Below are 70,623 nucleotides of genomic sequence, written 5' to 3'. Positions count from 1 at the left end.
TGCTGAGGGAGGGGACTAGGCCCTGAGTCCGGAGCTGCTGCAGACGCCTGTGGCCAGCAGAGGGCGCGCGGCCCAAAGCTTTGGTCATCGGGGCCGCAGCTCTTGCACTGACAGGGCAGGGCCGCCAGGGGTCGCTGGGTGGCTCCTCTGTCCCTGAGTTCCTGGTGTCCCTGGGTTGTAGGTTTTGGGGTGTGCCCAGACCTTTTCAGCCGGGTGGGTGATCCTGCCCATTTGACAGAAGGGAAACTGAGGCTTGGGAAAGGGGGTTGCCTAGGGTAAGGTTGCTAGGCTTATGGTCACTGTGGCATGCCAGGGCTGGGGTGCTGGTGGGGTGACATGGCATTTGCAGGGACTGAGGCTGCAGAATGCCCAGGCTGTATCCTAGAGACACCGAGAAGTATCCTGGGAGGATCCGGGCCTGGAGAGCGAGCAGACGACTCAGGATAGGGATACAGATCGTCCAGGCTATGTAGAGCAATGGTCAGAGTCATTTTGGACACGAAGATGTTTGAGTCTAAGCCACAGGACCAGACTTTTCTGGCCAGAAAGGCCCAACTCAGACCAGCAGCCCTGGAATCTGTGAGGGTGCCAGAGCTGGAGTAATCTGGGTGGGAATCTCCTTTCACCCACTTTTCTTTCTCCCTGCTGTTTCCTCCCCATGACTGGGCACCCTGAGGCCACCCTGACCAGACACCCAGACCAGCATCAGACTTGCTGCTTCTGCCTGGATTCCCCTCCCAGTCCATCCCAACTCCTCCTGCTATTGGGTCCAAGATGGAGCTCGGGTCTTCCTCCAGGAATCCTCTGCACAGAGTCTGGACCCCCCAGTGAGTGTCCCCCCTTCCCCTGGCCATCTCTTTCCATTTTCTGGAGTCAGACAGCACTGAAGGGCCAAGTGGACAGGCGGGTCCCTCTCAACAGCCACCCCCAACCCTAACTGGTATCAGAAAACATCAAAGGTGCTGGCAGATTCGCCCAACTTTTGGGGGGCCCTTTTCTGGAAACTTCAGAAGTCCATGACATGACTGAGTGTTTCCTCCTGGAGCCTGAACCACTCCCTGCTCCCATGGCTATATTATGAGGCACTGGCAGGAGCCAATATTCACGACATGTGTGTGACTGGGAATGGGGACACATCAAGGCCACCCAGTGTGGCTTTGGTTACTGGGAAAGTGACAAGTTCCTTCCACTGGGTGGCCGAGAGAATGATGTCGGGCCCAGAGGCCACCCGTTTCGAACAGAAAAAAGTAGCCCAGAAGGGAGGAGAGGGAGGCGGAGTCTAGTGACAATTGACAATGGCAGAGCTCCTGGATCCAGCCATTTCTGAAAGAAGTTCAAACCTGTGCTTGCCTAGAAGAGAGGCCCCTCCGCCCCCTGTTCTGTGAGATGACTCCCAGAATTCTGTCCTTTGTAACCACATGAGTTTGGTGAGAGTTTTAGGGAGAATAAGAAGGTACCGAAGAAGGCAGGGAAGGGTTTTGATGAAGCCCGAGAGGAATAAGAATCAGGGAGGCACAGGTTAAATGGAAAGTTCTGGATGCTTCCATCAGTGAAGATGGACAAACCAAGTGGCTAAGGAAAGTGGGGCATTTACTTGGGGGAAACCCGGGTGTGTCTGGAGGTGCCATCCATGGTGGATGTGTCTCAAGGAAAACCTACTTCAGAGATGGCTCGATCGGAAGCTCAACCACTGTCTTAAAGGGTGATGCCATAAAGAAAGGGTCGCCAGAACATGCATGCGGTAGCTATATGCTAAGACCTGGTTCTACTCTGCTCAGCACTTCTATTTCTTCCTCTTTCCCTCCACCCTTCTGGCCCTGCCCTGCTTCTGAGGGTATTTCTGCACCCCAGCCTCAGGGATCCCTTGCTTCCCTTATAGCACCCCCACCTCAGGGTAAAATCTTGGTGCCATGCCTCTCTGCTCAGAAGCCCACAGAGGTCCCCTGACCCATGCCAGTCAGTGACTTTTTCCTAATAGGGGAGGCTAGAGGAGGGAGATTCCAAAATGTTCTGAGGCCAGGGTGGGCCGTGAGAAATTCTGGTTCAGGAGGGTACCAGGGAGGGGAGATCCGGCCCCACAGCTGCTCTTGGTGACCTGCAGCCTGCTACCCCAGCCCCGTGCCCACCCACTGACCAAGCGGCAGGTAGCAAGTAGAGTCAAAGAGCATATTTTTGTTTAATTTTTTTATTTCTCATTTGTTTGGGGACCACACCCAGCAGTGCTCAGGTGGTCCCAAGACCTAAACCAGGGGCAGGTGCACAGAAGCAAATGCCTTGATTTTGGTCCCATCTCTCTGGGCCCTCAAGGGCACTTCTGGCACAGAGAAGGCACAGAGCTGGGTGAACTCAGCCTTTCAGAGCCCTGAGCCGTGGGGTGTTTGCTCTGATGCCTATGAATCCTGAGTGTGCATCTGTCTGTCCATCAGAGATTCAATTTCCATGACATTGGGGTTCTGGCTTTATACATCACTACCCTCTGGGTGGGCGATAGGCTCAGAGCTGTCCTGGTGATGAGAGGGCACGTTTGCCGGCTGCATGGCTGGAGACTCAAACTCTACAGGAGACACAGTGATGAGGGAGCATCTCAATACCCCAGATCTTGGGGGGTTCTGGCCACCGTCCTCCCAGTCCAGCTCCTCCATGGGTTCCTCCCAGACTCCTAAAAAGGCTCCTGATGTGGAAATCCAAAGGGCTCCATGTGCATACTGATCCTTCTAGAACCTTCTAGAACCTTCTCTGGGCTCTTTTCCATACGTCAGGCCTCACCGTGAATGTTCTCATGACCTTGGATCACATGCCAGCTCCCTGGGAAGTGCTTGGGGGCCTGGGCTGCTGGCATGAAAGGTTCTGAAGTCTCCAGAACATCTGGCTGTAGGCATGGCCATCACTACAGCCATATAGCTAGCTGTACTATCACTCCGGCCCTGACTATGTGCTTTGACAGTTCGGCTCCTTGGGGCTGGAGAGATAGCATGAGGTAAGGTGTTTGCCTTGCATGCAGAAGGACGGTGGTTCAAATCCCAGCATCCCACATGGTCCCCTGAGCCTGCTAAGAGTGATTTCTGAGCATAGAGCCAAGAGGAACTCCTGAACGCTGCTGGGTTCAACCCAAAAGCCAAAACAAAAGACAAAAACCAAAAAAGAAAAGAAAAAAGGAAAGTTCAGCTCCAGCCATTGGAAGGCAGTTTTCTCCAAATAGATGTTCAATGTGGGGGGACTCAGCTTTAGGGGAACCAGAGGGACCCAGCAGCTCTGTGTGTACATCGACCTCTGAAACAACCAGACAGAGAAGAAGGAAAGACACAAGCAGGTCCAGAACTTCCTTGTCTCACTGTTGGGGAAACTGAGGCCCTCCACAGGCTCCCCCGGGGTCACTAGAATGGTTTCACCTCTGGGACTCATGTCCCAGGCCGGCTAGTTGGTGGCCTCACCCCCTCACCACAGAGACAGATCCGGCTGAGCATGTCCTTCCCCAAACAGGTGCTCTGGGAAAATGCTGTTTCTGGGGTGTTAAAAAGTAGAATCACAAGGGGCCGGAGAGATAGCACGGAGGTAAGGGGTTTGCCTTGCATGCAGAAGGATGGTGGTTCGAATCCCGGCATCCCATATGGTCCCCTGAACCTGCCAGGAGTGATTTCTGAGCATAGAGCCAGGAGTGACCCCTGAGCACTGCCGGGTGTGACCCAAAAAACAAATAAACAAACAAACAAACAAAAAAGAAAAGTAGAAACAAAGAGCATGTGTCAGCAGCAACCAAATTCTGCAATGAGCCCTTGTGACATTCTGTGGAGAGAGACCAGGATGATGGAATGAAGGGAATCAGGACAGATTGAATCAAGGTATGCCTTCTCAGGAGGACACTGCAGACCAAAACATCGCCCCTTCTCCTGACTGCTGCTTGCACCCTTCCCTGCAGGTCTGTTCCGAGATCCTGGGCTTGGGGGGAACTCACCGTTCTCCACAGAAACCTGCTCCTCGATATGATTGTTGTTTCCGATGCAGATGTTTCTTGAATTCTGAATATAAATATGGTTTGGGGATTTCAATTCACCCTGAACAATAATAGCCAGTTGACTTGGATTTTTCTGGATCACATTTAGATGGAGCTGCCTTCTTTCTCCAGAATCTTCTGCAAAACAACATTCCACTTCACCCTTCTCTTAGTGTCGGTAACCCCAAATGCCTGCCAGCAGCACCCCCCCCCCCCAATTATCTCTCCGTGGCCCCAGGTGCCTGTCCTGGGGGATCTCAGGCGACTTTGACAAATGACTCCCCACCTGAGGAATACCGCTTATGTGAGCTTTGCCCTCGGGAGGTTTGGGGGCCTCACCACTCCCCCTGCCCTCTGTCCCCCCATCTACGAGGCTCCCCAGCCCTGACCACTGAGCTCCAGGGCCCCTCCCAGGAGGCATCTTGCCTGCTAGGTTTCTGCAGGTACCAGTTTCCTGGTGGTGATTTGCTAGGACTACGGGGTTTCTGGGGAGATTGAGGGGTGACTACCTGGCTGGTTCAGCCTCCACATGCCGGAGTTGGGGTCCTTGACCAGGCGCTGCCTGGCCAATAGCCTGTGGAGCATGGGGTTGACGTCCTTAGCCGTCCTCATTCCCAGGGCCTGGGCGATTGTCAGGGCCCTCAGGGGTCCCCTGGCCATCAAAACCTTGCATACGTTTTCCTCTGGAAGGCAGGAGGACAAAGGTCACAGGGGATACCCCCAGTAGCCTCACGTATAACATTATGTGCTGTATTGGTCAGAACCAGCTGCCCAGCCTCTGAAAAGGGACTGGGGGTGATCTCTGGGGTTATTCTGAGGGTCAAAGTGTGGGGGCAACTTCTCTGTCCCAGCAGCTTCAGCTGTGAAGTTGGGGGTTGTGGCTTGAACCCTTAGGAGTACCTTCCTGACAATCAGATGTCCAGGGGATCGGGGGAGAGCTGGGCCTACTTACCGACCTCAGAGATGGCTCCAGGAAGTACGTTCTCATCTCCGTGCTGGGGGCTGGGGTGCTCAGGAATGGACCCCAAGTCTGGAGAAAGAAGGGGGTAGTAGGCAGAGGCTCCTGGCTAAGGGCATGTCCAGCTTGGGCTGTACCACCTTTGACTGACAGCGGAGGGTCTTCCCTCCTTGAGAATGGGGGTGCAGACCAGCACACTGCGGGTGATGGTGGTGGCTCTATCTGCTCACAGCCGTGGTCATAGCTGCCTTCACTATCACTGGGCTGCTGTACCCAGAATTGCCCACCTGGCCCCTGGCAATGCCCCTGCTCCCTTTGGGGCTCCCCTTGGGGCTCCCCAGGTCACAAAGCTGAGGAGAATGGGCTCAGAACTGCCCCCTCCCTTTGCCCCCACAACTTTTTACCCAGGCTGAGTACGGCCTGCTCCGTGGAACCCCCTGATTCCGCGTCTGCCAGTCTCCAGGTGGCCTGACCCTCCAGGATGACTTTTCGCTCTGCCTTCATTTGGTACAAGGCCCGATTAATCTCCTTCTTCGGCACCTGACAGAGCTTGGTCAGCTGTGTCGCCTTCAGCGGAACCCCGGATTCCTTCAGCGCCTGCAGGAGCTTCTCCTCCAATCCTGGACGGGGAGGCAGAAACCAGATTGGGGATGGAGGGAGGAACCAGCACCCAATGTGACCGCTGACCCCATCCCACACCCCCAGCATTGCTAGTCCCTATCTGAGCCACCTCCAGGGCTTGGGGTCCCCTTCTCTGCCCTTCTTCTGGATCAGCTCCTAGCTGGAGTGCAGTCTAGGGTCCTCTGAGACATGTCCAGTCACTTATTAGGAGGTAGGGAGGAGCTGGGGGGTACTGAGAGGATATAGCCCCCCAAATCTGGGCACACCTAGATGACCCAGGCTGAGTTGGCCTCATGACCCATGCCTCAGTTTCCCCACTGGCACTGATGGGCCCTGGACAGAAATCCTGGGTGCTGGGATAAGAATCTCGTATGTAATGACCCTGCCCCCACTGACTGAGACCCCCTCAAACTGTGGCCCCAGAGTCAGACAGCACAGAGGGAGTGACAGTGCCCCTGCCAGGACCCTCTTACTAGGCACCCCTGCCCTGTACACACCCCTCTGCCAGGACCCACCCACTGGTTCCCTTGCTCTGGTCAGCTGGGTGATGCCCAGCCCTGCCCCCCAACCCTCACTAACCCCATCCTTTCCTGTCCTTCTTTCTGCCAGGAACTGTGACACTTCCCCATGATCTGGCTTGGCTGACCCCCCCTCAACCCTCCTCCCATCCCTTGTTTCTCCAGTACCTGCTTTTGGGTTCCCCTCACTCTGGTCCAGCTGGACGCAGGCAGGCTCAGGGGTGGGGACGTGGGTCCCTGGAGGTACAGGGAAGAGTGGGCTCAGGCAAGGGTACCTCTCAACCAGGAGGAAAAATGGGGTCTCAGGTGCCCATGCCAAACAGGCAGGAGGGAAGAGGGGACCCACACCCCCGAACCTGGAGCAGGCCCTGAAGACTGGGGCTGTCCTGCTGAGCTGACCCTCACCTCCTCCCTCACTTCTGCCCCTGAGAGGTGCTTTCCAGGCCTGACACCCCCACCCCGCCTTCCCTGGGGCCTCCCAGCTCAACCTGGAAATGGGGGCCTCAGAGCCTCTGCTGCTGCCCCCACCCCCACCCCCATGTCAAAAGCGAAAACCTTCCCTGGGACTCAGTGGCATCTCTGGATAAACGAGAGCTGGCCCACTCCAGACCCACAAACGAACAGAACATAGGGTGGGACTCAGTGTCTCTGGTCCCCAATACCTTCCTGTTGCTGGGGGGATGCTGGTGACTGGGCCATGGGGTGGCGGCACGGCCAGGCTGGGCCAGACTGAGCAGGGCCAAACTGGCTGGTTCTGAGATCCAGGCTGAACCTGTCAGCCGGAAACTCTCAGCCGGAAACTCGACAGCTGGGCTGCGAGTAGAGACGTCTGGGAGAAACGAAACTTTTGTGTGTGTGTGTGTGTGTGTGTGTGTGTGTGTGTGTGTGTGTGTGTGTGTGTGTGTGTGTGGCTTTCAAAGAAACAAAATTGAAAGTAAAAGTTTGAGCTGGAAAGGTATGTGGGAGAAACGAAACGTGTGTGTGTGTGTGTGTGTGTGTGTGTGTGTGTGTGTGTGTGTGTGTGTGTGGCTTTCAAAGAAACAAAATTGAAAGCAAAAATTTGAGCTGGAGGGGTGAGGTCACCGTCCTGGGCAGTGAGGGGTTGTCAGAGTCAGCCGGGGCTTCGTTGAGTGCAGAACCCCCAGGGGTGTTGGACTGGGGGGGTCCCTGAGGTCACTGTTGTCTCTCAGGGTGCATCTCTGCCCTGTCCCACCCAGGTTTCCACAACTATCATGACTCTGAGACCAGAAGCCAGAGCCTGAGCTGGGAGCCTCAATTTCCCTCTCCCCAAAGCGGGAATGTGGGCAGAGGGGGTGTGTACCCTGTATTCATGTATTGGCATCCAGGAGGTGCCTGTGACTAAGGGGGCCTGGCTACCTCTCCCTGGTCCACGGGGTTGATTCTTCGGAGACACCACTTCAGAGATGGGGAGGGCCAGCACAAAGAGGGGTGCCCTCCCCCACTGCATGATCAGTGGTCATGAATCACTCTGGCTCCGTTCGTCCTTCCTCATAAAAAGCTCTAGTTAAAGCAAATCCTTGCTATCAAACTGTAACTCCTGCGGCACCCCTACACCCCGCTGTTCATGTTCTTTTTCTCCCCGGCATCTTGCTCCCCTCTTGTTATCCTTCTACCTGGTTTCCCCGAAAATAAGACAGTGTCTTATCTTGCTTTTTGCTCCCAAAGATGTGCTAGGTCTTATTTTCAGGGGATGTCTTATTTTTCCATGAAGAAGAACACAGCACACGTTTATTGTTAAATGAAAATAAAGGAAATTTATTACCTGAATACGGTACGGTAGTATGGCAGTTGTCAACACAAACCAGACAAACTGTGAATCCTACAGACGCCAGGTGGGGCAGCCTAGCAACCAGTTTATGGCAAATTAATTTTCATTTTGAGACAAAGCCTAGGAGGCCTTATTGGGGGGGTGCCTTATATTTCACCCAGAAGAAAATCTGTAAATAGGTCTTATTTTTGGAGGATGTTTTATTTTTGGGGAAACACGACATGTCCTGTCACCCATCACCTATCCCAGTTCTTCTGGTCCTCTTGTGGGAAGGTCTTTGAGCAACTGCCTGGGACCTATTCTTTCCTGGTCATCAGCTGGGGAGGGGGGTTCCTTGGTCCTGAATGCATAGGGGGACAGAAGTTTACTTTTGCTGGCCTGTGATAGAGCCATCACAATTGGGGACCATTTATATTCTTGCATTAAATTCATCTAAGGATCCTGGGAGGAAGGGAATGATATGAAAAGAGTCATAAGGAGACTTGTGGCTGAGGGGTAAGGAACAGGGAAATTGAAGCTCAGACAGGATCTCATTGTCAGAACCAGTTCTGGGCTGTGACTTGCTGCTGTTGGTTGGGGGGACACATCCAGCCCTGCACTGTCAGATGATGCTGAGCCCCCCCCCCCCCACTGGCTTATGGAGAACCCTGGTCAGTCCCATTGTCCTGACACACATCATAGGCTGCTGGGTTAGTCGCTATGCACTGGGCCTCACATCTCCAAAAGCTAACAGATGGAAACAAAGCATGTGTGGGAGGGGTGGGATTTTTGAGAGGTCTGTGTCCTTGGGGATCCCAGAGTAATAGGGAAACCAGCTCCTCTAAATGCACAGCAAACCAACACCATGCTCCCTTTCCAGAGCTTATTTCAAGGTGGCAACTCCAAATACCATCAACTGGGACGGAGGCTTAACCAACAGATCTGGGGGGTCACACATGTTCAGTCCGTCTCAGCACCTACCAGGGGTCACCTGATGTTCAGCACAAAAATACACACAAATGAGGCCAGAGAGATAGCATGGAGGTGGGGCATTTGCCTTGCATGCAGAAGGATGGTGGTTCGAATCCTGTCATCCCATAGGGGTCACCCGAGCCTGCCGGGGGTGATTTCTGAGCATAGAGCCGAAAGTAGCTCCTGAGCACTTCCGGGTGTGATCCCAAAACAAACAAATAAACAAAACCAAAAAGAAAAAACCCACACAAACACATACATGTCTACCTGCGCAGTCACACAAAAAATAGACACGCAGGTACACACCCAAACAATACGTGCATACACATGTGTGTGAATATGCATAGCACACACATGTAATCACACACAGTCGCATTTCACATGACCATGCATAAAATATGTCCATATGCATACAGAATCCCCGAGGTACACCCCTGCGCAGTGAAAACTCTTCATGGAAATGCTTCTGTTGGCCAAAACCCTCAAGTTGACAGTGGGTGTAAGTGGCTTATCTGGGAGGGTGAGGGCTTGGGGCAGCCTGACAAGTGACCCCACTGGGCAGGCAGGCAGAGGGCTGAGCCCTGTATGGGTTCCCATCGAGGGGCTCTCCCCCACTTTCCTGTCACTCTGCTTCGAGGCCCATCAGGACACGCTGTACTGGGCTGGCATCTGGACCAGTGATGGAAGGAGGATGCCTGGGGGTGGGGGGTCCATATTCCAGGAACACAGGCCCTGATGGGAAGGAAGGAGCTCAGACCCCGGACCCTGAGGCAGCTCCTGGCCCTGGAGGGGTGCCCTTGGGTCTCTTCTCTTTCCTCCTGCATAGACTGGCAGGGACAAACCCCCAGGATGCCAAATCATTTCAGACTCGCTCGGGCGACTTAGATGCTTTTCAAGACCAATGCCTTTCTTCTGAGCTCAAGAAAAGCCTCTTCATAAGCTGGCTGTCATATTTTCAGCCCTCTGCTTTGGGGGTTATAGCCACCGTTAGGCGGGGACTAAAAAGGAGGAGAAAGGCAGGGCCAAGGGGTGGCAGGCTCATAGGCGCTCACTCGCAAACACGCGCACCTCTGTTTTGAAAACATGGTTCCCATTTGAGACCGGAGTTTGTTTCCAATTGCTCATCTGTGAAGCGCTTATAATATTTTGGCTTTATTTTTAGGCAAAGCTCCCTTGCTTCGGGACAACTGTACCGAGTGTTAGGGAAATGCCACACAGCTTTGGCAGCCGCCGCCGAGTTCTGTCTCCCACGCTGGCTGGCACGTCTTGCCTCCCTCTGAATGATACGTCTAGGTCGGCGACAGACACAGCCAGCCACAGGCACGTTTTGAGTCACGTCAACAAACGCTGAACTCAGGCTACACGGGCTCCACCAGCAGCGGAGAACTGGCCTGCACCCCAGGCCCCCCGGGGTCCCTTGTCCCCATACCCCAGATCGTGTGCTGCTGGTATAAAGAGTTTTTTCTCCCAATATGGTGACTTGTCTGGGGCAATGACATCCACAGTTTCTAAGAGCACTCAGGCCTCTTCTGATAGTGTCACCCCAATTTCTGTTAACAAAGATTCTCTACCCCATTCCCACTATGTGCAGAGGGTGACGTGGATCCCACCTGGTTAGCCGAACCCACCTGGACTGACCTGGCCAGGGAGTGTTCCTACTTTTTGTTTTTGTTTTTGGGCCACATCTGGTGATGCTCAGGGGTTACTCCTTGCTCTGCTTTTAGGAATAGCTCCAGGCATGGGGGACTACATGGGACGCCGGGGACCGAACTGAAGTCCATGGTCCATCCTGGGTCAGCTTGCGTGCAAGGCAAGTGCCCTACTGCTGCGCTACTGCTTCAGCCCGAGCATGGAAGGAAGGAAGGAAGGAAGGAAGGAAGGAAGGAAGGAAGGAAGGAAGGAAGGAAGGAAGGAAGGAAGGAAGGAAGGAAGGAAGGAAGGAAGGAGGGAAGGAGGGAGGGAGGGAGGGAGGGAGGAAGGGAGGGAGGAGGGAGGGAGGGAGGGGAGGGAGGGAGGGAGGGAGGGAGGGAGGGAGGGAGGGAGGGAGGGAGGGAGGGAAGAAAGTGGTCCTGGGAGAGAAGGGCATGACCCTTCACTACAGAAAATCACAACTACGAGGGGTCAGAAAAGATGAACTCTCAGCAGGTAGGAGGCCCTGTTTAAATTAATGATTAATTAAAATCAATAATTAATCAGCAGTGAGGTCAATTAGTTCAGCATGGTGCAAATGCTGAGGGGGCAGCCACCTCTTTCAAAAAAACTTCATGTTTCTGGGGCTGGAGCAATAGCACAGCAGGGAGGGCGTTTGCCTTGCATATAGCCGACCCAGGTTCAATTCCCAGCATCCATAGGTTCCCCAACCCTGCCAGGAGTGATACCTGAGCTCAGAGCCAGGAGTAACCCCTGAGTGCCACCAGGTATGGCCCCAAAACCAAACCCCCCCAAATTTCACACTCCTTTTTCCTAATTGCTGTCGCAGCTAACAGAAATATGTCATTAAACTATGAGGGGCAGATGAAAAGAAACTGGATGTGTTTTTTGTGTGTTTGTTTTATTTTTTGGGCCACACCCGGTGATGCTCAGGGGTTACTCCTGGTTATGCGCTCAGAAATCGCTCCTGGCTCGGGAGACCATAAGCTAGTGCTCACAAGTAGATGCCTTACGCCTTGTGCCACTGCTTTGGCCCCCAACTGGAAGTTTTATTAGCATGAGATTCACATGTCCTGTGGCTCCACCTGACAGGTGTGACAGAAAACACTCAGAGAGGGCTCAGAGGCTCCGGCATTGTTCTCACCATGTGAAGAAACACGGGCTCAGGATTGATCCCCGACATAGGGTGCTCCTCCCAGTCACCATGCTAATGAGCCAGTGTCCTCCCTGGGCTCATTTCAGCATCCTGGAACACAGTTGTGACCCCCCCCCCCAAACTGTAGATAAGTGAACAGAGTGGGGTACTCAATACCCAACGGGAGGTCTTTCATGAGGCCTGGACACCTAATGTTTTGCCCGGGCCTGACCTAAAACAGAACCACAAAGCGAAAAAAATCTCTTCAAAGAATCATAAAATTTATTGATAAGTATTGCAGTCTGCCAGAGCATCACCATCGCCATGACAAACGGTTCACCAGGCCTGCAGGTTGGCCCCCCCGGCCCCCTAAGTTCCACCGAGTTACAGAGCCAGGCCGCAGGACAGGAGCAGGCACACGGAATCCGGGCTCTGCTGGGCGGGCAGGGGGCACATCGCTTCCTTCTCATGGCTGTTGTGGGTCTGGGGAGCTTCATGCAATGCCCGGACGGCCAGCGCCCGGGGACACCAGGTCCAGAGTGGCCAGACAGCACAGCACAATCTGGGGTCACCTTCAGCTCTTTGTGAAAACATTTTGTGGTGCCCGGACAGCTATAGTGCAGTTTTTGGGGGTCCGGGGAGGTCTGTAGGGCTCCGGGTTTTGTAGAGGGAAACTTGGACAAGCTGGGAATGGGGAGATTTGGGGAGTTCCCCTCTTGGCACCCCACCTGGTCCCCTTCCAACCAACCACCTGGAAACCCCCCCCAACTTTCTACTGGAAAAGGGGGCCTCCAACACTTTGAGAGTACTGGTATATACCCACATTCTTAGGGCTCCCAGAAACACGGGCTCCTGCTCTTTCCCAGGGTACAACCTGGCGGGGGCCAGCCCCCATCACACCCACCCACTGGAATGAAGCCAGGGCTGTCCCAGTGGATGACATGAGTCACAGTCCTGGGGGTCACTGCAGGTACCCCCAAAGCAGACCAGTCCAGGGGACCCCAGAAAAGGTGCAATTTCACAGGGAGTGTGGTCAGGAGGTGGTGGCCTGACCCAGCCTGGCCTTCCTGGAGAGGGGTGGGTGAGGTGTCTGAGGAGCAGAAGCCCTTTGCCCATTAAATGGGGGTTCAGGGAGCAGGCCAGTGTCCAGGACAGGAGGCCCTTCTCCCCAGTAAGGCACTAAGGAGACACCCCAATACAGCAGGTGTCTCTGGGGTGTCCCGAATCTTTCCAGACAAGCCTGTTGGGTCTCTCTGCTGGGTTTTGGGAGTCTGGGAGCAGAATGTGTCTTGTCCCCCCCCCTAAGGGGGGTCCCCACTACTCAGGCCACAGCCCCTCGAGGCTCTGAGCAGCTCCACTGTCTTTGGGGTTGTTTTTCAAGTAATAAAGAGGGTGCTAGAAGCTACAGGCTGGCCCTGGCTGAGTGGTTATTTATGGAGGTGTAGGGGGTGAGGCAGCCCCATGGGAGGGGGGTGTGGGGTCTGCTCCTGCATCTGGGGGGGTCCACTGTAGAATAGTGGGGAGAGACGGCCCAGTGGCCCAGGCCCTGCTTGGGGGTGAGGCGTCCCTAGCTCTCCTGTCCCTGCTGCCTGCACCCACTTTTTCTTCCCTCCAAGTGCCCCAATCTATTTGAGGGGCCCCGTAAGTGCCTGCATAGGGCATCCCAACACACCAGAGCAGGGGAGGCAGTGGGACAAAGGCCTGTTGTCCACGGCAGGATGGGGGCCAGGCTGGCCCTGATAATATGGGCTTTCTGGGGGTGATCATGCACCAACATTGGCCGGTTGGGGTGCATAGGGGTCCCACCAAGCCATGTGCCATGGGGTCCACAGGGGTGCCACCAAGCCCCGTGCCCCACAGCCTGAAAGAACTAGGAGGCCAAGTGCGAAGGCGCCTCCAGTGAACCCCGTTTCTCCCTGCGTGGGGAAGACTGGCAGCTGTTCAGGGGAAGGAATGTAGAAAGAGGCTGGGTGCTCTTCGGGGCAACCCTTGCCAGATGCCCCCTCATCGCCGCCACCACCCCCAGTGGTTCCCTAAAATCTCCACCAACAGAAGCTTCCGGCAAACAAGCACTGACATCTTTATATTAAAAAATAGTGCAAAAGCTCGACATTTATATAAATAACTCTAAACCTCTGCTCTGTCATTCTTTCCTCTTTACAAGGGAATACACGCTTTCTGCATTTCAAAACCGGCCTTTTGTTTTGTTTTCTTCTCTAGTTCCAAAAAACGGCTTCTCTTCTTTTTCTTCTTCTTTTTTTCTTTTAATAGGCCTCTTCTAATACAAAAATACTCCTGCCTTTCGTCATACACTTTCTCTTAGTTTATATATATTTATAGATATAATATTGCAGATCTTTAAACCAAGGTTTTGTGCAAATATGTCTTTTAAAGTTACGTGAAATTGTGAGACGCGGGGATGGAGAGGGGAAGGCCGGCGGCTCGGGAGAGCACGCAGAGCGAGACGGGCAGAGAGAGGGTTCTGCCCCCTGTGTACCCCAGACTCCGGGCCACTTGGCCTCACCACCCGCTTATCCAGACCACACAGAACAGGTAAATAATTTATACACCAGGGTGACGGCATCTTTGGGGGGGTGGCCCCGCGCCCCCCCAAGTGCCTAGAGTGGGTGTCCTTTCTGTTTCTCCTTCTCCTTCTCTTTGCTCCAGGTGGCCGTGCTCTCGGGGGAGACGAGTGAGGGGTGCAGGCGGGGCCCCTCCAGCAGGGCCGGGGGTGTGGGGCTCTGTTGGCGCTGGAAGGCCACGGCACCCGGGTAGTGGCCGATGACCTCGCTGTAGGTGGGGGGCGGCCCCTCCATGCGCCCGCCGCCCCCGAAGCATGCGGCGCTGATGCCCGAGTTGCTGCTGGGGGGACAGGGCCCCCCCAGCATGGCACTGTCCGTGAGGTCGCTGTGGAAGATGGTCCTATTTGGGGGTGCACGCACCGACTCGCGGTTCAGCTCCAGCTGCTGCTCAGGGTCCCGCAGTTGCAGGCTGCAAGGTCCCTGGTACGGTGGGGGTTCCTCCCCGTCCGACAGGGAGATGGTGGGGGGCAGGTCGATGTCATGTTGCAAATAGGGGTAGGTGGGCTGGAAGCGCTGGAAACGGTCACGCTGGGCAAACGGGGCCACGGCCAGGCGATCAGCGGCCCGTGGCGGGACGAAGGCTGGAGGCTGGAGGGACAGAGCAGAAGGGAGTTAAGGGGGGCATGGATGGTGGGGAGCGAAGTCTGATTCTGGGAGTCCCTGTCAGTACCCAACACAGGGAAGGAGGGGTCCTGGGTCCCCCCACAATTCCTCAGGGAAGGGCAAATGTGTAGTACCCCCAATCCTGCACTGGAATGGGGTCTGGCTGGGTGCAGGTCTTACCTCTGGCAGTCCACTGGCAGACACAGTGACGTCCGAGGCCCAGAGGCATCCTTCCTGTGGGAAGCAGTGGGAAGAGTTGGGGGGTTGCATGGAAGTGGGGCACAAGTCCCACACCCCAACAAAGCCATCTTTTTTTTTTTCCCCTTTGGGCCACACCCGGTGATGCTCAGGGGTTACTCCTGGCTTGGGAGACCATATAGGATGCCGGGTATCAAACTGAGGTCTGTCCTGGGTCAGCCATATGCAAGGTAAATGCTCTCCACATTTATCGGCCCCAGCCAGCAGAGTCATCTTATCCCTAATGCTCTTGTGGAAAAGCTCATGGCTGGGGCCCCCACCCTGTTTCCAGGCATGCCTGCAGCTTGAGGACACACACACACACACACACACACACACACTCCATTTTGTCCGCCAAGGAACATGACAGTATCCAAAAAATTTGTGGCTTCAGTTGGCTAGTCACAGAAAGGGATAAAGTGGGACATCTGGGGGCTCACAGACCACCAAGAGTTGGTACTCCCCTCTCCTGAGCTCTCTCTGCTCATTCACAGGGGTGCCAATGGTACCACCTGCCGCTCTGAACCCCTGAGTTGTCAGGGGAGTCAAAGGCTGCCCTGTGCTGAGTCTCAGAGACTTAAATTTCAGTTATACCTGGCAGAGCCAGAGTAATAGCACAGCGGTAAGGCATTTGCCTTGCGTGTGGCCAATCCAGGAAGGATCCGGGTTCGATTCTCACCATCCTATACGGTCCTCCGAGGCTTATAGGAGAGATTTCTGAGTGCAGAGCCAGGAGGAAACCCTGAGCGCCGCCAGATGTGGCCCCAAAACCAAACCTTCTCCCCCCCAAAGTAAATAAATAAAACTAGTTACACCTGGTAAATGCAGTGGGTGTCAGGGGAAGCCAGAAGACCATATGACTGGCCTCTGGCATGCTGAGTCCCATAATGGAGGGAGAAAGACGATAAAAGCAGGGTCTGTGTAGTGCCAGGTACCTATGTGCCCACCTGCCCCCTGCAGGAACACCCTACCCCATCATGTACAACCAGCTCTCCTCCCATTGCCATCTCCCTCACTAGAAGCATGTCCTGGCCTTAGGGACCATGGTAACCTCCATCCTCCTGGAACAGGGCTGCTGAGAGTCAGACCATCTATCTCCCTGCCTGCAGGAGAGACTGACCCAGAAACTCCACAGACACGAACAAACAGGCACCCAGCTGGGGGGGCTGGAGAAACAGGGGTCAGCAAGTTGAGTCATGCGGGAAACACAGGGGATCAGAGGTCACTGCACCACACCTCTGGGCATGGACCCCAAACCAAATTGCAAAATAGCATAACCCCTTGCGGCTGGAGTGATAGCACAGCAGTAGGGCGCTTGCCTTGTACAAGGTGATCTGAGACAGACCAGACAGACGTTGGGTTCGATCCCCAACATCCCACATGGTCCCCCGAACCTACCAGAAGTGATTTCTGAGCACAAAGCTCTGAGTACTGCCCCCCCCAAAAACAAAACAAAACAAAACAAAAGAAAGGTAACACATGTTACGCTCAGGCTTATTTCTCGGTAAACTTCCTGTGAGTTGGGGGGGGGGGAATAGGGGGTTTCATGGCCGCTAGGGGGCTCCAATGACTCTCTAGTGTGGCCCCCCATACCCTTTACTCAGTGGGCCCTGTGCCTTGGTTGCAGAGTGATTAGAAATGAACCTCGCTCACACCAAAGTGCCTTCTGAATTCTCCCTGCACACCTGAGGGCAGATGGATGGCAAGCAACTAGGCTTGGGGGGATGAGGGGGACACCTCTTGGAAAGGAGGTCCCAGGCTGGGAGCCCAGCAGATGAGTGAGGCTGGCACAATGGCCAAGTACACACCCGTGTGAGTCCGAGGCTGTCGAGGGCACTGGATGGTTGCGGAGAAGCTGGCTGAGTGGCCCACAGGCACCGTGGGGCTGGATTTTGGATCCTGAGCACCCAGTAAGACGCCTAGTGCTGGGTCCCTGTGACCCACTTGGCTCAGCCCCACCCTCGGCACAGCTGTCCCTGTCCACAGCAGCACCTCCTCTTCTCTGCCTGTCCCCAGGGCCTGGCATACGCTCAGTGCCCACGCCACCCTCCGTGTGACGCCAGCCCATCCGGCAGAAAACGTCAAGAGGTATTCACTGTGCCTGCTCTGGCTCCTCTGCTGAAAACAGGAATGAGCCCCAAGGCCATGTTGGACAAGGGGATCCCAGAAGAAAGGCAGCTTGCCACCAAGCTGGGAGATACCCAAGTGTACAAGAGCAGGCAGCATTTTAAGTGGATTGTTCTGGGTTTTCAGAGAGACCCGTGAGGCTCAGGATTCAGCAACAAACCCCAGCACTTCCAGGAGCTAAGGTAGGGTGGGTGCTGCACCCCTCCTCATGCCTCTATCAGAGCTGCTCACAATGATCCAAGGCCCAGTGACAGACTCAGGGTCCATTGGACGTCAGAGCATGAGGCACCATTCTGTGAAAGGTTCACTGGACAGTGAGCTCAGGGCTGGCCGAACCATTTCTCTGAGCCTGTGAGGGTTCCCACAAGTAGAGCACGTCTGTGGGTGCAGTCAACAAATGGATGGGTGCCCAGGACCAATGAATGATGGATAGATGGATGGATGGCAGGCAGGGAAAGAATGGAGGGATAAGTGGATGGATGGGTGGGTGGGCGAGTAGATGGGTAGATGGATGGATGGATGGATGGATGGGTGGGTGGGTGGGTGGGTGGGTGGGAGGGTGGGTAGATGAATGGATGAATGGATAAGTGGGTGGGTGGATGGGGGAATAGATGGGTGGGTGGGTGGATAGATGGGGAATGGGTGGTGAGTAGATGAATATTGGGTGTGAGGGTGGATGGATGGAAGGATGGATGGATGGATGGATGGGTAGATGGATGGATGGGTGGGTGGGTGGATGGGTAGATGGGAGGGGGATGGCTGGGTGGATGGAAGAATGAATGGGCAGGTGGGCAGATGGGTGGATAGATGGGTGAATGGATGAATGGAAGGATGGATGGAAGGATGGATGGATGGATGATGGGTGGATGGATCAATGAATAAGCATGTAAATGAGTTGTTGGGTAGGCAGAGGATGGGTGAGCTGATGGGTTAGTGGGTATATGAGTGGGCAGACAGATAGGTGGTGGTGAATGGATGGATTATGGGTGGATGAATGGATGAGCAGAGGGCAGGTGGGTGGGCAGATGAACAGATGGATGGTTGCATGAAGGGATGAAGAAATAAAAGATGGATGAAGACAGGCAGGTGGTTAGATGGGTAGATGTCAACACTCATGCAGCCCTGTCTAGTGAAACCTGACTCTTCCCTCTGAGCTAAGCCCTGAGCCCTGTGGGAAGTAGACATTGGCCCTTTCAGAAAATCGTGGGCAATAATCCTGCACAGAGCCCGAGATGGCCCAGGGCACACCGAAGCGTTTTGGGAGCTGCAGGAAGGCCGTTTCCTCAGATGACCCACTGCTCACTGGGTATATAGAAGTCCCTGCTCATGTGTGCCAGGGCCTTCTGCTAGGGTCGGGTTTGGAGTCACTCTGCTCCCATCTGCCCATTCAGACTTACTCGTCTCCTGCCATCGCCCCCAAGATGCCCTGAGCCTACCTGCCTGGTCCTGTGCTTCCCAACGTAGCAGAGTGTGAAAACCATGGACCCTCCCTTCCCCACAAAGCATCTCTCCCAGGCTCCCCCAACAGAGACAGGGTGGGCAAGTACTCACCGAGGAGAGAGCATCGTCCCTCCGGCGGGCCTGGCTGTGCCGGCCGATGAAGGAGCGTGCCGACAGCTTGTAGTGGCTCAGCAGGCATGTGATCACCACCACCATCACCATCACCACCACCACGATGACCGTGATCTCCACGAATTCCAGCTCGGCTGCAAGGGTAGGTGAGAGGGAGGTGAGGCCCGGGGCAAGTGAGAGGCAGGCCCGGCCCCTGCCAAGGCAGCAATCCCCAACCCATGAGGGACAGACCCCATCTCCTGCCATGGTGGCAGGTCCCAGCAAACCACACCCTCTTGGGGATAGGCCCTGCGCTCTGCCATGGTGGCAGGTCCTACCCTTACCCAACCAAGGCGGCAAGCCACACCCCTTTGGGGATAGGTCACGCCCCTACATAGCAAGCCACACCTTCATGGGGATAGCCCCGCCCCAACTGATAGGCCCCACCCCTGCCCATACCTACTAATCCGTTTATCTTTTTTTAACTACAAAAAAATGCTTTTTGCCTGTTATGTGCTTTTTTGATGTATTTACACACCTTAATTACAAATATAATTGTAGTTGGGTTTCAGTTATGTAAAGAACATCCCCCTTTACCAGTGCAACATTCCCATCACCAATGTCCCAAATCTTTTTTGATTTATTTAAAGAAAATGCATTACGTAGTTGACATAACTGATCATCATATATTTGTTTTAGGAAGACCTAAATTTTTTTTTAAAAATAAAAAATTTAAAAAAATAAAAAATTGAAAAACTAAAGAGATGGAAGAGAAAGAAGAAAAAGTTTTCAGTAACAAGTATATTTTTGAAAATTATTGAATCACAATGAATTCATTAAAGCACCAGCAGAAAGTTTAGTAAGCTCTTCTTTTAGCACTTGTCACACAATCCAGAAACCCCGGAGTGTCCTGTCCTCACCCCACAGTCCTCAAACGCTGAGCTTGCCAGCCTCAACAGACCCCTTCCCTGCCCTGTCCCCAAGAAGAGCAGGGTTGGGGGGGCTGCAGCAAAGGGAATCTCATGCCTCTATTTTTCTGGGTTTTGTTTTCTCCTTCCAGATGGCAGGGACAAGAAAGCAAGCCTGGTTCTGCCGGAGACAGAGGTTTCTGCTAGTCAGGGCCAGCTCTGGACAGTGATGGGGTCAACTGACTCCCCCAGACCTGTAAGCACAGGGCTGCCTGGGTGGTGGCACCCTCAACACTCCACTTGCAACGGGGTGGCCTCCCATCTCCTATACCCTCCACAGCAGGCAGCTGCAGGGTGGGACGTGGAAGCCAGGTGGGGAGTAGAGACAGGCGGGCCTGCTGGCCATCACTGGGCTCTTCCCACTCCCAAACTGCTGGCTACCCCTGCGACTCGAAGAGGTCTAAACTTCCCAGTCACCCCCTCCTTCACCAAGGCCCCCCAACACTTTACACCTCTCATATCACGTTCTGCCTCTGTTGGAGGGATGCTGGTGGGTGGGGTCGGGAGCAGAGAGATGAGGAGTGACCGGGTGTGCCTCTGGCTCCCCCAGGATGGGAAGGCCACAGCTTATGAGGGGACAACAAGGCCCAGAGATCAAAGGACACTATCATGAAAACTGACCAAGACAGACAACCAGGATGCAGCCGGGGGCCCGGCGAAGTTTCAGAGCCAGGGAAGGAGGTGCTGCCTGTCGGACGGACCGGACGGGAAACAAGCCAGGCTGGGACACCCAAACATTCCCGCCAGCAGGAGGGCGGCCCCAGCCTGGGCCCATGCCAGGCCGGGCGGCGAGGGCTCAGCCAGTAACTGGCCACATCCCCACCTCCACCCCTGCCCCAGACAGGCTTTCTGGGGGGGGGCACATAAAGCCGGCTATTCATCGGACACAGGCTGCTTTGTCCCCACCCACGGCCTCCTTCTCCTCCAGGGAGCTGCCCCCCCCACCGTGCACTCTTCACCCCAGCCGGGACACTGTGGGGGACCCCTGCGTCCAGGGGCCCTGCCATATTGCCGACATCCCAGTCAGGCAGTGGAAGAACCCCCACATCCTGTCCTGTCTGGTGGGGTGGAGAGTGGGAGGTCTGCGTTCAGGGTCTTCCGCAGAGGGAGAAAGATGCGGAGCCCCCTGGTAGCCCTTTTACCTACCCCACTCACTCTTAGGGCTCCAGGGGGAGTGCAATCTCCTCCCTTCCTGCATAAGAGGGGGTAAACAGGGGTGCTGAACAGAGCTGTGTAAGAGGCACTGTGTTAACGGGGTGTGCAGAGTAGGGCAGACTCAGGTGGTGAGTATATAGGAGCTCATGGATTTTGCCTAAAACCAAGATCATCCCTGGTTCCTTTGTATGTCTGTTTACAACTTGGATTGATCCCTCAAACAAAGATTGTCTTCCTTGGAAACCTGGGTGAGACTGGCTCAGCATAGCCTGAGCTATCTGTCCTTACTCTGTCCTTACTGCCCCACCCAGGGGTGGGCTTTGAACTCAATAAAAACAGCAGTTCTGGCAGGCAGCTGGGTGGAGATACGAGGTAGAAGATGGCCAGACTCTGCGTGTTTCACCCTCAGCCTGGTCTGGATTATTTCCTGTGTGACCCTGATGCAGACGTGTTCACGTGGGCTTGAAGATATTCGTGTGGGGTGATTTTACACACACCCAGGGCAGATAAGAGGCTGTGAGTGGCCCTGGAGCACTGCAGTGCTCTCCGACATGCTGGGTCAGGGGAGGACTCTGGTCTTGACAATCCCCCTGACACTTCCCAGGGAAGTGGCGGAGCCCCTCGAAGTCCGTGCAGCAAGAAGCATGCAAGACGGGGCTGCAGGCCAGCCCAGGCTCACTGCAGGCCATGCCTGGCTTCAGTGCTCCGATGTCTCTCACAGCAGCAAGCAGGCAGGAAGGACCATAGAGCCTTCTGGGCACCAGCTGGGCAGGTACAGGGAGTGCAGGGGTTGGGGGTGTAGCCAGATGTTTTAGGACAGCTGTGGCAGAAGAACCTTCTGGGCCAGAGCATCACACAGTGGGGAGCCCAGCTTGGCCGCCCCTGCAGCAGCCCAGCACCCCCTACCCAGACCTATCCAAGACCTGGGGGCTTCCTACTAGAGAGTGCATCTGCCACAAGAGTTGCTCGGGAACTCTATAAGCCCTGCCTCAGCTTCCCTGATCTGATGACCCTCTTCTTGACCTGGAAGTGAATGAAGACAGGTGCCTGATTGTGTTTCTGTGTGAAGGGTCCTACCCTCAGCGTCACAAACCTGGCTCTGTCACTTTGACTGGAAGGAAATGGGAAAGAGGTCTAGATTTGGGGGTGGGGGGGTACAGAACCACCCTAGTGCAGGGGAGTGAATAGGCAAGGAGAGAAACTGTAGGGGAACACTTGGCAAAATTCTCCGAAGGTGGGATCAGAGTGCCGTCTCCCCTGCTGTGTGCACCCCAAACGGAGTGTAGGTGTGGGGCGGGGGACTTTAAGGCCAGTGTAGTCCACCCAGTTATTCAGGAGGTAGATGGAGTGTAGGGGCAGGAAACAGTGGAGCAGCTGCCATTTCTCTCAAGTCCCTCCTTAGGGCGAGCTCTGGGGGACAAATGCCTCCCCCAGGCGAAGTCTCAAATCAGTATGGCTAATCTGATTCACCATCTCTTCCCTGAGAATAATTTCAAATCAGGGGGTTCATCTGCCTCGTGGGAGGAGCCTGGGTGTCCAGACAAACACGCTAGGGGAGAGGCATCCACATCTGGGTCACCAGCCCCCCTGGAGCCCCCACATTGCCAGGCCCTGCTTCTCCCTTAGGAAGCTGACCTTCAGTCCCCATGTGTCTTTCTGTGCACGGGACGCCCACTTCACAGATGAGCAAACTGAAGCTCTGGCCTGGGGTCTGAGTTGGAAAGAAGACCTGAACCCCCACATGGCCAAGGGGCTTTTCCCTTTCCGGGAGGGGGCCCTGGCCAGACTGAAGAAATATATGTTTAAAAACCCATTTTTCCAATACAGAAAAGCACAACTAAATAGTTAAGAGAAGCCACTTGGGGCCTGGGAGACGCCTCACGAAGCTGTTGTGTCCTAGTCATAGTCCTGGGTTCGATCCCCAGCACCGAAAGATCCTCCTGGGTACTGCCAGGAGGGATCCCAGGACATTCACAGGTGTGTGCACCCCTAAACAAACACAGAAAAGAAAAGCATTTCCATAAAAGTAGCTCTTAAAGGACGAGTCACGTTTGCACACTCGGAGGAGACAGATTAGCTGAGCCCCAGGAGACGGAAACTTCGGTTTCTGGGGGGTCACACCCCTAGGTTTAGGGCTGAGCGTCCCTGGGGAGAGCAGAGCCAGCTGCCAGGAGCAAGTGTCTTAAGTGGGTCCCCAGCAGGGGGATTTGCGGCATTAATTGGTGGCATGGTAGGCACTGGTCCCACCTGGCCACCCTGGCTGGCCCCCAGGTTTCCAGACAAGACACTCCTTGCCACCTGCCCCCCTTGTGTCTGGCCCAGACAGGGGGGCAGCTGGCGGACCTCCTAGTTAACAAGCAGCCCGGGCAGGCGGCCCTGTCTGGCCTCCCGGTCGCACGCAGAGGAATCAGGAATTGGCACTGTCTGAGATTTATGAAAATCTAATCTTGTTAGAACTGCCCGGACGAGGCCCACAGGCCAGCCTCATTGGGATTCCGGGGAGCCGGGCCTGCCTGCCTGCCTGCCTGGGGGTCCGGCCACCTCAATTACCGCCCTCCCTGCCGCCCCCCAGACTTTCAAATAATGGACCCAGGCTCTCGGGCCAGTTCAGACACCTCCAGGGCAGTTTTATTTCTTTAGACGAAGGCCATTTATAGGTTTATTAAAAAAAAATAAAGAGCAGGCTGGAGCAGTGGCACGGAGCGGTAAGCTGTCTGCCTTGCTGGTGCTAGCCTAGGACGAACCACGGTTTGATCCCCCAGCGTCTCATATGGTCCCACAAGCCAGGAGCGATTTCTGAATGCATAGCCAGAATTAGCCCCTGAGCGTCACCAAGTGTGCCCCCCACCAAAGAAAAAGAGGGGCCAGAGAGATAGCAGAGCAGCAGGGCATTTGCCTTGTAAGCAATCAATCCAGGACAGATGGTGGTTCGAATCCCGGCATTCCATATGGTCCCCCGAGCGAGCCTGGCAGGAGCGATTTCTGAGTGCAGAGCCAGGAGGAACCCCTGAGCACCGCCAGGTGTGACCCCCAAACCAAAAACCAAACCAAAAAAAAAAAAAAAAGGAAGTAAAGAAAGTCCCTCTAGAGGTTTCTGGGAGGGACAGCACATCCAGGCCAAGCACACAGCAGGACACCAGGAGTATCCTCTGGCCCCAAGACCATACCTGAGCTGGAGGGGGGGTGCTGAGGGGATGTGCTGAGACAACCTGTCAGGATTGGGGGGAGGGCTGGCACTCCGCTTTCCCTGCTTCTCCTCTGTCAGTGCTCTCTGATTCTACTCTCCAGCCTCTACAACCCTCCTGGATCCCCAATACTCCTCCCATCTCTACACCCCCTCGTGTCTGTGCTCCCCAGTCTTCCTCATGTCTCTGCTCCCCCGCCTCCCCTTGCGTCTACACTCCCTCCGCCTATGCTCTCCTACGTTGTCCGTGCTCCCGAGACCTCCTTGCCTTACACTCTGTCCCGTGTCCCTCCTGTGTCTATGATCCCTAATACACCCAGTCTCTACACTCCACGTCGGTGCTTCCCAACAATCGGGGCTCCCTGCCTCTATACCCCCAACTCAATCGGTGCTCCCTGAAACCCCAGACTCTCACTTTCTACCACAGTCCTCCTTGATGTCCACACTCTCCCCAACTTTTAGACTCCCTACTTGTACTTCTGGGCTCTGTTCGCCTCCATTGCTACTTCCTGGGCCTCTTCACTCTCCTCTGAATTTTTTTTTTTTTTTTTGGTGTTTGGGCCACACCTGGTGGCGCTCAGGAGTTACTCCTGGCTCTGTGCTCAGAAATCGCTCCTGGCAGGCTTGGGGGATCTTATGGGATGCCGGGGATCATTGAACCCGGGTTTGTTCAAGGTTGCCAGCGTGCAAGGCAAATGCCCTACCGCTGTGCTATCACTTCGTCCCTCCTCTGTATTTCCAGACTATCCCTTGATGTCCTAGGACTCGACAGGGCATAGGGAAATCTCCTTTCCTTTCCTGTCTGTACTCTCCTCTGTGTACTGCCTTGTCCTGGCCGCCTGCCCTGCCGCTGTGATGCTGCTATGTTTGTGCTTTCTTACCTACGTCTCAATTCCCCGGACATCCGCGCTATCTCCGACTTCCACCCTCGGCTCTCCTCCCCCTTGCTGGGGACCCCTGCTGGCTCACACAGAAACAAAAATGCAGAACCACACAAGTACACACATACGCACGGCATACTCTGTAATACATGCATGGGGTAGAGCGTGCACAGACAGACACACAGCCCTCCCTCCTACTCCAAGTTCCTCAAGGGGCATATGGCCTCCAAGAGAACCCACAAGAGAAAATAAAATCAATTCAATGCATTTCTGTTCACTGGGGAGATGGGGGCAGATGGTGGTAAAGTGTGAGTTGGGACCGGAGAGACAGCACAGCGGTAGGGCGTTTGCCTTGCATGCGGCTGACCCAGGACGGACACAGGTTTGATCCCCGGCGTCCCATATGGTCCTCCAAGTCTGCCAGGAGTGATTTCTGAGCGCAGAGCAGGAAATAACCCCTGAGCACCACTGGGTGTGACCCCAAAACAAAACAAAACAAAAATGAAAGAGCGTGACTTGGTGGCTACAGGCCTGTGAAGAGCTTCTCAACCCAGATTCCTAACTTCCAAGACAGCATCCAACAGAAATGTTCGAAGCAGTGTGGGAAAACAGGAGCCCCAAACAGTCGCTGACCTGGGCTGCAGAGTCCTGCAGGAGGGGTCCTGCATGCAGGGGGCCTCCCCAAGTCTGCCTACCCACCACCAGGAGAGCATGTGACACACAGCTCCTGACCCCTCATCCCCCAGGACTGAGAACCACTGTGTGTTTAGTAACTTAGGTGGAGCAGAAAAAAAACAGAGAGAGAGAGGGGGGGGGGGGAGAGAGAGGGAGGAAAGGAGGGAAGAAGGGAGGAAGGGATGCAGAGCATGGCAGATGGTCCGACTTTTGTCAGAAGCCGAGGCTGAAAGTCAAACTGTTCAAGGGTCTGTTTGGAAGAAGCAGCTAATGCATTTTACGCAAAAACTCTGGGCCAGTTGCATTATTTTGTGAAACACAAGTTCACCATGTCAATTCTTCTGACCTGAGTGCACGTTTCAGAAAGGCAGGCTTGCATCTGTGTGTGTGTGTGTGTGTGTGTGTGTGTGTGTGTGTGTGTGTGTCCTCAAATGCATGACAGGCGTCCCTTTCAGCCTGCCGAGGTGGGCCACTCACGAGCCATCCCTGGCAACCAGCAGTTGTTTCTCTCCATTACAGGTTTCCCAGCACCTGGTGCTGCCTGACAGGAGACAGGGAGGAACAGGACTGGCTGTGCTCCTGGGACAAAAGCCGGGGTGCTGAATGGGGCGCACAAAGCCGCAGTGTTAGAGCCCCTTCAATAGTGCCATGTTCGAGCTGCACGTGCTGGAGGATCTCAAGTGGTCTTGATGCTGACCCGGTGCACCCTTCCTGCTTTTTAGGTCCAACTGTGGGCACCTGGGAGGTGGTGGGGAGCCTGCAGAAGTTGCTGCAAGCAGGCAGGCGGGCAGGCCCACTGCCCTGTGCTCCAGGATCTCGCCTGACTCCGAAATACTCAGACTGGCCCTGCTGTGTCCCCAGTGTCAGCTGCTGGGATCCACTTTTGCCGCACAGGACCCAGAAGGCTGTGCCCTGGTTCCTTGGGCCATGCAGAAGAAGCTGGGACAAGCAAGACCCACCCCCAGGGACACCAGGCAAGTGACCTGACTACTTGGGGGTCTGCTGTCCTGGGAGCCATCACTCAGTCAGTCACCAGCTTCCTCCTGCCCCTGCCAACTGCCCTTGAGGCCATGCAAGCAGTGTAAGTGCTGCCTCTGTCCAGCCCAGTCCACCTCTGCCCCTCGCTGCCCTCTGCATCTCTCTCCTCCTCTCTGTCTTCCACTCCTCCCTCTCTTCTTCCTCCATCTCTTCCCTCCCTCCTCCCCCCTCTCTTTTCCCTCCTCCTCCTGCCTCTCTCCCTCTCTCCAACTTCTCCCAATCATTAGCGGCTGCCAGCTCCAGCTGTCCCATCCCCGGCCACTCCCCTGCTATCTCAGGCAGCTTGGCGGTGACTCTGCAGATGCCTCTGCCTTCCTTTACAGGGCCCCCTGTAAGCCTCTAAGTCAGACGATGCCCCTCCCCGGAAGCTTCCTCAGAGTTGATGGGCTAGACAATCAGTCTGACGGGCAGACTTCTCTTCATCCCTCAGTGCCCTGTCCTGGTCTCCCTGCAACTTCAGCATCTTTTGTTTTTGTTTTTGTTTTCTTTGGGGGGGGGTCACACCACCAGCACCCTGGAACATGAAGCGGTAAGGGACTGGGTGTCCAGGGTCCAGTTCTCAAGTCCACAGAGTCCAGAGGCCCAATGGCAAATGGAACCAACGTCTCCCCCAAACTCAACATATTCCAGCCAGGCGGGCGAGAACACATGGCAGTGGCAGCAGCATCTCCGAAAAGTGCCCCAAATAGGAAGCACCCCAGGGGACTGTCTCAGAGTCTCTGTACATCACACAGAGAAATGCTCCATATGCAAGGACCATGAAGGGGCTGCTCAGACAGTTCTTGGCCAAAGCCAGAGATGCGGGTGGCGAGGGAAGGAAGAACAGACCTGCCATGTCTACACATCCTAGACATGGCCTGGACACATGTGTGCAGGTAAGGGAGCCCGAAAAAGTTGGGTGGGTGGGGAGGACCACCGCACTGGGGGGTCAACCCCTGAAGCAGCCTGTAGCGTACTGGCATCCAGTCTTTCCTAGGCTGTGAGAGTCACATAATCACGCTCACATAATGAGGGACTTTGGGCCCCATCCCCTGTGCCTCCCCCCATTCCTATCTTGCAGGCTCACCCGCAATATAGACTTGGCCTGGTCCTCAGAGATGAACACTACAGGGGAGGGTGGGACTCCGAGGGAGCTGGGGAGCACTTCAGAGGGAGGCAGGAGCTGTAGGGAGGCGGCCCTGAATCAAGCTGCCTCATGTCCCCCGCCTCTGCCATCTGGCCTGGCAGCCAAACTCAACCCTCTCGGCTGTCAGCCCTCCCTTGGCTGGTCTGGCACATGGATCTGAAGATTCAACCCTAAACATACCTTTTAAATTGTTTTGTTTGTTTTTTTTTGGGGGGGGGGGGAATCACACCCGGTGGCACTCAGGGGTTACTCCTGGCTCTGTGCTCAGAAACCGCCCCTGGCTCGAGGGACCATATGGGATGGTGGGGATCGAACCTGTGTCCATCCTGGGTTAGCCACATGTAAGACAAATACCCTACCACTGTGCTACCACTCCGGGCCCTAAACATACCTTTTAATGTTTAGAGTGGAAGAAGGAAAACTTGAACTGCCTCTGCTCATTGGCTCAGCCTGTGTCTTCCACAGCCCCCCAATATGAATCCCTGCTCCCTGCAGTCCCCCAACTCCTCCTAAGCATGAGTCCACTGCACCGCAAGTGTCTACATAGGACCGGAACTACACACCCCCACATGCATGTATGAGACCTCGGGGCTCCCTCCTGGTGTCTTTGTAGGAATCTGCTTTTGATTTGTAGATGGTTGCATGTAGCTGGGGGTTTAGGCCAGGCCCCAGGCTAAGTGGAGGGGGACCATGTGATCCCCACGGGGCTCAGGTGTGCAGGACCACATCACAGCAGGGACATCCCAGAACCCCTAAAATTGAGTGGTGGCAACACTGGGTCCCATCAGGGGGCCAGGTGAGGGTGTGAGGTGTAAAATCACCTCATGTGCCATATCTCCAAGCACAGGTAAAAGAGTCTGAATCAAGGTCATACATGAAATAATCCAAACCAGGCTGAGGGTGAAACACAGGTGGTCTGGCAGTCTTCTACCTCATCTAAAGAGCCAGCTGCCTGCCAGAACTGCTGTTTTTATTGAGTCCCGGGTGGGGCAGTAAGGACAGGGTAAGGACAGATAGCTCAGGCTATCTCAAGCCAGTCTCACCCAGGTTTCCAAGGAAAACAATCTCTGTTTTGGGGTCAATCCAAATGGTAAACAAACGTACAAAGGAACCAGGGATAATCTTTGTTTTGGGTAAAACATGATGTAAACTGGGGGCTAAAGAGATACCACAGTGGTAGGGCGTTTGCCTTGCATGCAGCCAGTCCAGAACAGACTGTGGTTTGAATTCCGGCATCCCATATGGTCCCCCAAGTCTGCCAGGAGTGATTTCTGAGCACAGAGGCAGGAGTAACCCCTAATGTCACCGGGCGTGACCCAAAAGCCAAAAGCCAAAACCAAAAACCAAAACAATTAAAAACCAAGGTATAACCTAATAGTGAGGGGGAGCAGCCACAAGGCAAAGCAGTTGGGTACCCTCCTTGGGGATTTTCCCAAATAGTGTGTTGGAATCCCCAGGTAACCCAGAAACTCAGCCCTGCTGCCCCACAGTCCCCTATATCACGTCCAAGGTCTGTACTCAGCTTTGGGTGGGGACGACAGTCATCCTCTTGCATCCCAACTTTCTTCCCTTCCAGTTCCACAAATCTGGAGCTAAGTTAAACCAGGTTGGGGAGGTGAAAAGGGAAATGGGGTACACACATGAAACCATGGGAAAGCCAGCCAAGTCTATTGGGTGCTGGTCTTGGAGAAACAGCAGAGGGGAACACCTAACATGGGCCTGAAGAGAAAAGAGTGAAAGGGAGAGGGCCGGAGAGATAGCACAGCAGTAGGGCATTTGGCCTGCACACAGCCGGTCCAGAACGAACTGTGGTTTGAACCCCTGTATCCCATATGATCCATCGAGTCTGCCAGGAACAATTTCTGATTGAGCCAGGAGTAACCTCTGAGTGCCGCCGAGTGTGACCCCAAACCAAACACCCCCCACCAAAACAAAAGAGTAGAAGGGAGGAGGGAACAGCCCAGAGCCAGAGCAATGTAGGGGGCAGGGACCCCACATCTGGAGACTGGCGCTCACAGCTCTGCTCACCAGCCCTAGGACTCTGCGTGGGTGTGAAGGGTGAGTGTGCCATGGAGTGCCGCAGGGATCCTGCCAGCCTGCCCACACCCCCCGCCAGGCCTTGGGGAGCAGAGCATGTCCCATGGGGCCATCTGGCAAAATCTCCCTATCCTCACCAGGGAAGGGGAGGCCCAGCCCAAAGAAGATGCTCAGTTATGCACCAGAGCAGGTGACAGACCCCCCCCCCCCAAAAAAGAAGTGCCTGGCACAGGGTCCTCAAGGCCCCCAGGGCAAGGAGCCAGAGGGTGGCTGGTTATTGCTCTAGCCTAGAAATGGCCACCAGCAGTGCTGGGACCGCTCCACCTAATCCCAGGAAGAGTCTCTGTCCAGTTATGTGTGCTGGTTTTATCCAAACCTGAACCCCACTCTGTCTAATCTCAGATAAGATTATCAAATCCCACTGCCAGCCCTGGGTGGCAGCTTTCTCTCAGTCTGGCTGTGGATTCTGAGCTCAGAAGGTAGGAGTGGTCGCTGTGCTCTGGGTCGGGCGCACAGGCCCAGAGGCATCCACAGATGCCCTGAAGGAAGGAATTGCAAAATTGCCTGCTGCCTGCCCCAGGGGAGGCAGGTGGATTGGGTAGGAGCAAACCCTGTAGTGTTCAGAGCAAATTCTGACTCTGGTCCTCTCTGATTCTTTTTTTGGTTTTTGGGCCACAGCCATTTGACGCTCAGGGGTTACTCCTGGCAAAGTGCTCAGAAATCGCCCCTGGCTTGGGGGGACTATATGGGACGCCGGGGGATCGAACCGTGGTTCGTTCCTTGGCTAGCGCTTGTAAGGAAGACCTTACCTCTAGCGCCACCTTCCCGGCCCCCTTCTCTGATTCTTAGCCCCAGACACTGGGGGCTTTGCTCTCTGCCTGATCTATAGGGAATTGGGGCTGGAGTGGCAGCACAGTGCTAGGGTGTTTGCCTTGCATGTGGCTGACCCAGGGCGACATGGGTTCTGTTGTGTATGTTAACATTTCAATGGGATTATTATGTTACTGACCCTACCCTGATCGGTGATTGTGCCCTATCCTAGGGTGTGACCTGGCATTCTGCCCCCACCCTAGGGTGGTACCTGATCCCACCATTGGGTGGTACCTGATTCTGGGGGATAAAAGCAAGGGTCTGTGGAAGGCGAAGGGCTTTTTGGCTGGAACTGATGCTGAGGCTTTTGGCTTCAGTCTTGTCCACCGAATAAAGCTGATATTTTCACAAACCTGACTGTCTGCTAGCCTTTTACCCGCCACTTTACCTCGGAACCGCCGGCTGAACAGGGTGGCAGATGCGTGCTCCGAGCTGGAGGGGAAAGACCTCATCCTCCATCCCTCCATCAATCAACCCCATCAAGGGCTGACTTGCAACAGATTCGATCCCTGACTTCCCATATGGTCCTCTGTGCCAGAAGCAATTTCTGAGCAAAGAGCCAGGAGTGACCCCTGAGTGCCGCCGGGTATGGCCCAAAAATCAAAACAAAACACAGATCTACAGGGGATACATAGCCCTGGGTCTCCCTTAAACTCCAACAACCCCACAATCCCCAAGTTCAGTAGAGAGGTGCCAGGGAAGATTCCCAGCTCTCTGGCACAAGTCTTCTATCCCTGGGGGTAGCACAGTGGCAGAAACCTCTCTGGGCCAAGGCCACCCCACTTCACACCATCCACTTCCTTCCTAACACCCAGAGTTCTCTGGGCCCGGCTGTACAGAGGGGCTGTGATAATAGGAACCCAAAGGGTTCTGCCATTGGCTTAGGCTGAGAGAGAGAGAGAGAGAGAGAGAGAGAGAGAGAGAGAGAGAGAGAGAGAGAGAGAGAGAGAGAGAGAGAGAGAGAGAGAGAGAGAGAAATTTCTCACACGTTTGTGAGCAGCAAGAGTGGAGCGTGAGGGGCTGGCTGTCCATCCAGGGTCCCCCAGGAGTGCCTCCTTCCCAACCCTAGATAAATTACAATATTTTGCTTCCAACCATGGACTTGGCCCCCATATCAACTCACCGCACTCCTGGGGAACCTGCTTCTGAGCTTGGTGATGGTCCATACAGTAGGACCCCATATTTTCTTTTTTTTTTTTTTTGGTTTCTGAGTCACACCCGGCAGCACTCAGGGGTTCCTCCTGGCTCTATGCTCAGAGAAATCGCTCCTGGCAGGCTTGGGGGACCATATGGGATGCCGGGATTCGAACCACTGTCCTTCTGCATGCAAGGCAAATATCCTACCTCCATGCTATCTCTCCGGTCCAGGACTCCATATTTTCATGCAAGCTGGGACACAATCTCCCTCACTGCCTGACACAGGGCTGTTGGACAACTAGATGGGGTAACAGCATTGCGAAGGTGGAGCCTGCCCTTCTCCATTAAAACCTTTTCGGGTACAGGGGCAAGCTGTGTCTTGCCTTGCTTGTGCCTTACCTGGGTTCGATTTCCAGCAACACGTGTGATTCCTTAAGTCCCTCCAGGAGGGCTCGATCCCTGAGTACATGACAGGAGTCTGCCCTGAGCATTGCCGTGTGTGAGGGCAAATGAAAAGAAGTCCCAATCTGCTTTGAATCCCCACAACTGGTTCTGTTTTGGGGTCATTCTCTGCTGGGGTGCGAGAAGAAGGGTGCACTGGTTTATTTGGGGGTTATACCTGGTGGTGCTCCGATATCAGGGTTAGGCTCAAGGATTGATTCCTGGCAGTGCTTGGGGACCATATGGGATGCTGGGGATCGAACCATTTCGACTGCATGCAAAGCAAATAGCCCTACCCACTGTGCTATCCCTATGGCTCCAGACCTGGAAATCTTTAAAAGAGAAAGCACTGAGATCATGATCTAAGCAAAACAAAGGTGGATCCAACTTCAGCCAAGCCCCCCGTTTCTGACTTGCTGGGAAGAGCTCATGCAATGGGTTAATATAACCCTTTTCCCTGAATTAGGTCAAAGGCAGCACAGTCGCCTGCCAGTCTGAAAGTCTGGCCCCCCTCCCGGGTGCTTCCTGTGTGGACCGACCAGGAGGACTGACCCCAACAGGCGCTGCCCTGTCCACAGCGTGGCACCTTTCCAAAGCCCTGCATGGCCATCTGGCACTTGGCTGGCATGTCTGAAGGTCCGGTCTGATTCCCCCAACCCTCCACACAAAAAACACCCACCAGTTTCTCAGTCTGCTTGGGAATTCTGTGGGCACTGTAGCTATGGGGAGTGGTGAGAAACCTCCAGGGCTTGGGCCGAAAACGAAGGTGGAGGGGCGCAAACACCACCCTGCTGCCCCTGGTATCTCTGTTTTGATTGACTAAGCCAGCAGTGGGAGAACAGGACACCTGTAAGGAGGTGAAATTTCTAGGGGGAGAAATCAGGAAGTTTGGGGGTACACTCCAACTAAGTGGCCTGAACACCGCACCCTAAAAAATCCGTCCCCAAAGCAGATTAATAAGAAGCATTTGCTTGGCTAAGGAACAAGGAGACATCTGGTAGCTGCCTTCTCCCCACACCCACTGGGGGTTCAGCAGGGGTAGAGCTGCATGGCTGGACACACCCCCTGTTCCTTCAGTGTCCCTAGTACAAAGGACCCCATCCCCATCCTCCCTGAAGGCTTGGAATAAAGTGATTCGTGTCCTCCCCATGGGTTGGCAGTGTGGACGGCTGGGCATCTCGGTTCTCAGAGATAACCCAGCACCTTGAGCTCAGCCCCCCCCCCCATTCTGGTACCCAGAGGCTTGTTACCATGGTAACGAGGCTAACGGTGGTCCCACCAGAATCCCGCAAACTTCGGGCCCTAGCAGGCTGCCCCCAACAATTTCATCCTTGATAAAGTCAGCCTGCTTTTTGATTGTGGAGACCTGTATGTGTCCTCTGCACCCCCATCCAAGTACCCAGCACTAGGCATTCAGGGTCTCTTGGAAACCCTTCCCAGGAGCAGACCAGCCCCCCCTGAGCACACATTCTCTGGCGATGGTATAAAATTAGAGCAGACAAGTTAAGGTGTCACCAACACAAAGATGCTGCCAGGAGGCGAGCTGCGTTTCAGGGGGGACCCCAAGAGTCAGAGAAAGCCGGCATGTGCGGGCGTCCAATCGCGGGGAGCCATCACCTCTCTGGCGAGGACTGGGCCGGGGGCGGCGGTCTCTGGTGTCTCGTGAGCAAGTGTTTTGAAATGCAGCTTTAAATAATGTAGTAAATGGATTCCACCTTGTCAGATCTCCCTCCCTTGCGCAGACCAAATATCCCGCTGGCGGGCTGTCTAGACACAGATAACAAAGGACTTTTTACAGTGCCCAGAGACGCGCTGACAAAGTGGCCCTTTGCAGATGGAGGATGGCTTTCTCCGTCTGGAACCATTTGTCAGAGGGACTGAAATGAAATGCTAACTTATCTGTCTGCTCTGGCCCAGGTCCGGACGGGGGTTGGGGGGTGGGATGGGGTGCCAGGAGGTGTGGGAGGGTTCCCAGGACGGCAGGAGAAGCCTCTTGCGTGGTGAGTGTGGGGGCCAGCCCAGCTCCTCTGGCTCACAAGGTCCTAACTGACAAGGGGGTTCCTCAGCCTCCAGGCATAGGCGGCTTGGCTTCCCTCTTGGGGTGTAGAGAGGGACACTCTCAGGGAGGGGCCGGCAGGGCCAAATAGAGGGTTCGTGGGAGGCGGCTGGGCTCACCTCCAGCTTGGCTGCTGGCAGAAGGAACCCTCTGCATGCCACGGAGAGGCCCACGAAAGGGCCCTCGTGAGCTCAGAGAGCCCCCCTCAAACGAGTACCCCTATTTATTCAGGTAATCACATTGGGAGTTGGGGAATGGGAGGAGGGAAGCCAGAGCAGGTGGGCTGACCCCTGCCATGGGGCCACAAGACTCACCCACACTCAGTGGCTCCATTGCGTGTGCCTCATTTTCTTCACCCGTAAACAAGGTCCCAGTGTCTCACAGGAGATACACCTACTGACAGTCTGCTACTCTGCACTGGAACCTACCCGTGCGCCCCACATCTCCTAGCCCTGTTAGGGGGATTCCCCAAACCCTGGGGAGACAGGGGGGACCACGGGCCGCCTGCAGATTGCAACTTAAATGTTCTCGCCCATTGCCTTTGGTTCCCCACACTTCATTTTTATTCACTCACTCTTATTTTTGTCCTTTTGGTTTAGGGCCACACCTGGCGGTGCTCAGGGGCTACTCCCGGCTCTGCGCTCAGGAAACCTCTCCTGGTAGTGCTTGGAGAAATAAATGGATGCCAGGAATTGAACCCAGGTGACCCTCATGTAAGGCAAGTGCCTTCCTCGCTGTCCTACTGTCACTTCCCTGTCGTCTGGGCTCCATTTAGGGTGAGCCTAATCACCCAGATATGAATCCTGGAGGACAAGGAAGAGTGAAGGACCCCCTGCCTCTGCATACATTATGGCCATTCCCATGGGTACAAAGACACCAAGGACTAGTGTCCCCAGCTGAGGCCACTGCCCAGAGCAGAGGCAATTTCTGATTCCAACTACCCCTGTGATGGGTTGGCATGGAGATTTCTGCAGGGTATGATCAGGGTGTCGGGCCAGGGGGTCACAATGCCCTCCCCCAGGCCCCTCAATCCCATCCCATTGGGGCCTAGAGCTAAGTCACTTTCCTCTCAGCGAGGTATGAGTCTGGGACAGGAATCAAGGTCCTCTCTTCATGGGCTGAGTATGAGCTTTGCAGGTTCGATCCCTGGAACTGCAAGAGTGACCCCTGAATTACCAAGCCAGGAGCAGCTCCCTGAATACTGCTGAGTGTGGTCCCCAAATCAAACAACAAATGAAAAGCAAGGTTCCTCCAACAGGCTTTGGGTGGCTTCTATTCCTGTCTGTCCAGTGTCTGTGGGGCAAGTCTGCTCCCTCCTGCTCTCACCACTGCAGCTCCTCAGGATCCCAGAGCGAACCCCAACCTTGGCCAGAAGCATGAGAGCACCACAAGGTTCCATCCGCCCACACACACACCTGAATGAACCCTGACTTCTTCCCAAGGCTGGGTCAGCACAGAGGGGCTATGAGGGGCCTTCAGGGGAAGAGGGGAAGGGAAGGTGAGGGACGGCAGCACATACACTCATGCACACAGAAACACACTGTCACACTCTCAGCCACACGTGTTCACAAACACACTATCACATTCTCACATTCACACTCACAAATATTCAATATTCACACACACAAAAACACAGTCACAATAACACTCTCACATACAAACACACACTAACACAAAGGCCTACGAATACATGTGTTTCCACTCAGAGACACACACACTGCTGTGCATTCTCGGAATGCATAACCTAAACCTCACAACTCACAACTACATACACCTGTAGTCACACGCACTGACCTGCACATGCCAACATATCTACACATCTTTCCAGAAGCGTGCACACACTTCATTGACCTTACAGTATCACTTCTCCCATCAGCGGAAACCAGGCAGGCTGGGGCAATTCAGACACACTAACACCCATCAGGTTCATGGACACAGAGCAAAGTCTGAACATACCTGTCCAGCACCTGGCCATGCACAGGCCAGCTGAAAGCTACAGGATCTCCTGGGGACCATCACTAGGCTCTGTCCATTCTGAGAAGGCCACCGAGGCATAGGCCAGTAGAAACATGAAGTTTCAGGCCAGCAGAAACATGAGCATGAAGCAGAAGTTCCTTCTTTCGAGTGTATATCCAGGTCTGCCTGGATAGAAACTCAGTGACCTTGAATCTGAGATCACAGACAAAATGACCCCAGGTCTGCACTCCCAGAAACCCAGAAGCTGAGTCTGAGGTTGGAGTGCAAGCACAGCGGTAGGGAATTTGCCTTGCATGCTGCTGACCTAGGATAGACCCGGGTTTGATCCCCAGCATCCCATATCTGTGAGTCTGTCAGGAACAATCTGAGTGCAAAGCCAGGAGGAACCACTGAGTGCCACCAGGTATGGCCCTAAAAAAACAAAAAACAGGGCCCAGAGAGATAGCACAGCGGTGTTTGCCTTGCAAGCAGCCAATCCAGACCTAAGGTGGTTGGTTCAAATCCCAGTGTCCCATATGGTCCCCCGTGCCTGCCAGGAGCTATTTCTGAGTAGACAGCCAGGAGTAACCCCTGAGCATCACCAGGTGTGGCCCAAAAACCAAAAAAAAAACAAACTAAAAAAGCAAAACAAAAAACAAAATACAAACAAAAAAACATAACCCGAGTTTAAGGTCACAGACACTCAATGACACATGTCTGTCCTCACAGACCCAGTGAGGATGTTAGCCTCAGAGAAAACCAGTACCCCAGGTCTATAATGACAGACACACAACGCATCTGGCACTATCATCAAATATACACAACGACCCTGAGTATATTACAGACACCCGAGTCTACTATCACAGACACCCAGTGACCTCAGGTTTGCCTTCACCTTCCAGTGAGAGCTTTGGGGTTCTCTCGCCCTGGAATGTCCCTCTTGGCTGGGCACTATCCCTGGGTCTGGCTTCCTATTCGCAGCATGGTCTGGGCGTGGACACCAGCTGTGGGTGGTCACACCATCCAGACAGTTGGATGGCGCTGGGACCAAAGGGACCCACTTTCTCATGCTATACCCGCTGGCTGCAGGCGGACCAAGCGCCCACTGGCAACAGCTGATGCCCCTCTCTTCTCTCATTCTTGGTCCTGGCCCGCTCTCTGAGCACTTCCATACCCTTGGGCCTCCAGCTCAAAAGGCTCCCCAACAAGCAACCTGACTCAGGTCTGGATGGACAATTAGAGATTATGTTTCTGGGCCCCTGGGCAGAGAGGATGGCACTGGGTGGCGAGAGGAGACCTGAGTTTCCATGCCAAGACCAGTATGTGGCTAAAGTTCAGCTTGGGAAATGCCCCCAGCTGGTTTTTATGTGGTGAGCAGCATCAGGCATTGACCCAATGGGCACAATACCACGGTCAATTGCGAGTGTCCTGTGTCTTCCTGCCCAGTGAAGAGAGGTCAGCAGGTCATAAAGATATGTTCTTTTTATGGGGGGGTCACACCCGGTAGGGCCCAGGAGTTGCTCCTGGCTCTGCGCTCAGAAATCTCTCCTGGCAGGCTCAAAGGATCATATGGAATGCTGGGAATTGAACCCAGGTCCATCCTGGGTTGTCCACGTGCAAGGCAAACGCCCTACTGCTGTGTTATCTCTCCAGCCCCTGGAGTTATGTTCTAGATCAGGGGTCTCAAACTCGAGGCCGACGGGCCGTTTGCGGCCCTCCATACAACATTTTGTGGCCTGTGGCCAGCCTTCAAATATCGCAGTATTCTCGATTATTTGCTTACTTTTTGTGAAATCCCTTTTACAGCCCTGTTTCACCCCGACTTTGCCTCTTGCAGCCCCCAGGTAAATTGAGTTTGAGACCCCTGTTCTAGATGGTGGAAGTGGTTTCTGGTGGGGACTCCAAGTCCCTGCCCCACTCAGGTTCACCCGTAGGGGCTTGTGATCCCCACTGCACATGCAGGAGATGGATCTGCCCTCTCAAGGCACTGGGCAGGCCACCCCCAATAGCCACTACCCTTGGCCAAGGTGGCCACGACGACTGTCCCATCCCCGCACCCCACTTCCAGGGGAGAAGAGGCGGCCTGGGGCGGGCCTCAGGCAGGCAGCCAGGCAGGGAACAAGACTTCCAATGGCTGGGGCCCAGCTGGGGGAATTTCCAAGTCCCCAGACAGATGCTCTGCAGCCTGAATCCGCCCCCACTGAGCCCTGCAGAGCAGCTGTGTAGTCTGTGGATCTGTGGCACTGGGACCCGGACACTTGTCTTCCAATGGAGCAGAGGACACTGGGAAAGGGGTGCTGGGAAGTGCCGAGTTCTCTGCCATAGGGACTGCATGGCCTGACCCCTGGATAGAGGAGAAAGGAAATCAGATCCTGGGCAGAAAGGCTGAGGGGCTGGCCAAACCCTGGATAGACCCATTCTGTGAGGTGCCGGGACTCACAGATGAGATGTCTGTGTCTCTCTGTGTCCCCACTGCAGCATCTGTGGCTGAGGCTGGTTGAAAGCGGAATCACAGACTCCCAGCGACAGCAGCTCCATCTCTGCTCCTTCTTGGCCCAAATAGGCCTTGCACAGCTGAACGCACACAGTAGGTCCACAATATGGGTCCCCACACAAAGCAGGCCTTCACACACTGCCAGAGCAGTGCCACAAGCAGTAGGGCATTTGCCTTGCACACGACTGATCCAGGACAAACCTCGGTTCGATCCTTGGGGTCCCATATGGTCCCCCAAGCTAGGAGCGATTTCTAAGTGCATAGCCAGGAATAAACCCTGAACATCACCGGGTGTGGCCCCAAAAAGCAAACAAACAAACAAAAAGTAGGCCTTCATAGCCGGCCACACATAGTAGGTCTACACTGCAGGTCTCCATGGAGCAAACTCATTGGAAACACTGTGTGAAAGAGGAAACCAGACTCAGGAAAGATGCTAAAACCCACCCACCCAACAGGCCCCCAAGGCTCTTAGGGAGCTCCCAGCCCTCCCCATGAAGCCCTTTCTGGGGGCTGAGTTGGGGCCATGCATGATGATGAAACGTCCATCTGTCCACCTGTCTGCTCACAAGTGCTGGGGCGGGGTTGGATGGGGTGGGTAATCCAGAGCGATAGCACAGAGGGTAAAAGCATTTGCCTTGCATGCAGCTGACCTGGGTTTGATCTCTCTGTATCCCATCTTATATGCTCCCCCAAGCTTGCCAGGAGGGATTCCTGAGCTCAGAGTGAGGAAAAAAAAAAAAAACCCTGAACACTGCCAGGTGTCACCCAAACCTCAAAAAACATCAAAAACAAGTGCCTGGGGGCCATAGCTAATGTGAGAGGTGCCCAGGGAGCCCCAGAGAGCCGATCCCCTGCCCTGCCCTGGTTGAGGTCAGTGTGGAGGGCAGGAAGACACCCTAAGAAGCCATGAACATCCCCAAAGGGGGCTCACACCTGCCCTGAGCTTTCACAGTATCTCTCCTGGGAATCCCCAACCTGGTCACATGGAGTCAAACGAAGCCCTGCCCTGAGAGTAGAGGCCATCAGAGAGCAGTGACTGGGACGCCTTGACATGGGGCCTCCTGTCCCCACACACAGCTGTGCCTCTAGCACCTGGCAGGCTTCTTATACATGAGGGCAGGTCTGTCCAGATCAGGGGCCCAGGGCAGATACTGGGGCTGACAGGCTAGAATCGGGGACCCCCAGCTGCCAGCAGGAGGGTACCCTTCACTCACAGTTACTACTGATTTCCACAAGCTTCCATCATGCTCCCTCAGAATCTGGGGGTCACCACACCCCACAGCTACGCTCTGCTCCTGGGTAAATAGTCCAGGGCTGTGCTTTAGAAAGAAAGCAAGAAGGAAAGCAAGAAAGCAAGCAAGCAAGCAAGCAAGAAAGCAAGCAAGCAAGCAAGCAAGCAAGCAAGAAAGAAAGAAAGAAAGAAAGAAAGAAAGAAAAGAAAGAAAGAAAGAAAGAAAGAAAGAAAGAAAGAAAGAAAGAAAGAAGGAGGGAGGGAGGGAGGGAGGGAGGGAGGGAGGGAGGGAGGGAGGGAGGGAGGGGGAAGGAGGGACGGAAGAAACGACAGGAAGTGGCAGGGGCCCCTTAGCACCCCCAGATCCACAAGGTCAAGAAAGAAAGAAAGAAAGAAAGAAAGAAAGAAAGAAAGAAAGAAAGAAAGAAAGAAAGAAAGAAAGAAAGAAAGAAAGAAAGAAAGAAAGAAAGAAAGAAAGAAAGAAAGAAAGAAAGAAAGAAAGGAGGGAGGGAGGGAGGGAGGGAGGGAGGGAGGGAGGGAGGGAGGGAGGGAGGGAGGGAGGGAGGGAGGGAGGGGGAAGGAGGGACGGAAGAAACGACAGGAAGTGGCAGGGGCCCCTTAGCACCCCCAGATCCACAAGTTCCCCAGGACTCCCACAGTCCTCACCAGGGAGCAGGAGACTGGCTGGTTTGCCCAGCACCCACTGCGAGAGCCAAGGGCAGTATGGAGCCCTGCCCATGAACCAGGGGGGGCAGGACAGAACCCAGGCAGAGGCAGGGGTGCAGGGGCGAACACAACCTGAGCTCCTGGCTCACACACCCTAACAAACCCACAGGACCATCCCAGACCCCACCCCATCAGGACCCCAGGGGGTCAGGGCTTTATAGAACCCACCCTGACCATTTGAACTGGGCCCTACCTTCTGGTCTTCCCACTGGCATTTGTGCGTGCACTCACAGACACAGTCTATACAGGCGTGTACAAGCACACACAACCTCTCTCTCTCTCTCAAACACACACACACACACACACACACACACACACACGCACACACACCAGGCTCGCTCACATTCCAGCCTAGCTGCAACACCTCCACAGGCTGCAATAAAAATTCCTAGACAGGTGGTCAGGCAGAAGGCGGTCTGGCTGTGCCAAGGGTGGGACAACATCTGTGCCTGGGGCATCTGCCAGGCGGAGTCCATCTGAGGCCTCCAGTGGGACCGGCCCCACCCACGGCAGCCCTCCCTGGTGGTGCCCCCTTCCCTGGGAGAGCTTCCTGGAGTGCTTCTCCCTCTGCCCCTGGCCCCACCAAACGGTTTAAAAGCCAAGAACTGGGGCCAGAGTGATAGCACTGTGGGGAGAGCATTCGTCAGACCCGGGTTCAGCGCCAGCCTCCCATATAGCTCCCTGAGCCTGCTGGGAGTGGATCCCAAATGCAGAGCCAAGAGTAACTAACCCCCGAGCACCGCAGAGTGCCCCAAAAATCAAAAGCAAAAAAATTGGGGCCGGAGAGATAGCATGAAGGTAGGGCATTTGCCTTGCCTGCAGTAGGACGGCATCCCATATGGTCTCCCAAGCCTGCCATGAGTGATTTCTGAGCGTAGAGCCAGGAGGAACCCCTGAGCACCGCCAGGTGTGATGTAACAGCCCCCCCCACCAAGAAAACCCAAAAATTAATTAATTAAAATAAAAACCATGAGCTGGAGCTCTAGGAGGCGGCGCTCACTTGGTGAAAAACTTGCTGGCTTAGCACGCAGGAAGCCTGGGCACAGTGGTAGTAGTGAGGGTCCCCCGAACATTGCCAAACAAGCAGAAATAGGCAGAGCTCAGCCAAGCCGGTGCCAGACACGCACAACGCCCCCACCCTGAGGTCTCTGCTACCAGCGGGAGGGGCCCTGCAGGCCCAGACACATGGGCCCTCAGTATCTCCCTCTTCCCGGAACCAAAATCAGGGATCAGAAAACAAGGCAGTTGGTGAGCCAGGGGCCCTGTGGACTCAGAGCACCACCATATAACCAGGAATTCTGGTCACACACCAGGCACAGTGGCTGCAGGACAACCAGAGAGCAAGGCCACCCCACCAGGGATATGCCCTATCCTCAGTGCCACCCAGAACAAGCTGTCCAGACTGCCTGAAGAGCCCACAGCTCTGCCAGCCTTGACTTCCTGGATCCCCAGAGCATTGCCTGGTCCCTGGATAAAAGCGACCTATGTGGTCGTGCGTGTGTTACTAAACACCTAGAACTCTCAGTGGTACCCACTGTCACCAGAAGAAATACCAATTTTTCCACCTGCCACGGGAAGAACCAGAAGTCTCCACTCAACATCCAATCGACCCCTGTTTCCCTGGGTCGGCTCACATGGTAGAGACTGGAAAAAACTCACTCATCTACTTTCTCCACTTCTCACGCCAGAAGCCAGAAGTTGAACGCCACTGGCCACACCCATGGTTCTGCTACCATCCACCCTCCACTCTGGCCTAAGATGCCTCTAGACTTTGTAGGTGACCTGGACAGGGCCTTAGCCTCCAGATACAGCAGCAATGGAGTGGGGGGGAAGAGAGAGAGAGAGAGAGAGAGAGAGAGAGAGAGAGAGAGAGAGAGAGAGAGAGAGAGAGATTGCAGGAGAAGCCCTGCTTTGCCAGCCTGAAAAATGGGTCTGGTCGGAGCCACTGCCCTGGGCAGCTGGACACAGAGAAGCCAGACCATGTGGGATGCTCCATCTTGCAGGAGAAGAGTCGGGTTCCGGGGGACACAGTGCTGACTCTGCAGCGGCCTGGGTGATAGATAATTCGGGTTTTCTCAGGACAGGGGAACCCCATCTGGCTGGCTCCTTGCTTCCCCGAAGAGGTTTGCCTGGGTCCCGGCAGCCCCGGTGCTCAGGGCTCTGAGTAACCACCTTCCTCCAGACATGATTCATGCCTGTCTGGGGTCACCCACATCCTCATTCCTGCGGAAGGAATGTGGACCAGGTGAGGTGGGTCGGCAGCTGCCAGCAGTGGCGGGTGGGGCCGGCCCATCGGGGCAGAGTTGCTGGTTGGGTCCTTCTGGCTGGGACTCGGGGTCCTGTCAACAGGCCCCCAGCAGTGACAAACCTGTGTCACTGCGACACAGCAGCTCTCAGTGCCAGGATGGCCACCAAGAGCCAGGAAAGGCCAGTCCAATGCCCATGTCACACTCCGGGGGATCTTCGTGGAAGAGGCGGAGCTCAGCTGGGAGATGAGGGGGGCTGAGTGACAATCGGTGCCTGGCAAGCAGGTTGGCAAGGACCCACTGGAGGGGCTTAGGGCATCATAAAACTTTTCCCTGGCTGCAGGGAAAAGAGGGTGCAGCCGCCTTCTACCTTCTCTCTCCCATGAGGACATGTTCACAGGGAAGAAATGAGAACGACAGTGTGAGGAAACAGGGTGCCCTAGGGTACCAGGGTTGAGAAACGGCATGCCTGGGACATTCAGTCTTATTAGGGTAGCCGTCTCCTGCCCCAAGACCAGTACAGGCAACTGCTCATGCAAGGTCAGAAGATTTGGTGAGGGCAAGCTCTGAACCTAAGGTGGGCTCAGGCACGAAGAAAAATTTATATTCCAGGCCCGGACAGACCCGGGTTCGATCCCCGGTATCCCATTTGGTTCCCCGAGCCTGCCAGGAGAGATTTCTGAGCCTGAGGCAGGAGTAACCCTTGAGCACTGTTGGATGTAGCCCCCAAAAATGGGGAAAAAAGAAAAGAAATTTAAAAACAAAATACAAAGAAAACCTACATTCCCCACTTGTCCCCCATCTGTCTTTGCTCTACATGAAAGAGATGTGAGGCAGGAGAGACAAACAATGAAGAAGGGCCTGAGCGCTCCTGGGTGTGGCTCGAACCCCACAGCTCCTCCACCAAACCCCAACAGTGTCCTAAGCACTGAATGGGGGTCCCGGAGCTGCAGATGAGAGTAGCAATGCTGGTGCCTGGACCTCAATCACAAGAAGGTCACATGCAGTGTGGCCACATGCAGTGACCACCAGCCTGTGCACCCAGAACCCACAGGGAGAAGGGGCTGGCTATAATGCCACAGGTTGGTACCCCTTGCCCAAGCCCTATTTAGCAGCTCTGATCTAGAGCTGAGATCAGGCAGGAGGAGGGGGAGGACCATGGACAGAGGACTCCCCAAGGCCTTGGTCCCACCCACTTTCAAGATGGGACTTCTCCAGAGCATAACCTCTAATTCTGCTCTGGGCAGAGGGCAGTGTACCCCTCTTTGCTAAGGGGGTGCTGTGTTGCACTGGATGGGTCCCCTCAGACATCAGGGCCAGAGGTGGCTCCTGAGACTCAGGGACTTGAGAACCCCAAGTTTAGGGGGGCTGTTGGTGGTCTTCACCATGAAATCTAAAAGCGGGCACCCCCGTTTTTGCATGTGCTGATAACCCCAGAAAGGCCATGAGCATCCTCCATAGGAGGGCCCAGGGGTATGCAAAGCCTGGTGCCAACCCAGGACCCCCTCCACATACGCGTGTCCCTGCACAGACCACCCCCAGTTTTCCTGACGTGAACCTCACATCTCCATGCATCATCCATTCCTCAAGTCCACTCTGTACCCAGACTGGTGTTACAGGTGTCAAGGAGCCCCACCAGGGTAGGGACCTGGACCTAGGAAGAAGCAGCATCTGATTTGTGGGGGGCAGTAAGAGAGGAGCTGTGGACCTCATGCTGCTCACGAAAGGTGCCTGGGTCCAGCCACAGGGTGCCATGCAGGTATATCCAACAGGACTGAGGCCAAGATGAGGTAGCAGGACACCACTATCTGGGGACACATCCCCCAAAACACAAAGTGCGGCTGATTTCAGTTCTTACAAGCCTGGGGGCCCCCATTCCCACAGACCCACTGAGGAACGGGATCCCTGATCACACTTACAGACCCTGAAGCAAGCTGCACCAATCACCCTCAAACGGGAAACCAGACACAGCCCAAGTAGCCACAGAAACCAGCAGAACTAATGGGTCAGGGCACAAGTTGCAGAACCAAAGCAAGAACTTGACCTCAACCACCTCACCTCTGACCTCTGACCTCACCTCAGAGCAATAGGAGGCAGCAGCCAATGGGCCATGACACTGGAGATGAGAGATTTTGCCATTTCCAGACTTTCCGACAAAGGAGAGGAGGGACCCCCTTAGGGTCTTTCTACTTGAGATAGTTCCAGGTTGGCTGGGGGCTGTTGAACCTGCCAGCCACTTGGGGCTCTATCAACACCCCCAGATCCACCCACAGTGGGAGAGCACTGCCGACTGCTTATAGACAGAGCTGAGCAGTGTTATAAATCGGTCATAATCATCAATATAATTGACACCTTTTCCATCATCTCCAGACGCCCCCATCTCTGCCGGGCCAGAGAGATCAGACAAGAGTTTCCCCGTGCCCGTGACCCGGTGGCAGCTGCGACGCTGTGCCCCGATGAATCATGCCGGGCTCACCTCGTCGGCATTCTGAAATCACTGAATGATAACGGGGAGGCACAGACACCAATAAATGAATCATGCCTTCTGCAAGACCGAACCTTTGGCTTTTACAGACACCAATTACCAAGCAGAAAGAAAAGAACAAAGAAATTACTCAGGGTGTTTGTGCAAAGTTGATTCATAGGTTTACAGAATTATTGCTGGCCAAATTGTTTTGAGGAAGGCAGTTAGAGATGATACCATTTCCTTTCTGCACACTGGCTGTGGTGACTTGGCTATCTGCAAGATAGGAAGAGAATCAGGGGCCTTGAATGGACAGCCCTCCTCTCCATCCCCCCACCCCCGTTCCTACCTCCTGGATGACCCTGGAATTTTAACCCCATGCAAGTTTTAAGGTGCTGTGCCCCCAAACAGAAAATCTTGGTACTGGCTTTTCCGTTCCTCCCAATGCACTTGGCCAAGAACAGAAAACCTGTCCTAAGAGCAGGGTTTGGAAACGCGTCATCATTCCCTCCCCCCTCCCCCCCCAAACTCTCACGCCTTCTCAACTGTCATCCACAGCGGTATTTCAGATCAAAGTGCTTCTGCCGGCTATAAAACTTAGGCCGATGAAGAAATTGTGTTTGCGGTGTCTGCATGCAAATTTTGAGCCTTGCTCTGGGAAGATGCTGGGGTGCATTGCCCACAAGACTAGGGCAGAGGCTGTGAACTGGGGTGACAACCTCCCTCAGGCTCCAGAGCACCCTGGCTGGGAAAGACGTTGGCAAAAGGGAAACATCAGGATTGCAGGGAGGCTGACCACCACGGGCAGTAGCCATGACAGAGCCTGTCTGTGCCAGGGGGCGTCATAGATCATGGGTGGGGAGTGGGGAGAACATGCAGTTAGTTGGTTGGAGATGCTGAGAAACTGATTTCTCCCCCTTTTCTCTTGCAGGTACCCCCCCCACCTGGGAAGGCCAGATTTTATCGATCTGGGGGAACCCAGTCTCTGTTCCAGGGATATCCATGATAGGCATGGGGATAAGGAGTTCACATCATAGGCAAATATTCCACACATCCCATATGTGACACTTTGTGGGCAATTCAGAGAGAGACACACGGTTTTTATATAGACTCCCAAGTCTATACTTTGGGAGGTTTTGGATCCTCATCTAGTATGTTCAGAAATTACTCAGGGCAGGCTCAGGGGACTATATGGGATGCTGAGGATTGAACCCATGTCAGCCGCTCTGGCTTATACAAGTCTACATTTTTAACCTCTGACCCCCAAAGGGGACTGTTCACCCATCCTCAAAACCAGGCTTGAGAATCTCATCTCCTGAATGGCAGACAGAGGTCCTCCAGTGAGTGTCCCCATCCATATCCCATAAAGGATGACAGGATGTCAGCTCCCTAAGAAGGGCCATAACCATAACCATGCTTCTGGCCGCTGGGGAAATTGAGGCACTCCATAACCCCCCCCCCCCCACACACACACACACACACACACTCACAGAGGCTTCCTGCCTCACAGTTCTCAGACTGCCATGAACCAACCCACAGAATGGGGTTCCATGGTTATCCCACCCCCATAAGCTCAGTGGTGAGGTCAAAAGGGACCAGTCCCCCTCCCCACCATCAAAACCACACAGTGGTTTCTGGACTCCACACAATGGCTGACTGGAGGTCTGAGGGCAGGGGTGAGTCGCTGACCCAAGACTGAGTCCCAAGGAACCCCAAGACCAGCAGCAGGTCCCTGCCCCATTCAGCTCCTAATGCCATTTACACCCCTCCCCAAATAGAAGCTGTTTCTGGATACAAGAAGAGGCGAGCCTTACAAACGAGGGACTAAAGGACACTCAGTTCGTCTTGGGTAGAAGGCAGGACTTTGTCCAGTGACCCCTTGTCAACACGCTCAGGATAGCAGTGAGTGGACGCGAGGTGCTGAGAGCCGGAACGACCTAACTAAACAGAGATGGGGTGCCAGGTGCCCCACACAAAGCCCAGTCACTCCCAGACATTGGCAGTATTCCACAGGAGCCTGGAAATAACCGGAAGGTTCTTTCCAACAGGAAACTACCAGTGCAGCCTCCTGTCTGACCTCTGGGAGGGATGCTGGGGACCTGAAAAGGAGGAGCCAAGAGAACCCTTCCCACAGCCCTACTTGAAAGTCAGGAAAGGCAGCTAGGTCCCCTACTGTTCTGGGATCTGTGGGTATCTCCATCACGGGTGGGCCCAGCCCCAAATCACCCCTGCAATGTCAGCTCTTGCAAGGAAAGTGTAGGGGGCCCACAGGTAGCTCGGGTCGAACTCCCAACAGAGAAGCTGTTCCAGCCTGCCTGTGTGACCTGAGCCAGTGACTCACCCTCTCTGACATCCTGGTGCTCGAGAGGGGGTGAACATTCCCCACTGACCCGCCTGCGTGCCCCCCAACATGACGTTGCAGTGCCTACCATTAAACAAGCAGCATTCCAGGCCCACTTTAGGGTGCTGAGTACCTTCCTGCTGTCTGGATTATTCTGGGGCACCCAAGTAGGTGCCAGTCCTTTTTCTCTCCCCGCCAGGTACCACAGAGACCCAGGGCTGGAGAGCAGGGCTTGCCTGGGGCATGTGGATTTAGACGACATGTTGTTGGATGACTGTGGGGGGCAGGCAGAGGTGCTGGGGAGCAGGACAAGACCCTCACCACAATGTGCTGGAAAGGTGAGGTTCTACATGGTTCATCCCCAAAAATACACATTAAGGGCCTGGAGAGATAGCACAGCGGTGTTTGCCTTGCAAGCAGCCGATCCAGGACCAAAGGTGGTTGGTTCGAATCCCGGTGTCCCACATGGTGCCCCGTGCCTGCCAGGAGCTATTTCTGAGCAGACAGCCAGGAGGAACCCCTGAGCACCGCCGGGTGTGGCCCAAAAACTAAAGAAAAAAAAAAAGAATACACATTAAAACAGGGGGGCTGGAGAGATAGCACAGCGGTAGGGCATTTGTCTTACATGCAGCTGACCCAGGACAAACCTGGATTCAATTCCTGGCATCCTATATGGTCCCATATAGGTTCAAGCCTGCCAGGAGCAATTTTTGAGCACAGAGCCAGTAGTAACCCCTGAGCACCGCCGGGTGTGGCCCAAAAACAAAAACAAAAATAAAACACTGGGACTAACTTCCAGAACCTTTCAGAACCTTGGGGTATCTCTGGGTGTGAACCCTGGGGATGGCAGTCAGTGGTGGGGGAGGGAGAAAGAGAGAAGCTCACCAAGCAGGCGGCAGACTGGAGTCCACCGGGTTCAGGAAGGCGAGCTGGGTGATGGGATGCGGGGACCTGGGCTGGCCAGCAAAGGAAAGCCCCCAGACCCACAACTCTTTAATAAGTTCCATTTTCAAAGCTGGATTCCACACCCATTCCTGCCCCCCTCCTCTCTCTCTTTCTCTGTAGATGCCAGCACCCTGGCATCAGCATCAAGGGGAGACCTGGACCAGGATAGAGGGCTGGAGCATGACCCAGGACACAAGACAGAAAGGGAGGCCTGATTCCAACCACTGTTCCCCGTCGCATCATGGATGCAGAAGTCTGATGCCCTGGGAACCCACTTTGATTAGCGGCTCTGGTCCCTCAGTGCACCCCACATGTAATGACTGCAGTCACCCCACTTTACGATGGGTCATACCCCAGCTAAGGAAACAGAGCCAGCAGGTGTGGAGGACGTGGGGGGACTCCTATGTCTCCAACCTTCTGGTCATGGTCCAACTCTGGATCTCGGTGGCTTGCAGGCCAGACTACATCTGGGGGACATTTTGGGGGGCTCAGGGGAAGATACTCTCACAGCGAGAAAGGAAACAAATGCCAGGACTTAAATGCGGGCATCAAGCACCACATCCAGCAGCACCCAGGGCCCAGAAACAGAAAGAAGAAAAAAAAAGTCAGTCATGGACCCTGTGGGCCCAAGTCCGGAATATGCCACCAGAACCAGGCTCTGTGGGTCTTGGGGACCCAGGGACAATGTGTGTGGGGGGGAAATCCTGTTGCTGCTGCAGAAACACATGAGAGCGTGTGTGCCAACACACATGGCCACACACGTGCACAGACCTTTTCCATAGTGCAAAAACACGGGCCCTCGCTTCCATCCTTCCTCTCTGCAAGCCAAGGGAGTGCAAGGGAGGAGGGAAAGCCGAAGGCTGGCAGCGAAAGTGCCTAAGTTACTTCTTGGGCAGGTCCCAGAGGCCACCTCGCCTCGCCTGCAACGTTGTCTCTGGATGGCAATCAATGAAGGGAAAAGGCCACCGGCCCCCAGGCTGTGCCTCACCCACCACCTCGGGAACATTTCTCGTCTTCTCTTTGAACAACTGCCCAGACAGAGAACTTCTAAAACCCCTGACCTCACTGGAGACAGGCGGGAAGCGAGTGTTTTGGGATACCTGGGTAGGGGGAAGGGATATGGTGAAGACAAACAAGAATCCCCCAAATCTCCCCCCCCCCCGCCCCCGCCCAGAGTCTGAGCTTGGCATGACCATTATTCCAGGGGACAGAGTGCCCCCAATGCAACCCCCAAGGAGAGAGGAAGCAGAGTGGGTACCCACGTTCCCTTTGTTGTCGGCTTACATGCCCGGCACAAGTCAGAACCATGTCCGATCCAGAGAGAGAGAGAGAGAGAGAGACAGAGGAAAGGTGGCCGTGAGCACATGTCAGTGTGCGTGTTCCCGTGTGCACGTGGGCCCACACACGTGTTCGCAGAAGCAATTCATTAGGCTGCGTATACTGACGGGCTTATGAGCTAAGCTGGCCCCGGGTCCGGGTCATGCCAGGCGGCAAAGCTGGCTTACCCCAGATCTCTTGGGAAGCGTTGGCCAGATGCCTGGCCTGCGATTCCAGACGCAACTCAACCCGACCGCACCCCGACCTAAAACCCAGACAGGCAGAAAGCCCGTGGGCTGGAGTCCCGGGAAAGCGGGGGTTGGGGTGCACAGGGTGCAAGGGCTGGCTTGCCACCTCCAGGCTGAACCCGAAGCCTGAGAGCTCGGTCCCAGGACTCAAGAGAAACCGGCAATAGAATGAAAAGTGGTTCTGGGCCCCAGAACCCTGCTAAGGGCAATAGGATATAGACGGGCACCTGCAGTGGGCTGTCATACAGGAAATGGGGGACTCTTCAGTGGGTAGAGACCAGAGAGGTTGTAAACACCCACCTCACAGAACATGTATGCAGGACACACACACAGACACACACAAACACACACACACACACACAGCCGGATTATTGGGCCCAGGACATTCTAAGGCTGAGGTAGACCCTGAGATTTTGGGGAGACCTGGGGAGAAACAACTGCAGAGAGACAGGAGTCCTTGAGCACTGGAAGACAGAGTCTCTGGTTTGTAAACAGACATTTGGAGCTGAAGGGAGAGGCTAGGAGGTGGGGTGTGTCCCCCCCAGGTATCGGGGTGCTTCCTGGCCCTGAAGACCGGGCAGCAGAAAGTACAACCACTGGCCTGTTTGGGGTTCGATGGCCATCTCTCCCTCCCTCCCTCCCTGCCCGGGGTCCCCAGCAAAACCAGGAGAAGACTGGGGGCATTTGGGAAGAGTCGTGACCAGAAGCGGCAGGAGCCGTGCCAGGAGGCGCCTTTCCTCAAAAGTCACCAGGTTGCCACGTCCCGGCTGTCACTCAAGCTGCCAGAGCCTGGTGCCAGGACCCCTGGCTGCCTCCAGGAGCGCTGGTTTCCATGGGGTGTGTTCGGGGAAACGGAGCCGTCCCTGCAGCAAAGAGAGGGCCTCCCCAGTGGGCCGAGAGGGTCAAATCAAAGGGCTCCTTTCCTCTGGCCCAGTGTCTACAGACCCAGTTCTGAGTTCAAGACAATGCTGGTTTCCCCTGGAGGGTGGTGGTGAAACAAACCTGAGCCTGGGCTAGTGGAGATGTGGGGGCAGTCAGGAACCCCCATCTCTAAAATTGGGGTGACAGAGGAATGCACAGCACTATAGGGGTGAGTGAGAGTGGGCAGCAAGTCACTCAGGCTTCGAAGTCATCAGCCAGAATGTCATCTTGGAAGATGGCTGAGTTTTAGATTTCAAACAGTCAGATGGAGAAACTGAGGCTCAGAGGGCAGCAGGGACCTAGCAGGGTCCACTCTCTCTGGGAGGTCTCTTTGGGAGCTGGGGGGCCCTGACCACAGCCCAGTCCACAGTCACCCACTACACCCAGGCTGCATCCAACCTCCAAATGCACAACTTGGGAACACTCGAGGGTAGGGTAGTTCAGTGGCTTCACTTCCTTGGCTCCCGATTCTTTCCTACCCCATTTTGCACAAAGCCTGAATCTTCCAGACTGGCTCTCTCTCCCATCCTCTCTGGGAAAACCCAAAAAGTGGTAGTAACCAACAGCTACCTTGCACCTGCCTCTGAAAGGCTCTTCCTCCAGGCCTGGATGGAGACAGTGGGAGGCTAACCCCCTGGGCACTCTGGGTTCCCCCAGCAGTACCAAAGAAAGAAGGAAGCCAAGAAGGAATCTGTGGTTCCAAGTCCTCTCACAAAGCACAAGGGGGTGTGTGTGAGGGGACATTGTCTGCCCACTTAGGAAGCTGGACACGGCGTGGGCGCAAGGTGTGTGTGGGGCAGTCCCCTCAGCCCTGAGGTCAGTTTACTAGGGAAAGGGGATGGGGAAAAAACTCTCCAGCAACAACCTGGTTAGCTGAGACTCCTCAAACACATGTGAACATATTTGAATGATATCCTCATGCATTTCCTGAGCCTCCCCAATTCACCCCTGGCCTCTCTCTGGCTCAATGCAACTTGATTCTGCAAACTCGGGTTCTGGGCAGGCTCTGCTGGCATGGTGGGAGCACAGGGCCAAAGGGAAGGGGGTGAGGCAGATAAAGGACCCTCTCCCCAGAAAAAGCCAACGGGCCTGCTGCCCCTGAAAGACAGTCCCTGGGTTATTTTTACCTCTCGCTCCTCACTGTACGGGCTTGGCCGCCAAAAGTGGCAACCGCCTGCGGAAACTGGCTTATTATGAGTCACAAACTCTCTGCTCTCCTAACCAACACGGCTGGGCAGGCGGGAGCAGGCTGGGCCCGGAGGGAGGGTAGGGCTCTGAGCCCCTTATTTGTGGGTGCTGGCAGGTGAGAAGGGGGGTGAGAAAAGACAGAACAGAGTGGTCCCCCTAAAAGGACTGAGAAGGAGGAAGGAAGGAGCCCAGACTTAGCCTGCCTGAGTTACCCACCTGCCCACTCCCCAAGGGCTAGCCGGGTGGGCTTCAGGGCAGAAGAAGCAGCGGCACAGGCCCGGTTGTACAGAAACAAGGGGAAAGGAAGGGGCTTGGTCAGAGGCAGCCAGCACCTCCGGCCACCCCACTGTCCCCCGCGGGCCCACCTCCTCCCCCTTCAGGGCACAGACAGCCCCGAACTTTGACTCATCGGTGACCACCGTCCTAGCCAGACTCAGCCAAGCGCACCAGACATGCTATTTATAGGTGCGCCGGGGACAGACACACAATGACACACTGGGGCGGGGACACTCGCTGGCCGGGGAGCCCCCCAGCACACGGCGGGCTGGGCATTCGAGACTCCTGGACACCCAACGATGCCCCAGCACCGCCTCCCCACTAATTCCCTTCTTTCCTTCCTTTCCCTCCCAGGTGCCCACCTAGCCAGCTGGGCGCACGCACAGCAAAGAAAGACAACCTGGGGGCACCCGGAGGGAATCCCTAGAGGTGCGGGACAAGCTGGCGAGGAGGGACAGTCCCCAGACTGGCCCTAGGTCCAAGACACAAGGACACCCAGAGACACAAGGAGGGTTAAAAAACCGGGGCTCCGAGCCGCAGACAGACAGCGCGCGCCACGCGCGCCCCAGACACTCAGCGGCCCCCAAGTCCAGCCAGACAGTCTGGGGCGCAGCCCGTCTCCCCGGAACTCCCCAGGAAAGTTGCTCCAGGGCTGGAGAAAGCCACTGGAAACTTCCAGGACCGGCTCTCCAATCCTCCAGCCGGGGTCCGCGTTCCCCAAGGCTGGGGGAACAAAAGCCGGGCCGGTCGCCAGCTAGCTAGCTGCCCCGAGCCGAGCCGAGCCGCGCGCGCCCAGGGCGCACCGGGGGCGCACCCGGGGCGCACGGCGCGAGGGTCCCCCCGAAAGGCCAGCCAGCTAGCTGGCCGGGGCGCAGGGACTCGAAGCCAAGGGTCGGGCGGGATCGGGGCGCGCGGGGACACTCACTGATCTCCATGCTCTGGAACAAAGAGCGCTCGCAGTTGCACGTGCAGGAGACATTGGGCTGCCCGGGGGCGGCGGCGGAGGCCAGGGTGGCGTTGCCCCCCATCAAGCGCTGCCTGCGCGGGCGGCTCTGGAGACGCGCGGGCCCCGCATGCGGAGCCGTGCCAAGCGGAGCGCAGCGCGGCGCGGCGCGCGAGGCTGGAGAGCGCGCGGGGGACCCCCGGGGGCCCACGATCGCGGGGCTCCAAGGGCACTCCGAGCCCGGGCACCGACCCCACCGGAGCCCCCCGGCCCCGGCAGCACGGTTGGCAGCCGGGGCGCGCGCCTGGGCCCTGGCACCGGCCCTGGCACCGCTTGCGCCCCTGCCTTCTGCGCCCCTGCGCCCCGCGCTGCGCTCTTCCCTCTCGCGCGCTCTCCCCGCTGGCCGCCGCCGCCGCCGCCGCCGCCTCCTCATTCAAGTCCAAGGGGATCGGGTTGCGGAGCCGGAGCCGCGGCCCGGGCGGGCGGGCGGGCAGACGGGCTGACGTCAGCGCCAGACGGGCCCCGGTTCCCACCGCGCGCGCCCCGCCAATCCCCGCCCCGGAGCCCCGCACCGCGGGCAGGCCGGGGGCGGGCGCTGCCCGAGGGGGCGGACCCTTAAAGGGCCGGAGCGGACGCGAGAGGGATGGATGGTGTGGACCCCAGCCCCGGCTGGGGGATAGGGAGAAGGGGGACGGGACCCCAAGGGGAGGGAGAGGTGGGACCGGGATTCCAGAGGGGAAAGAAGAGAGAGATGGACCTGGGGGCTGGAGAGGGAAACCCAAGACCCCAGAGGGGACAGACAGACCCAGGACCCCCAGGGGGAGAGAGAGGTGGGTCCCGCATCCCCAGAGGAGAAAGACGGACCTGGGACTTCAGAGGGGAGAGATGGACTCGGGACCCCGGAGGGGAGAGATGGACCTGGGACCCCAGAGCGGAGAGTTGGGTCTGGGACATCCCCAGAGGTTGAGAAGGATCTGGAACCCCAAAAGGGAGAATGGGCCCAGGACCCCAGGAGGGGAAGAGGGGAGAGATGGACCTGGGACCCCAGAGAGGACAGACGGATCCAGAACCCCTAGAGGGGAAAGGAGGGGAAAGAAGGGAGAGATGGACTCAGGACCCCAGAGGGGAGAGATGGACCTGGGACCCCAGGGGCTGGAGAGGTAGACCTAGGACCCAGAGGGGACGGACTCAGGACCCCCAGGGGGAGAGAGAGAGAGGTGGGCCCCAGACCCAGAGGGGAAAGATGGGCCTGGGACCTCAGAGGGGAGAGATGGGCCTGGGACACCCCCCCCCTCAGAGGGTGAGAAGGATCTGGAACCCCTAAAGGGAGAAGTGGGCCCAGGACCCCAGGAGGGGAAGAGGGGAGAAATGGACCCGGGACCCCAGAGGGGAAAGATGGACCTGGGACCCCAGGGGCTGGAGTGGTAGACCCAGGACCCCAGAGGGGACAGATGGACCCAGGACCCCCAGGGGGAGAGAGAGGTGGGCCCCGGACCTCAGAGGGGAAAGAGGGGATCCCGGAGGGGAGACATGGGCCTGGGACTCCCAGAGGTTGAGAAAGTCCAGGAACCCCAAAAGGGAGAGGTGGGCCTGGAAACCCCAGAGAGGGAGAAGTGGGCCCTGGACCCCAGAGGAGAAAGAGGGGACAGATAGACCCGAGTCCTGATGGGGAGAGATGGACCCAGGACCCCAGAGGGGAGAGATGGACCTGGGACCCCCAGAGGGTGAGAAGGACCAGGAACCCCAAAAGGGAGAAGTGGGCCCGGGACCCCAGAAGGGAGAGACGGACCCAGGCCCCCAGAAGGGAGAGGTTGACCTGAGACCCCCAGAGGGGAGAAATGGACCGGGGATCCTAGAGGGAACAGACGGACCCGGGACCCCAAGAGGGAGGAATGGACCCCCAGAAGGGACAGATAGTTCGGGACCCTGGTTCAAAGAGCAGAGATGGTCCCTGGACCCCGTAGGACCCCTCCTGGTGCGTCCAGAGTCTGGAGAGGCTCGAAGCCCCGGAGGCTGTTCAACATCAGGTCCCGGGGTCGGTGGGTGGCCCCGTCTGCACTTGGGGACTCAGTGCACCCGCCCCAGACGAACGCAGCCGCCAGTTGTCACCTCGACAGGAGGGTTGGGACAAGGGGGGGCCCTCGGGAAACCCCCCACCCTCTGTGTGCGGAGGTTCCCGCAGCTCCAATAGCCTGTCCCTGGGGAGGTCAAGCTGAAACGTCTCGCGCAGATCTACCCTGGGGATACCGAAGCGTTGGTCGTTCTTGTCATGTAAATTCGAACTTGGGACTTGTGTAATGTCCCAGCCGGAGTCCCCAGAGAATCCACACTCTGGGTCTGCTGCCTGCCAAGAGGCCACCGGGCTTGGGGGTGCGTCTGAGGATTCAGAACAAACAAAATCGGAAAGAGAGGCAGTGCTGGGGTGCACCCTGATTTCAAGAAGTTTTAACTGTAGCCGGCAGGCACCTTCCAGAGATTTCTAGACAAATGAAAATATTCCCCGAAGGCTTTCCCCATTGCCCACCTCCCTGGGCTCCTATCTAGATGCTTTGCTGTATGTAGGTTGGGGCTTCAGACTGTCTGAACCGCTGTACCTGGGGGTTCCCTAGCCCAGGGCGAACCTCTGTGTGCCAAAGTCCCCCCTCTATGGTTGGATTCCAAGGCCTTGCTGGTTCTTTAAAAGTTCACCTGCTCCACTGCCTTCAGACCTGAGCACCTGGGGGGCCGAAGGTCCACAGTAAAGTCATTTTGTTCCCAGGGCTCACTCCGGCCTGTCTTGGGGCTGCGTGTTGGGGCTCACTGCTGGTGGAAGGAAACTTTCTGGAGACTGGGATTGGGGAATGTGGGACAGGCTAAAAAGGGCTGAGCAGCCCAGCACTGGAGAAGGACCTCTCTGCGGGCACAGGGCCAGGCTCAGTTGGGCACACTAGACAGAGACGGGGCTCAGGACATGACATGCGGACATGTGGACATGTGGACAGACACTGCTGGACCCGGAAAAGGGAGGACAGGCTGGGTATGTGTCCTCACCACACACACACACACACACACACACACACACACACACACACACACACACACACACACGCATTCATAGATTTCCACATCACGTCCTTACTAGCACACACCTGCTCACTCTCACACACACTTCATATACTTATTCATATTCCTCTGCTTACAGGCTCATCCTCACACCCTCAGTTGCACACTTACCTGCTTGCTCTTATACTCACCTGTTTGCACATGCATAGCTACCCTGTGCTTGCTCTCACACTCACACTTACACACGCGCTTGCTGTCACACTCATGTCCTCGCACGCTCACGTGCCTTGCACTTTTCTACTTTACTCTCGCTCATCCACGCATGCTCACTCATCTATATATACTCGCAGGCTCAGTGACGCATTTACATGCTTCCTCTCACACACTCACACAGTTACCCGTGTGCTTACTCTCGCACAGTCATGCGCTTTCGCATGCTCCAACACACATGCTTAGGCTCACTCACATACGGACTCTCACAGACACACAGATCCACAGGTTGGTTGAGTCTTGGAAAAGAGACCGCATTTTCACAATCCAGGTTCAAAGAATATGCAGCCCCCCTACCCCCCAATAAAACATCAGTGAGCTTAGTGACTTCAGAAATGTCAAGTAAATTTTCCTATACGTGGATGTACACGGAATCTATTATGCTGAGTGAAATAAGTCAGAGAGAGAGAGAAAAACGCAGAATGGTCTCACTCATCTATGGGTTTTAAGAAAAATTAAAGACATTCTTGCAATAATAATTTTCAGACACAAAAGAGTAAAGAGCGGAAGTTACAGCTCACCTCAGGAAGCTCACCACAAAGAGTGATGAGTTTAGTTAGAGAAATAACTACATGTTGAACTGTCCTAATAATGAGAATGTATGAGGGAAATGGAGAGCCTGTTTAGAGTACAGGCGAGGGTCAGGTGGGGAGGAGGGAGACTTGGGACATTGGTGATGGGAATGTTGCACTGGTGATGGGGGGTGTTCTTTACATGACTGAAACCCAAACACAATCATGTATGTAATCAAGGTGTTTAAATAAAATTAAAAAAAAAGTTTTTAAGATAAAATTGTAATTGTAAAAATGTCTGCTGGGGCCAGAGAGATAGCATGGAGGTAAGGCGTTTGCCTCTCATGCAGAAGAAAAACAAAAAAAAGAAATGTCAAGTAGAGGGGCTGGAGAAATAGCATGGAGGTAGGGCGTTTGTCTTGCTTGCAGAAGGACGGTGGTTCGAATCCCGGCATCCCGTATGGTCTCCCAAGCCTGCCAGGAGCGATTTCTGAGTGTAGAGCCAGGAGGAACCCCTGAGCGCTGCCAGGTGTGACCCAAAAACCAAAAAATAAATGTCAGGTAGAGCCGTGCACTACGGGGGTTGGGTGAAGGAGGGCTGATGCCAGGAGCCCCACAGGTCTATGGTTACTGATGGGGCTACATCCTTATATGCTTCAGAGGGGTCCAGGCCCCAGCTAGTGCAGTTCAGGAAAGCTGTTTTTCCTGTGCTTCCAGGTGAAGCTGCAGCCCTAGCGGGGTGGAGAGCAGGGAACACTTGGTGTGGGGCCTGGGATGAGGTTGGGGTCTGCACTGAGATAGCCAGCAGGAAGGATCCCAGCCCTGCCATTGTCCAGCCCTGCCAAGACACAACACACACTGGAAGCTCCAATCCAGAGACTCTTGTACTTTTGCTCACAAATCTGACCACTTCCCTACCTGGCTCCTGGCTCTGCTGATTCTACCTTGAGAGACACAGGTCCAGGGTAGAGGATTTGCTCCAGGAAGCAGGGGACCCTTTTACTGAACCAGCCTGAGTTGGAGGATGGGGGGCAGCAGAAGGGAAGAGACACATCTTTCTTTTTTTTTTTTTTTTGTGGTTTTTGGGTCACACCCGGCAGTGCTCAGGGGTTATTCCTGGCTCCAGGCTCAGAAATTGCTCCTGGCAGGCACGGGAGGACCATATATGGGACGCCGGGATTCGAACCGATGACCTCCTGCATGAGAGGCAAACGCCTTACCTCCATGCTATCTCTCCGGCCCCTGAGAGACACATCTTTCATCCAGTCCCTTCATTCCTCCGCAATGCGGTTGTGGCCCTCTCAGTGCCAGGCTCTTGATGGTTGCATGGCCATCACTGAGGCCATCAAATGTGGTCCTTCCCGATGAACGTAGGGGCCAGACTGGTTGATCAGGGAAGCCCTCCAAAGGAGGTGACATTTCATAACTAACTCCTAACTACAGAGCACCTACTGGGGGCCAGGGACAAAGCCATGGCCTCCTGCATAAATGTCTTGTTTGGAAGACCACCTGTGCAAAAATTCTAGGTGACAATTTTGAAGACAACCACTGAGAACGTCAACTGGACATGAATGTCTGACCTGTGTGGAGGATGGACATGGGGAAGGTGCCCCAGCCTGGGGTCTTGGTCAGACACTGCTGGTGGGAGAGGAGAAGGTCTGCGTGGACTCCGGCATTTCCTCGCCTGGCTATGAGTCATTGAGATATGAGTGTGCTCTGATGTCGGTGACTGTCCCAGGATCGTGGGAAGACAAGATGAGACTTTCTCTGTACATGGACATTAGGTACAGGTGGGCTCGAAGTCAATTTGGATGAGGTAGGGGTCTCTGAAGTCCTGATATCCTTCATCAGCTCATCCAACTTGTTATTTTTTTTTTTTTAAAAGAAAAAGTAAATTTTATGGGGCTGGAGTGGTGGTGCGGAGCAGTAAGGCATCTGCCTTGCCAGCGCTAGCCTAGGACAAACCATGTTTCGATCCCCCGGCATCCCATGTGTTCCCCCAAGCCAGGAGCAATTTCTGAGCACATAGCCAGGAGTAATCCCTAAGCTTCACCGGGTGTGCCCCCCCGCCAAAAAAAAGAAAAACAAAGAAAAAGTGAGTTTGGGGGCCAGAGAGGTAGCCCAGTGGTAGGACATTTGCCTTGAATGTGGCCGACCTGGAATGGACCTGGGTTCAATTCTGGGCATCCCATATGGTCCCCCAAACCTGAGTGCAGAGCCAGGAGTAACCCCCTGAGCGTCACTAGGTGCAGCCCCAAAACAAAACAAAAGTCAGTTTTGAGTGAAAATCAGTCTTAGGAGAAAATTCGTCTTAGTAGGAGAAAAAGATCCTCTTAAAATAAATCCAAAAGTTTCAAACTTCAACTACTGGCAACTTCAATATTATTTAAAATGTTAGGTTGCCAAGCTAAATAAAAGGTGCCTTACATTATGGTCTTATCAAATCTAATTTTTATTTATTTATTTATTTATTTTTTTTTTTGGTTTTTGGGCCACACCCGTTTGACGCTCAGGGGTTACTCCTGGCTATGTGCTCAGAAATCGCCCCTGGCTTGGGTGGACCATATGGGACGCCGGGGGATCGAACCGAGGTCCTTCCTTGGCTAGCGCTTGCAAGGCAGACACCTTACCTCCAGCGCCACCTACCCGGCCCCTAATTTTTATTATTTTTATTTTTTTCTTTTTTATATATAATATCTTTATTCAAGCACCATGATTACAAACATGTTTGTAGTTGGGTTTCAGTTATAAAACCCAACTTGTTTTAATGCTCCACTGGCACCAGCTGGGAACTTCCCTGGGGAACATTTGGGTTCCTGCAGAGCTTAGTCTGGAGCTAGGGAGACCAGCAGGGATTGGGGCGCTGTTCTGATGTGGGTTTCCAGCCATGGCTCTGCTGGCAGCCAGCTATGGGTGCAAGGTAAGGGGGTGCTCCCTCATGTGCGTACCTCCGGCTTGCAAAATGCCCACTGCTCCTGAGACAGTCTCAGGCCAGCCAGACCCCTCCTCCTCGACCTTCACCTTCGGGAACTGCTTGGAGTTGAGTCATTTTCTAGTCTCGTCCTGCTACGGGATTCAGGAGGCTGAGGTCACAGCATTGGGCCTGGTACTTCTAGATCTTTATTTTCTCACTTTCCATTTGTTTGTTTTTTAGGTCGCATCTAAACAGCACCAAGAAAGAGCTTCCATATTAGGGAGGTTGCAGTCTGTGTGTACTGATCTCTTCTTTGTCCTCCTTTGACTAATCACACAAATACATTAGTATGGGGTGCTGCCAGCCACCCAGGACTTAGCCCTGTGGGGTTCAAGCTGATGTTCTTGGGGTTTGACAGACTCAGCGGGGGAACGGAGGTGGGGTGTCTGCATCTGCAGACTCTCAGGGCCCCCACAGAGGGTGCTATGTTACTTCCTCTCTCCCTGCCCTCATCTACCTCATGTGCCCTGGCAGTTCTTCTACAGTCTGAGTTTTGTTCATAAAATCTCAGCTTTTCTGAAGAGGGGGAGCAGTTGCCAGGGGCTGAAAGGGGGAAACAGTGAGAATGGAAGGGGGAGCAATTGCTGGGGGATATAATGGGGGGACAGTGAGAATGGAACTCACAGTGGCATCTTCTGGCATTCCCCCTCAGCAGAACCTAGCAGGAGGCTCACCACCCCAATCGGTGTCCCCTGTCCTGGACTCTGGGGAGGACAGACACAGTGCATCATGGCAGTGTGGCCTGCAAGGACACCCAAGGGATAGTTCCACCATATCCACTGATCCTGCAATCTCCTGAGTTAGGACCCTCTGCTTCCTCCCACCCCCAACCCAGGTGTGTGGATGGGGTCTGGTGTACAACAGGAAACACTAGAACCCCTCTATGTGACGCCTTCACCAATACATAAACCCCCTTACAGTCAGTCACCCACGTCTCTCCATCCATCTTTTCAATCCCTAGTGCTCACTTCATAACAAGTTTTCTAGGCATAGAAATGGGCTGTGGCGGGGCCAGAGAGATAGTATGAAGGTAAGGTGTTTGCCTTGTATGCAGAAGGTCAGTGGTTTGAATCCTGGTGTCCCATATGGTTCCCCAAGCCTGCCAAGAGCGATTTCTGAGTCTAGAGCCATGAGTAACCACTGAGTGTTGCTGGGTGTGACCCAAAAACCAAAAAAAAAAAAAAAAAAAAAAAAAGAAATGGGTTGTGATATCTGCAGCTGGAGTGAGACAAACTTAGTATTTGTGCCACTCTTGTTCGAGAGTCATGCTGTGTTGGGTCTGGGAGCTGAGACAGGCACTTGGCCCTGTCTGGACAGTTGTCACATGACAGAGATCCCCTGAGGGAGGGAGCCCAGCATCCTAGTAGTGAGATACCCTTGCATCTCCTGCTGAACACTTCTTTCCAACCTGGTGACCGGGAAGTCAGATTCGGTCATCCCGGCAGAGAGAAGAAAAATGGGAAGAAGAAAGCAGCCCACTCCTGCTTAGGAAAGGTGGGTAAACTGAAGCCCAGACAAGGACCACGCTGTGTAGTGGGTAAAAGTAAGAACTAAGCTAAGGTTCTGCTTCCCATCCTGCTCCCAGGCAGAGCCCAAGAAGGTGCTGGAAGATTCCAGAAGCACTTTCAGAAAGATCTGCCAGCCCAATTTTCAGGCCAATTTCACAACCCAGAAATACCCACAGAAGTGCCCCATGTCTTTCTCCCAAAGGGTACATCTCTGTGTTCCACTGTTGTCAAATGCCATTAGTGATGCCATGCTGTGATCTCTGTGGCCAAGCTGGGCCCTGACACTCTGCTGCCAAGCCTTGAGGGAGGCTGAAGAAAGAGGTAGGTGTGGGCAAAGGTTGGGTCCACCCCAGTGTGGATTGGGAAGGCTGTCTGTGTCAGCCTGGCACCGGGCTAGGCCACAGCAGACACTACACTTGGCCCAGTGAGAATTGGCATTTGTGCCAGGGGCTGGCCCAGGCTGTTGGGCACACAATAATCATGGCAAGTCAGCCTCTAGGGTTCCCTTTGGTGTGGGGCTCCCTTGTGCCTGACTAACTCCCCCAACATCGATTCAACCTACTCCAAACCCGAGGGAGGTCACACAAATAGTGTTGAGATTTATTGTACAATATCCACCACCATTTTAACTGCTTGAAGTGAAGAAAAGAGTCTGGGCCTCCATTTCTTCATCTGAAGCGCGTAGAGGGTGAGTGGGGACATGAAACAGGAGGCACAGCACCTGGCTAGAAGCAAGTTCTAGAATAAAAGGGAAGCAGTTCTGTGCAGGCTTCTGTGTTTCTGGAAACACTCCGTTTTAGGACCAAATACAGTGGAATCCTAGAATAGCTGCTTTCCTTCTTTCCCTATTACACCCCCCCCCCTTGTGAATTTGTCACTTGCTATGTGCGGTGTCTCTCACACCAGCTGGACTGTGCCCTGCCTGTCCCCAATGTCTGGGACAGAAACAGAAGCCCGAATGTTCCCAGGTCTGCAGAATGTTCACCAGACAGGCGCTGTCAGAATCCGGAAGAGTATGGCCCCCAGAAAACGCCCTGTGCCCTTCATCTCCTGGCCCTGCCAGAGGAGTCAATATGTGTGTCTCCCTCTGTACTGGGCACCCTCAGCTCCAGACGGGGCTTGGGAAATGTGTCTTGGATCAGCTTCATAGATCCTGTGGCAATTCTGAAGGTCTGGCTACCTGCCTCGCCTGCTGCATCTGCAGCGTCTAGCCTCGGAGTAATAATTGCTCAGTACATACATGTCTGCTGAATAAGTGAGTGCAAGATTGTGTCGCAATGTTCATTAGCCTCTTAAAGTGTGAGAATACTTACTCTACCAAAATACAAAAGCCATTTCTACAAAATAGCCTTTTATTTAAAAAAAAATTATTTGGGGCCAGAGTGATAGCACAGAGGTAGGGCATTTGCCTTGCATGCAGCTGACCCAGGTTGGACATCAGTTTGATCCCTGGCATCCCATATGGTCCCCCAAGCCAAGGAGTGATTTTTTTTTTTTTGGTTTTTGGGTCACACCCGGCAGCGCTCAGGGGTTACCCCTGGCTCTAGGCTCAGAAATTGCTCCTGGCAGGCTCGGGGGACCATATAGGATGCCGGGATTCAAACCATCGTCCTTCTGCATGCAAGGCAAATAAATGCCTTACCTCCATGCTAGCTCTCTGGCCCCCAGGAGTGATTGCTGAGTACAAAGCTGAGTAACCCCTGAGCATCTCTGGGTGTGGCCCAAAAACAAAACAAAAGATTATTTTATTAAATAATTGTGGTCAACAGAATCCTTTAGTTGAATTTCAGCTATGCAGTGAGTTAGGGTCCTTCCCACCATCATTGCAAACCTTCCTCTACCAATGGACCCAGAGTGCATCCTATCCCACCACCCTTTGCCCCTGGCCTGCCAGTGGTACAGGCTCCTTTGAGTTTAGTTTGTTAAAGTTTAGGTCTTTTGATTCTATTGTTATTGACTTTGGCTTGGATACTTAGTTCTTATTTATTTTCCTGCCAATGCATCTGAGCTATCTTTGATCAAAATAGGCTTTTTTTTTTTTTTTTTTGAGGTAGGGTTTGGGCCACGCCTGTCTGACTCCTAGCTCTGTACTCAGGAATCCCTTCTGCTGGTGCTACAGGAAACCATCTGGGGGAATCCAAGGATTGAATCCTGGATCAGGCATTTGCAAGGCAAGAGCTCTACCTGCTGTCCTATCACTCCAGCCCCTTTCCAGTCTTGCTTAAAGAACTAATCAGAGCTCTATTCTCATCTTTAAAATCAAAACTGCCATGAAAACAATGGGGACTAGCTAACTAAAGAAGGTTCTAGATAGCACAACTGCTAACAATCACATTTCCAAAGATCATGTTATGGGAGACGGAAAGCAAAGCCCAAAAGCATATCCGTTTAAAAATAGGCTTTTAGATTCTGTTTTGGGCTTTTGCACACCTGCAGTTAATTCAAGACAACTCTGGTGGTGGGAATGGCCCTGAATCAGTCCACTATGTGCCTTCAATATTACTGAGAAATATTTGTTACTCACTTTTTGGTCACAATAAAAATTATTGTTAAAAAAATAGCACAACTTTGTAGCCCCAAATTATATAATTAGATGACTTTATGACATTACTATATTTATAGAAAATGATAGCAAATCTTAAAGCGGCTAGAACTAATAAAAATTTTAGAAAATGTGAAAGTCAAGAGAGAGAAATGTGCCCAAATAGGATTGTCATAGGCCAAAAGAAAACCCCCCCAAAATAAAAACCTGTAACAGCTGGACATATAAAAGGTGCTTATCTTTTCTTTGCTGTCATTTCCACCAGGACAAGTTTGGGAAAGTTTATTGGAAAGAGCTCCATCCAGGCCAGGCAGTGAGACTTTTCCCTAGCGGCTCCTTTAATTTCAGGCCAGACCCTGTAGGGGATGGGGGGGTGCCAGACGGGGGTGGCGTCACGGGCAGCCCTAACTGACAGGGAGAAAGAGCCAACCGCAAGTTCAGATTCTGAGAGGCGCCGTCTGATTGGATACAAGCGCGTGCGGTCTCCTCCAATAGCGGGAAGGGGGCGGGCACTTGGGCTTATAGCCATGTGGCGGTGGGCGGGGCTGGAGCTGCTGCTACTGCAAAGGAAGCTAACTAACCACCCTGGCTGTTGGCTGTGTCTCTGCACCCTTGGGGTTGCATTGGGGGGCGCATCCTTCTGCATGCTCCTGGCCCTCAAAGCCCTCTCATACCATTTACTGAGCCTGTTCACACCTACAGCCCCCTCTTTGCATAGGGTTTTGTGGGTCCCCTGAGCATGCATACATTGCCCAAAATTTCCTAGGCCAGACAGGCAGGGGAAGAGGTGTGAGTGGGGGACCCCATGGTGACACCCTGAACCCTGTAAACAGACAGCTCAGTATTACCTCCCCACGGTGTTTTGCTGTCCCCCACCAAGTGGAGAAACAAGGGAAGGGGACCCCAGGCTGCAGGCAGGGAAGGATGGCTAACCTGTGACAGATATTCAGGCTTGAAGTTGAGTTCTGAGAGGTTGGCCACCCAGGAGGGGTGGATGGCAGAAATGGAACTGAGGGATGCCAAGGAACTTTTTTAAGGTCTGGGGGGTTTGGAGGCAGTGGATCAGAGTTTAACTGTTTCTCTCTCCAGAGTTTTTATTTATTTACTTATTTTTGGGTTTTGGGCCACACCCGGTGACGCTCAGATGTTACTCCTGGCTACGCTCTCAGAAATCGCTCTTGACTTGGGAACCATATGGGATGCTGGGGATCGAACCCAGGTCAGTCCTGGCCGCGTGCAAAGCAAGCACCCTACCACTGCGCTACCACTCCGGCCCCATTTCCAGAGTCTTAGTTGCATGATGGATCATGTGATCATCTGTGTGTGTCCGAAAAATTCTCCATGATCAGCATGTTGCCTCTCAGGGACTCACTGGGCAAAACAGGTTAAAGAGCTTCCAGAAGATTCTGACAGTCAGGGAGGCTGAGGACCCTACTGTAGGGGCCTCACTTCTCTGCTATCAGGAAGGAGGCCAGTGCTGGATTCACACACAGGTTCTAAACACTGCTCTTCTTACAAAAAAAAGGCTATCTATATTTGTTATTTTGTTTACTTATTTGTTTTGTTTTGGGGCCACACCTAGTGGCACTTGGGCTATTCCTGGCTCTGAGCTCAGAAATTACTCCTGGCAGGCTCGGGGGGACCATATGGGATGCCGAGGATGGAACCTGGGTTGGCTATGTTCAAGGCAAATTACCTGTTGTGTTATTGCTCTGGTCCCCGAAAGATTATATTATCAAACAATCAAAACAAAGAGAAAGGATTTTATTTATTTATTTATTTATTTATTTATTTTGGTTTTTGGGTCACACCCGGTGATGCTTAGGAGTTACTCCTGGCTATGAGCTCAGAAATGGCTCCTGGCTCAGGGGACCCTATGGGATGCCAGGGATCGAACCAGGTCCTTCTGGATCAGCCACGTCAAGGCAAATAAATGCTCTACCGCTGTACTATTACTCCAGCCCAATGGATTCTATTTATTTAAAAAACAAAAAATAAGGAAAGGGGACCCAGCTTTTCAAACCCTCCTTTCCCAAGGGTTTATGAGCATATAAACACTATAAAATACTGCAGCATCTCTGCTACGTGCCTAGTCGCTTATTATTGGGATGACAAGACTTGTATATATGCATATATGACAAACGTGGAATATGAGACACCTTAGATAGTCCTACTGAGCCCCTGAGCTTGGACACAGCTCAGCCTGGTCAGCCTTGGTCTGTCTTGTGCCCACGGCTGCTGATCATCTGCATTAACGCTGCCAGGTTATCAGTGGTGTCTACTGGTGCCCTGAGGGTCATGGGGGGCCCCATCTCTAGTGGCGACCTGGGCTGGGCTGCTCGCTTCTGTCCAGGGCTTGGTGGGGGGCAGAAGAGGTGTCCTGACAGTCTGTGGAGGTATCAAGGAAGACTCAGAAGGGCCAGAGCTCCTGCTGTGCCCTCCTTTTCTGAGAATGGGTGGCAGAGGTTGGGGAAATCCTGCTGGCTGCCCACCACCCTACTCTCAAGCCTGAGGCTCCTGATTTCCTGAAACCACATCTGGGGTTCTCAGAACCCCTCAAATTGAACCTGAGACCCACAGTGACAGCTGCTGTCTATGGGAAGCAGCCAGCCCAAAAAACAGTTCTAGATGCTCAAGGATGCCCCTGGCTGCTGCTTCTGCCATGAGCCCCCCCAATTCCCCCGTCCCCCAACCTGAGTCTCCCCTGGAGAGTTGGGCAGTCCAGCAGCTGCACACCATGCCCCATGGCAGAAGACAGTCCCCGGGGCCAGGCCATGAGCATGCTTGTGTGTACATGCCCGAATCTCTCTCCTTTCTGCAGCTGGCCTGTTTGCTCTGGACTGTAAATTCATTTTTAGAACCCAGCTCCTCCCTCCCTTGGCCCCTATGTCTCTTCCTGGAAAGCAGACCGGGGTGCGGGCACTTCTGGGGGTCAGGGCCTTGGCTGCCACAGGTTATTAAGGTGATAGGTACATAGCTGGCTCTGTGCTGAGCCTCCAGGCCTGGCAGATGGGTAGATGGACCGTGGGGACCTGCTGCCCTAGCCCTGGGGAAGTGTGGGTGAGGCAAGGCAGGCCCTGTGCTCCTGATTTGGGTGACTCTGGCTCGGCTTGCTGTTGACAGTTTTAAGGAGGTCAATACAATAAACCGGTCATAAGGGGTTTGTGAGGAGGCCGCCTTTGGGAACTCCTTTGGCAAAGATGGGCCCTTCATGTCTCCTGAGAGAAGGAAGGGAAAAGGAGAGGGAGGATGGAGAGCAGGGAGTGAGGGAAGAGGAGAGGGAGGAAGGACCAGAGAGAGGAGGAGAGGGATGAGGGGGAGGGGATAGGAGGAGGAGGGGAACAGGGAGAGGAGGAAGAGAAGGAGGAAGGGGAGGAAGAAGAGGGAGGAGAGGAGGGAAAGAGCAGGCGGAGGGCAAGGGAGGAGAGAGAGCAGGGAGGACGACAGTATGGTCCCTGGAAGAACAAAGGCCTTTGGACATCCCAAAACCAAGGGCTGAGTCGCTGTGACCTGCTGCCCACCACCCTACCTGGGCTCTGTCATCCTTAATCGACCCTGACCTGGTCCCCTGGTGAAGACCAGGACATCCCACACTTCATGGAAACTTACTGTGGCCACAGGGGAGGGTGCGTGCGCACAGTGGGGAGAGCAACCCCAGACTCAGCCATGCCCCCTCCTCCTGCACCTCTTCCCTCTCTTTTAGAGGAAAGACTGATGCACCAAAAACTTAGAGACCTCCTCCTGGAAGTCCTCCCTGACCATCAGCTCCCTTTACTTTCCTGCCCCAATCCACAGGGTGGATGACACTCTTACTTATTTGGGGTTTCTTTCCTTCTTATTTGTTTGTTTATTTTTTTACCACACTTGCCTATACACCTGGCTCTGTGCTCAGGAATCTTTCCTAGCAGGTGCTGGGGATCTAACCCAGGTTGGCCACATGCAAGTTTGAGCCCGACCCCGACCCTGTGCTGTCTCTCAGACCCCCACAGTGAGTGATCTTGCTTAGAGCTATGTCTTACCCAACACCAAGTCTTGGCCAATTTTGGAAGCCCGTGAGGTCTGGCCCTGGCGGGGGGTGGGGGGGGCGCGACCATGGGGGGGCAGTGGGTGGGGCCTCCTGGGGGCCACCCAGCTGCTGTGAAGGCCAGTATAACTTCTGTTTCTATTCTGGGAACAGCCACACAGGACAGAGAAAGCAGGTCCCCATCCAGCAACCCTGGATGCCCCTGGTTCAGGCCAGATGGAACACTGAACACGGGTGCAGGGTGTGCGGGTGAGGTCCCTCTCCCTCCCCACACATCACCTCCAGCCCTGCCCTGGCTTGTCCCTGAGATGGGCACTCATCAGTCTGGAACAGCTGCTGTGGTGCTCGCTTGACGGTTCTCTCATACTGTGGTGCTCTTCACAACAATGCTCACTCAACAGTGCTCTCTGATCAAGGTGCTCTCTGATGATGGTGCTCACTTGACGGTGCTCTTGATAGTGCTCTTGGGCTGGATCCGTGTGGCCAGGTCAGGCTCAGACACATAAGATGGAGCCTTCATAGCTCCCCTTGTCAACCTTCCCTCGGGAGTCCTGGGGCTGATCTTACCCGAAGCTCTACCTATAGTTCTGGCTTAGTCAAGGGATGGGGTACCCTGGGGGGGGAGCCTGCAACTGGGACTCTGGTGATTGGTGAAACTCCTGAGGAGACCAGTGGGTGCCCCAACTCCCACAGAAAGGGGGCTTGCCAGTGGGCACCTCAGGCAGGGCAACTCCTGCACTCGTAAGCCTGTCTTTTCTGTCGACTAGTGCCCCATGCTGGCATAGGCTGCTGGCTCAACAAGCCTTTCCTGAATGAAAGAAAGAAATGGTTTAGCAATCCGCACAGAAGCTGAAACATTGGCCAGAGGACTTCAAGGAAAAGGCTGTTGATCTGACATCGCTGGATGTTTGAAGAGAGGGTTTCAGGCAAAGTGATGATCAAGAGAGGGCTCTGATTCCATGCAGCTGTGAATCTCTTGTCTCTGGCCCTTCCCTCACTGCAGGCTGCCAGTAACCAGCAATAGAGGCAATAATTGTTCCCCCAACTGTGGCTCAATATTCCCCACTGGGTCTCCTTTGGGGCCAGGAAGGCGCCATTCCAGGTATTTCAACAGGAACATTGTCCCCAGGGTTCACTCTGAACTGGCTCTTGGCCAGCGACAACCCTGCGTGGCTTCAATGGCATGATCAGGAGAAAATGGCTCAGGTTGTCCCTATGCAGGGTTTGGGTGGGTAGTCCCAGGAGGCCTGAGGGAGACACCCACAAGGAACTGAGATTCTGCTGGGAAGGAAGAAAGGGTGCGACCCACCCATGCTCTGTGCCTTCCCTCTGGATTAGAATCACCTGCTGGGTGACTCTGCCATGACAACTCTGGTGGCACCCAGGTCAGTGTCACCCAAGTTTGGGGCCAGGGCAGTAGCCGCTGCCAGCCTGTCTCCTTCTGTAGCTTATCCAGCCTTATCCCCATAGATACTGACACATGTGCTATGCCAGGGTCCAGACATGTGCCCATCATGGAGTCAAGAGACCCGGCAGATGCAGGTCGTGGGCACATCCAAAAGCATGGATTGTGGGCGGATTTCAAAGCCCCCAAAACACTGTCCCATCTCAGGCCCTCCTCATCTTCTGCACTGGTCAGGTCAGGGCGCGTTCTCTGTCTAGTGAGGGATGCCAGTAGCCTCCCATCTCCTGGGCCTTTTTCCCGACCATCACTAAGCACCTCCCTGGTGCCCAGTCCCTCTGCCTGGCAGCCAGCCCTGGGGAGGGGTCTCTGCGTGGCAGACCCCCGGAGAGGTCCCCCCAAGAAGAAAACTCTTAGCTCAGGCCTGTGCTCCTACAGCCCCTACGCCCCTTGACATTCCCTCTCTTCAGGGAGATTTGTCCTGCTTCAGGGGAAAGTTTCTACAAGATTTGAACGAGTTCAGCTCTCGGGGAAAAAAAAAAAAAAAGAAGTTTTGCTATTTGCAGCAAAATGGAAGGAACTGGCGAGGGGGCATGGTGCCAAGAGAAATAAATCGGAAGAAGAATGTTTGGATGCGCCGGCGGCGTCTGCCAAGAAGGAAAATGGGGCAGACGCTTGTCGTGAGCCCGCAGACGGGCCTGGGAGAGCAGAGGGCCGAGGGATGGGGCAAAGGGGCAAGGGGTGACACTGGGAGGGGTGTGAGAGGAGGTGG

At 54.6% G+C, this 70,623-nt stretch overlaps 1 protein-coding gene across 1 annotated transcript; it reads right to left on the bottom strand.

Moving 5' to 3' along the window:
- Nucleotides 1-13,669: 13,669 nt before the first annotated feature.
- PMEPA1 (prostate transmembrane protein, androgen induced 1) lies at nt 13,670-57,055 on the bottom strand. The gene is made up of 7 exons (XM_049777037.1): nt 57,030-57,055; nt 55,665-55,814; nt 53,789-54,246; nt 53,560-53,754; nt 18,714-18,868; nt 14,979-15,032; nt 13,670-14,783 (listed from the first exon to the last, which is right to left on the bottom strand). Exons 1-7 carry the CDS (start codon nt 57,053-57,055, stop codon nt 14,232-14,234), a joined length of 1,590 nt encoding a protein of 529 aa, XP_049632994.1. The 3' UTR covers nt 13,670-14,231.
- Between the last annotated feature and the right edge of the window lie 13,568 nt (nt 57,056-70,623).

This window comes from Suncus etruscus, chromosome 7 (genome assembly GCF_024139225.1).
Source record: "Suncus etruscus isolate mSunEtr1 chromosome 7, mSunEtr1.pri.cur, whole genome shotgun sequence".
NCBI classification, from domain to species: domain Eukaryota; kingdom Metazoa; phylum Chordata; class Mammalia; order Eulipotyphla; family Soricidae; genus Suncus; species Suncus etruscus.
The sequence above is the reverse complement of the archived record's forward strand: the minus strand, read 5'-3'. Positions and strand labels throughout refer to the sequence as shown.

Bases quoted from the DNA above. Each gene is read 5' to 3' on its own strand.
- PMEPA1 (XM_049777037.1), bottom strand. From the start codon at position 57,055: ATGCGAAAGCGCATGACTGTGCGAGA. The intron at 54,247-55,664 runs GTCTGGGGCGGG...CCTATCCCCCAG, and splicing joins GACAACTGGCGGCTGCGTTC to CCGGGGCTGGGGTCCACACC. The intron at 14,784-14,978 runs GTAAGACCTGCA...CTGTCCCTCCAG, and splicing joins CTGCCAGTGGACTGCCAGAG to CCTCCAGCCTTCGTCCCGCC.